General features: G+C 29.2%; 6 protein-coding genes and 1 non-coding gene across 10 annotated transcripts in view; 3 read left to right on the plus strand and 4 right to left on the minus strand.

Annotated features, from left to right (window-relative positions):
- Positions 1 to 2014: 2014 nt before the first annotated feature.
- Positions 2015 to 2808, minus strand: LOC127266480 (phenylalanine N-monooxygenase CYP79D16-like). The gene is made up of 2 exons (XM_051296740.1): positions 2648 to 2808; positions 2015 to 2294 (listed from the first exon to the last, which is right to left on the minus strand). Exons 1-2 carry the CDS (start codon positions 2806 to 2808, stop codon positions 2015 to 2017), a joined length of 441 nt encoding a protein of 146 aa, XP_051152697.1.
- Positions 2809 to 3173: 365 nt separating this feature from the next.
- On the plus strand, positions 3174 to 3247 carry TRNAN-GUU (transfer RNA asparagine (anticodon GUU)). The gene has a single exon. It is a non-coding gene; the product is annotated as a tRNA-Asn (tRNA).
- Positions 3248 to 5636: 2389 nt separating this feature from the next.
- On the minus strand, positions 5637 to 8221 carry LOC127266520 (phenylalanine N-monooxygenase CYP79D16-like). Its single transcript, XM_051296780.1, has 2 exons — positions 7215 to 8221; positions 5637 to 6432 (listed from the first exon to the last, which is right to left on the minus strand). The coding sequence occupies exons 1-2, from the start codon at positions 8178 to 8180 to the stop codon at positions 5782 to 5784; spliced, it is 1617 nt and encodes a 538-aa protein (XP_051152737.1). The 5' UTR covers positions 8181 to 8221; the 3' UTR covers positions 5637 to 5781.
- A 6116-nt stretch (positions 8222 to 14337) lies between these two features.
- Positions 14338 to 17833, minus strand: LOC127266521 (valine N-monooxygenase 1-like). The gene is made up of 2 exons (XM_051296781.1): positions 16813 to 17833; positions 14338 to 15102 (listed from the first exon to the last, which is right to left on the minus strand). The coding sequence occupies exons 1-2, from the start codon at positions 17773 to 17775 to the stop codon at positions 14479 to 14481; spliced, it is 1587 nt and encodes a 528-aa protein (XP_051152738.1). The 5' UTR covers positions 17776 to 17833; the 3' UTR covers positions 14338 to 14478.
- A 21665-nt stretch (positions 17834 to 39498) lies between these two features.
- Positions 39499 to 43842, minus strand: LOC127266481 (isoleucine N-monooxygenase 2-like). Its single transcript, XM_051296741.1, has 4 exons — positions 43437 to 43842; positions 43051 to 43346; positions 41110 to 41979; positions 39499 to 40257 (listed from the first exon to the last, which is right to left on the minus strand). The coding sequence occupies exons 1-4, from the start codon at positions 43840 to 43842 to the stop codon at positions 39607 to 39609; spliced, it is 2223 nt and encodes a 740-aa protein (XP_051152698.1). The 3' UTR covers positions 39499 to 39606.
- A 10335-nt stretch (positions 43843 to 54177) lies between these two features.
- On the plus strand, positions 54178 to 58872 carry LOC127266522 (vacuole membrane protein KMS1-like). Its single transcript, XM_051296782.1, has 8 exons — positions 54178 to 54637; positions 56269 to 56480; positions 56760 to 56838; positions 56965 to 57264; positions 57367 to 57524; positions 57632 to 57748; positions 58191 to 58370; positions 58448 to 58872. The coding sequence occupies exons 1-8, from the start codon at positions 54574 to 54576 to the stop codon at positions 58622 to 58624; spliced, it is 1287 nt and encodes a 428-aa protein (XP_051152739.1). The 5' UTR covers positions 54178 to 54573; the 3' UTR covers positions 58625 to 58872.
- Positions 58873 to 67353: 8481 nt separating this feature from the next.
- Positions 67354 to 72089, plus strand: part of LOC127266549 (protein TIME FOR COFFEE-like) — a 4741-nt gene continuing 5 nt past the window's right edge. Inside the window, exons 1-12 of one of the 4 annotated variants that reach the window (XM_051296817.1) lie at positions 67354 to 67735; positions 67848 to 68285; positions 68375 to 68535; positions 68629 to 68842; positions 68935 to 69265; positions 69351 to 69411; positions 69518 to 69601; positions 69700 to 69748; positions 69845 to 69914; positions 70000 to 70051; positions 70157 to 70420; positions 70923 to 72089. The exon at positions 70923 to 72089 is cut by the window's right edge and continues 5 nt beyond it. In XM_051296817.1, coding sequence (XP_051152774.1) covers positions 67639 to 67735; positions 67848 to 68285; positions 68375 to 68535; positions 68629 to 68842; positions 68935 to 69265; positions 69351 to 69411; positions 69518 to 69601; positions 69700 to 69748; positions 69845 to 69914; positions 70000 to 70051; positions 70157 to 70420; positions 70923 to 71840 — 2739 coding nt within the window. In that variant the 5' untranslated portion in view covers positions 67354 to 67638 and the 3' untranslated portion in view covers positions 71841 to 72089. The remainder of the gene's footprint in view (positions 67736 to 67847; positions 68286 to 68374; positions 68536 to 68628; positions 68843 to 68934; positions 69266 to 69350; positions 69412 to 69517; positions 69602 to 69699; positions 69749 to 69844; positions 69915 to 69999; positions 70052 to 70156; positions 70421 to 70922) is intronic. The other 3 variants (XM_051296819.1, XM_051296818.1, XM_051296820.1) reach the window with 3 other exon arrangements.

The following is a 72089-nucleotide window of genomic DNA, read 5'->3' on the forward strand; positions in this document are numbered from 1 at the left end:
GTACTAAGAAATAGAGCAAATTAGTTCAAATAGTTCAATACAAATAGATTGACTTCTTAGAGATCCTAGAACTAATAAGCAAATCAAGATTATTACTGTATTCGTGATATAATATTTTGTCAAAAAATAATATATTTTTATTAAAGATTATGCAGATTAAATAGAAAAATTTTTAATTGAATTTTTTTTGGTATTTTGTCCATTAATTTGATTTTCCAGTTAGTTTACTTAAGCCTCTTGTTAAATTCGATTTATTTTAGCATTATTTCTCAAATTCCATTAGATTTCGTTCACGATCCATAGATCTGGTTGTTAATATTAAGAATCGATCGGTTAGAGGCTCTATCGTTAAAATCGTCCAAAGTACATGATTTTATTCGATGACAGATAGACGACTTTGTGGAGTACAGAGTACTGCTAAGACTTGATCACATCGTTTGATCTTCAGGCGAACAATACTCAAAGAAGGCCCGAAGTCTCACGGAAAATTTTATTTTTGGTTACAAACAGGTTCAAAGGTTTTTTTTTTTTTTTTTTAATTGCATCAAATGTAATATTATTCAGTCACCATCATTATCATTCCAATAATTTAATTAACCGATTCCATGTTTCTTAACAAATTATAACTTTCCTTAAAATAAATAAAATGGTACAAGAAAGACATTGAGTGGGAACCAATATTGAACAAAAAATATTTTTAACATAACTTACAACATTGATAATCTATAAAATGCATGCAGTACACGACCCACACAATCACTTCATTACAATGGTCACTAGAACAAACAACACATACGATATGTCATATGTTACCCTTGCCCAAGAACTTGCAAAGAAAAAAAAAAAAAAAAAAGAAAAACCATTATTGACTATGTCGCACTACAAGAAAAAATTATTTTTGTAACAAAACTTTTTTTGTCTCTAAATCTACTTTTTCTGTTACTAATGACATTAGAGACGGAATTAGTAATGGAATTACGTTAGCTACGTGAACTTTAGGGACGGAATTCCGTTACAAATATATTATTTTTATGTAGTGTCGATTGCACGAATTGGATAGCCGAGCAAATAAAATTTGCTGATCAAAGATCAAATGTAATTTTCTTAATAAAACAAAAACCGAATTCACTAAATATTTAATTATTTATAGGTTAAAAAACCCTATAGACCGAAATAAATAAATCTAAATAAGAAAAAAAAAATCATTTTAATGCCCTAAACGACCTCAAATGGTCGAAATCACACCAGAAGTTCGATGATTTTGATTCATTGGATCGTTTTGAATGATCGGTACAAATTTCGTCTCATTCCAAGCAAAAGCACAAACAGGCAAAAAATTAGCCAAATTGCATATATTAACAACACACATACACATACCAAAAATAAATAAAAATGGGACATTTCATGAATGGAGCTGCAGATAAACTTGTGGTTCTAACCTCGGCTTCACATGAGAAAGTAGTGGTTTCTTCATTAGAGAATTTTCGTTGTCAGGCGCCCCTAAATCGATTGTTTCCGACCCGTTTGGCGGGGCAGTTCAGTAGAATCCCTGGATAAGTCTGGCCAGAAGCATGGTAATTAAAGTAGACCCTAGCTTGATCCCTGGACAGCCGCGCCGACCTGTACTAAACGAAAACACCCGGGATCCATGGTCGGTGAGCACCACCTCATCGGCAGTGGCGGAGCTAAAAAATTTTTTCGGAGGGGGGTGAATTTTTTAATATATAAATAATATATAATAATTTCAAAATAATATAATATAATGAAATTTTTTTAAAAATTACAAAAAGTTTTTTAGTTTGTTTTATCTTTTATTTTTTTCTTCAAATATTTCTAAATATTTGGAGTACTTGAACTAATTTCTTTAAATATTTGAGGTAAAATATAGTAATAATATTTTTATTAAATCTATAGGGTTGACCAATTACTTAACTTTAAAAATTATACAAATATTGCATAATCAAAATACAAAATTTAAACAATTAGGAGGGCCGAACACCCTTCGACTTCCCTACTAGCTCCGCCACTGTTCATCAGTGTCCTGATCACCGTTGATGTGGCGCTCCAGTTTGTACTTTAGTTTTTCTTCCCAAACTCTAAGATTGTGCCCGAGGCCATGGTGACTTAGCAATACTTGGCTGCCTTTGGGGATAAAATAGCCTCCCACGACAAGATCCTTCGATGATTTGTCTAGAACATTGAAAGGAGCTATGGGGTGTAGCCTCAATGACTCTTTAGCACATGCTTTGATGTAGTTGAGCTTAGGGAGATCCGATTCTTTGACAAGCCTATCTCTACCAACAGGGCCGTTTCGGACTTTTTTGGAGTCGTGAGCAAAAATAAATTATAGACTTTATAAACATACGATTAAAATGTATTTTTAAAGTAATATCAATATTGATTGGCGTCGATTGCACAAGATGTTGAACATGACAATCTGGGCAGTGTCGATTTGAAAAAAAGAAGAAGATAAAAGACGGACTATTCGGTGGTTCAAAAAGCAAAAAGGACCGAGGGAGAGTGAAAGAGAGAAGAGAGAAGGTGAAACGAGTTTGGTGTGAATGGGTGGGGGTGTAGTGCGATAAAGTGTGAAGTAGAGAAGTATAGACGACAATTGAATTTGATTAGGGCCCTGAGCATTGCTCACCCTGTTCCCGCTGAGAGCCGCTCCTGCCAACCAACAACGTGGTCCAGCTCTTCGCGCGCCTTGTCGAAGATTTTTGGCTGATTGATCATCTCCGCAAGACTCCACTCGGCTGCATTTGATGGATTATCAACCGTAGCTACCACTAAATCCTGCAATTTCATCGACGATAATTAAATATCTTTGAATGAATGAAAATGCATATCATAAAACAATTAATGGATGGATTATTGTCAACTTTTGAATCTCTCTTATCTAGAGAATGCTCACGATGATTAAAAAACAGGTTTGGATTTTAAGTCTTGAAAGTAAAAAATTTGAATTTAATAATTATTTAGGGTATGTTTTGTTGTGATCTCAATTTGAAATCATCATCATTCACCCCATATAATTCTCAATAGAAGTTATAATTTTATTTCACAAAATATGACATCTATTATTTAAACAAGAACTTAAAAATAAATATTTCATTTCGAATCAATTTTAAAACATTAAGAAATAACCATAAAATTAAATGCTAACACAAAAAGCTGGAATAGCTCAGTTGGTTAGAGCGTGTGGCTGTTAACCACAAGGTCGGAGGTTCAAGCCCTCCTTCTAGCGAAAATAACTTTTTCGATAAGAAGTGCCTTTTGTTATTATATTAATATATACTTCAACTGTTTTAAATATCTTATAATTTTTTTTATTATTTTGTCTGTTTCAAACACTTTGTACCATTTTTTGAATTATAAATAATTAAATATACTTAATTCTTAGTAAATATACACAAAATATGTTATCTTATACATCAATCAAATAAAAAATATAAATATATACTCTTTTTTTATTTTCACACCATCTAACTTTTAAACTATTTTATTTAATACTATTCATCTAAATTTTCATATCGAAAACTAAATATTATACCATATTTAAGACAGGAAAGAAATACTATATATATATATATTGTTTATTTATACCTTATATCCTGATAAGTAATACTATTTTCATGTCTTACTATATTGATTAATATATTTCTATGTCCACTGGACATCCTCCATATCTTACTATAATACTCCCTCCGTCCCATATAATTTGTCTCTATTTTTTATATTTGTCTATTCGATATAATTTTTTCTTTTTTTTTTTTAGAAATATAATTGTACATTTTAATCACATTTGAAATTTTATAATTTTTTAATCTTAATTAAACTATTTAGTTATCTTAATCTTAATATATAATTATTTTTAATATACAATAATTATTTTTACTAATACACTTCTTAATTACTTACTAATCATACTTTACCTAAATTCTCGGGTCTACAGTAACACACCCATATTATATGGGACGGAGGGAGTATAATACGATGGGTTAGGTGCAATTTTTTTTTTTAATTACATGATTAATAACTAATCATATCATGCCATTAGATGGTTAATACGAGCATTAGCACATGTGCTGAATTTAAAGCAACACATGATGCATCCTCCTAATATAAATAGTACCACACATTATTTACTTCATCTCCTTTTCATATGGCAGCAAAGATACGTACGTAGGTTCGGACCAAAGATTTATTCAGTGTGCATTTCGAATAACGGCTGCGAGTTTTTATATCATTAAAAAAAATAGTCCGGTTTAAAAATTAGATCAGAAGACCGCCAAAAATAAATAAATAAATAAATAAAAATTTGGGCTTTAACTTTAGGTATGAAATAACTTTGTCTAGGCCGGGCGGGCCGGCCCAATTGAAAAACCAGGCCATGCGCTGGTTTGTTAAAAAATTTAGAATATATTAATAAGTATATAATAATATAAGTAAGATATATAGTTTTGGAGTTTTTGTTATTATAATAATGTGAACATATATTTTATTAACTTTATAAAATTGATAATAGTTTGATTTGAATATTAATTTATCATATATTCCATCTGTTTCGGAACAATTGACCTATTTTATGAGTGATACAATATTTAAATAATGGTGTTTAATTAGTTAATAATAGTGAATTATGATATTATTATTATTATCATTATTTTTATGAAATTGATAATATTGGTTGTTTTAAATTGAATTTAATATCTATGATTAAAAAAATTTATAATATGTATTTAAAAATTTTAAAAATTATATCGCAATAAAAGATATATGTAATATGAATATTATTTTATAGAGAATAAAATTTCATATAATACAAATAAATAAAAATTTTTTTATTTATTTATAATTAACATAAATTAATTTTATTAAAGATGTAGAGTTAAATGTAGATGAAAATATATATATATATATTATTTTTGAGAAATATAAAAATAAAGGATTTTTGATAGGATTCTACATTATATATGATGTTATATGATATATCATGAATTAAGTTGATCTATATTATATTTGTTAACAATGTTTTGATTTAATAAATTTTATCCAAAATAAAAAGAAAATCAATTAAAGTGAGGCAAACAAAAAATAAAAAATATGTCAATTAAAATAACCAAACAGTAACTGAATAGTAAGAATCCCCGAACCCGTCAAAAGAAACACACCCCAAGTATAGCTCAATTAATCTAGTATTCTTTTTGCGTGCACGAAAAAAAAAAAAAAAAAAAAATCGAGCTGAATCGAATTGCCACTCGTATTTTTTTCTAATTAGTCACTCTCACTCACCATCCCTATCATTTCCACAATTTAATTAACATAATTTAATCTACAATTTAATTAACATAACTTAAAACATTGATATTTCCATATATATATATATATATATAGGTGATAATCTGCAAAATGCATGCATATAGGACCCCCCACACATTCACTTAATTTAGAGATCCCAAACAGAGCGGGTTCTCGAGTTTTATAGATCCCAGAACACATAAAAAAAAAAAAAAATGTTCTATTATTAATTAAGAACAAAAAAAAAATACTAATCCTCCAAAAAATTTCCTAAAAATATAAATAAAATTTAATTTATTTAATATGTTACATTTGAAATAACGAATCAACTCCATATCACACTAAATATTTTATATTATAATAAAAATTAATTTTATATTTGAAATCTTAAATCAACACTATATCGTACTAAACAACTATTCCAATTCGAAATTCAAAATCCAAATCCCCAAATTCAAACTTCCAAACAACCACACAAAATCACGAATAGTGCTGCAGATAAACTTGTGGTTGTAACCTCGGCGTCGCATGAGCAAGAAGTGGCTTCTTCATTAGAGAATTATCATCCTCCGGCAAGCCTAAATCGATTGTTGCCGGCCCATTTGGTGGCGCCTTCCAATGGAACCCTTGGATAAGCCTGGCCAGAAGCATGGTTGTTAAAGTAGAGCCAAGCATGATCCCAGGACAGCCACGCCGACCTGTACTAAACGACAACATCCTTAATTCATGGTCGGGGAGCATGACCTCGCCGGTGTCCCCATTTCCGGTGATGTGGCGCTCCGGTTTGTACTTGAGTGGTTCTTCCCAAACTCTAGGGTTGCGCCCAAGGCCACGACGGCTAAGTAACACTTGGCTGCCTTTCGGGATAAAATAGCCTCCAATGACAACATCCTTCGATGATTCGTGAGGAAGATTGAAATGGGCTATAGGGTGCAACCGGAATGACTCTTTAGCACATGCTTTGATGTAGTTGAGCTTAGGGAGATCCGATTCTTCGACAAGTCTATCCCTACCGACTACGCGATCCAGCTCTTGGCGTGCCTTGTCGAAGATTTTTGGTTGATTGATCATCTCCGCAATACTCCACTCGACGGCATTTGATGGATTATCGATCGTAGCTATCATTAAATCCTGTAATTTCACCATCGATAATTAAATATCTTCGAATGAATAGTGATTCATATCATAGAACAATTAATGGATTCATTATTTTTTAAGTTTTGAATCTTTCTTATCTAGAAAATGCTTATCATGATTAAGGGTGTGTTTAGTTGGCTTGTCCGTCAAAGTTGATACTATGCTTTCAATTTATTTTTTTTAATAAAAAATAAATTATATTATATGGGACCATTCAAAGATTGATATAACTCATAATAGTATGATATTGTCTATTTTATAATAACATTGTGCAGATTTATTTTTTAACTTTCCTAAAAGACTTCTACTTTGAAGAGTTATATAGTTTATAACTAAGGTTTTTCTCTTTTTTTTTTTTTTTTTTTCACATGGAACTTGAGTTTGTTTTTCCAATAAGCTATTCATAGTTTTTACAGAGTAATTTTTTTTTTTTTCGTAATTAGACATTTTATAATTTTAGTCCTGTAACTGAAGTTTGTCGTAAATTAATTCCATAAGTAAAAAAAAAATCGCATTTTTAGTCCTCCAGCACCAAAGATGTCTACATGGCACCTGCGTGACTCATTGGAGGACGCATGTCCTCCAGGTCATGGACACTGGACGGACACGTGGATTTTTTTTAATTTTTTTTAAAAAACTTATTTTATTTAATTTATCTTTTTTGTAAAAATTAAAAAGTTTCAAAAAAAAATTTGAAAATTAAAAATTTTAAAAATTAAGAAAAAATTCAAATTCACGTATTCGCTGAGTGTCAGCTGAAATAATAAAATACTTACATTAATGTTTGCTTTGATCTCCTGAATTGTCAACAAGGGATTGTTTTCGGAGTCCTTGAGGTTGATCATTACGTCGATGATATCCTCTTCATTACTTGCAATCCCTTTCTTCCACATTTCGACTCTTCGATTAATTTCAGGGTCTTGATATTTGTTCAAAACGGCAATTGCATCTGTCATAATCTTCTTATGGCCATCGAAATCGAACACCTCTAACCATGGACAGAAATCAGCAATTGAAAATCCATAGAGATGAAATAAGACTGTGAAGATTGCCTCCATGTGTTCTACATCTTCGATTGCCGGGCTTCCATCTTTCTTTTCCTTTCCAAAAGACCTCTTATTGAAAATATATCTCTTGATGACACGGGCGCAATAATGTTGGGCTATGGATCTTACATCGACAATCCCATCATTGAGTTCATTCGAGCATTGTCTATGAACATACCATACTAATCTATCAGCTTCTTCGCATCTTTTGTCGTGGAACTTTTTGTGCATCGAAGAAGAGAGCACTTCTGTTACAAGAACCTTCTTCATCTTCTTCCATTGGTTGCCTAATGGCGAAAAGATTGTTGATGTGTAGCCCTTGTTGAACAATCCCGAAGACATCACCTTAGGTCTTGAGGCGAAAATTGCGTCGTGCTTTTTCAAGAACTCGCAAGCTAGCTCGGGGGATGTAACCGTGATGAAATAGATGTTTCCAAGACGGAAACAAGCTATTTCGGTGTGTATATTTTCCATGAATTGGTGCATCCATTTAAAGGTCGGAATATTATTCTTGACCATGGTTGGAAGGCAACCGATGATTGGAAAACCCGTTGGGCCCGGAGGAAGAGGAGGAGGAAGAGATCGAGATTTATTGTTCATGAGGATTCGCCATTTGTAAGAGATTTTTATGGCTAAAGCTAAAGCTAGCAAGCAATAAAGTTGAGAGAAAAATTGTGGATATGTTTGGCATTCCATATCTTGAAATGGGTATGGTTACGGTGATGATAGTGTTTATATTTTGTATAATTTTCGATTTGAATGTATCTCGATCTCCTTGAACTCGGCTTTTAAAGAGACAAAGGGAACAATTTTAATTGTAGAAATAAATAAAATATATTATTTTATTGACGCATGTTTTCCCAACAAATATTTATACCATTAAAAATATTATTTTTTTTTTTATATTTTTATGATACGAGAATCCACTGTACACATGTTTCAAATGTGTATAAAGGTGGAAACTTACTTGCAAACTACGCCAGCATGATAAGTTTCGTTCAGCAGATTTTTTAGTTTCAAATATCAAATCAAATATTTATTTTTTATTTTTTATATTATACTTATATCAATCATAAAATTATTTTAATTCAAAATTTTTTCTATTCAAATCTCAACTCAAAATCCAAACCCCTAAACAAGCACATGACAAGCAAAATTAAGAGGACGGTGATGCGTTTTGAACTCGGCTACCCTTTGCGGGCCTATGGGAGATCGTTTTTGTCATGTAAAGTGAAGTACTAATGGAGTTAACTTACGAATGTGAAGGTCTAAGGGTTAGAGGTGGGAACGAGCCATAGAACTCCGGGGGGGCCAAAATATAGATTTTTTTATTTTATTTTATTGATTCAATGTTGTCTTTTTCAATTCCCCCGACATAGTCACATAAAGAAAAAAGAAAAAAAATTGGAAAAAATTAAATTTTTTAGAAAACAATTTAACAAAATTACATAAAATTTAATATTTTTTACTAAAAAATAATAAATTTAAAGACTAAAAGTGTAAATCAACAAAAAAATATATAAATATATTTTTTACACTATAAAATAAAAGATTAAAGAGACAAAATTAATAAAAAAATATATAATTTTATTATTTTTGTTACTAAAAAAAAACAATAGATTTTGGGGGCTGAGGGTCCAACCGCCCTCCCTAGGCCTGTACTAGGTCGTCCATGGAGGTGGACACCGTTCATTTATTTGTAAATATACACATATTAGGTATTCAAATTGAACGGAAGAAATACTCGAAACTGTGAATTTTATTTGAGCCAAAAATTTAACCGAAATATTTGCGGTATATAAATTGCAAATAATTCAAATCGAACCGAATATAATATAATATACTTATTAGTATTAATTTTAAAATATAATAATATAAATATATTCAGTTTAGTTCGATTAATCGAAAAAAATATTAAAATCGAAACTGAACCACAAATATCAAATGTATTTATATTCTAACAAAACCAAATACAAAAGTATATATACATTAAAAATAACTAAAAGTCTAATTAAATAAAGATATTTGAAAAATTCTAAACCAAACCAAACCGAAGAATAATAGAATATACTTATTAATATTAATTTTAAAATATAATAATATAAATATATTCAGTTTAGTTTGATTAACCGAAAAAATATTAAAAACCGAAACTAAACCACAAATATCCAATATATTTATATTTGAATCGAATTGTCTTGATTAATCAAAAATTTGATTCGACTAAATTCAGTTTAGCAGTTCGACAGTTCGATTCAAAGTTTTTGCCAACACACCTGGCCTAAGGGTGAAGCTATTATGCATGGATGAAGGCAAGTAGTAATGGAATTAACTGAAAATTTTAATGAAATTAAAAAATGGGTGTGTTTGTTTGAGGGTTTGTATTTTTAGTTGGGATTAGAACAATAAAAAATTAATCAATCATAATAGTTGTATGATGTGATATAAATAAGTATTTTTTTTAACGTAAAATTGATTTTTTAGCATAATATAAAAAATAAAAAATAAGAATTTTGATTTTATATTTTTTGGGAAAAAAATTTATATAAATAGTAGAAACTCTCCAAAATCGTAACTAATAAGTCCGTACTTCGAATCCTAACTATTAAGTAATTTTTTCTTCTACGACACTTGCCATCGGCAAGAATCATGACAAAACTGGGTTGTACTGTCTTAATAATTTATTTATTTTTCTACAATAATCTTGTAGATTGATATATATATATATATATATATACATATATATTTATATACCCGTTCAAATCAATTTTTCGTGTGGACAAATAAAATCTTTGAATAAGTTAACTAAAAAGGTAACACAACATTCACGTTTTGCATCACACAGTGAAAATTTAAAGTCTTTGTGACTTTAAGGTCTATTTTGGTTAATTTAAAATCAACATAGGCATATAAAAAAAATTTACAAAACATCAAGATTAAAAAATAAAGCATGATAATATCAAAAAATTAAAACTGGAAGAATAACAAAGAATTATCCGAGTCGGGGGAACTATTTCACGGCAGAACGAGCTACGGGCATCGGTACTCCAATAGTCCCATATAATTCCCAAAGGCAAAATGTTTAGAAACTTTTCGACGCGGCACCACAATAAAAAAGCATTGGTGAAGAAGGCAAGAGTAGAATCTCCGGTAGATATAGGAAATGGGAAAATATGATTGCTTTAGTTGTGTAAAAATATTTTGTAAGAATTGAAAAACTCTATTATATTGATCATTAAAATAAATGGCATATATTTATCGAAAAACAAATTCGATAGACTGAAATCTAAACAATCTAAACAATTGATAAGACAAAATCTAGATCTAAATCCACTAAATTTAAAATGAAATATTAAAGTATCTCACCATCCTCTCAAACTCAAGTCGTATAACATAAGTCAATTTGAGTTTGCAAAGAAAAATCGAAAATGACGCAGCCACAATCATCTATCATGCAAGAATCATAAGCAATGCCCTAAACTGAATTAGAGTCGAAAATAGGCTCTCACCGGAGTCGAAAATAGGACACTTATTGGAGTCGGAAACGGGACTCTTATCAGAGTCAGAAACAACAGGACTCTCACCGGAGTCGAAAACAACGGAATTTTCATTGGAGTCGGAAAATGACGGGACTCTCAATATAATGCAATCAGAAGCAGCGCTTTGTACCACAACAAATTATCAAAGTCCGAACTCGAACGCAAAATTGCAAAAAAAATAAACTTGGCAAAAGACTTCCGTTGACGCCATAAAATCACAAATAAAAATATCAAAATTGAAGATCTCCGGGTACATTCCAAGTTGAATGTACCCAGATACTTTCTAGGTTGAATGTACCCGATATTTTGTAGGTTGAATGTATCCGGAGAAACACAAGTTAGTATATTGTATCTATTTCATGAGAAAAGTAAACTCTGATACTCTATAAAAATATTTTATAAAAATTAAAAATTGCATTATATTGATCATCAAACATCATAAAACATACTCAATTAACTCAAACCTAAACAACCTAAACAGCCCAAAACATATAAGACCAATCTAAATATCTAAAATATTTCAACAGTAAGTGAATAGGTTAATGAAACCTATGTGGCGATCTGTCCATTGGCGGAGTCAAGGATTTTTTTTGTTTTTCTTGCGAGGTTTAATTTTCTTAATTAAGATATAATATATATTTTAAAAGTATATAATATAATTAAAAATATATATAATATATAAATTTTTAGTTTGTCTTTTTCGTTTTAGGTTAAAAATAATTATTTTTGGAAAATTAAATTTGATATTTATTATAACAAAAATTATCAAATTAATAGGGTGGTCAAATTATCTAAAATCTAAAATATATATATATATATATATGGCATAAAATGAAAAAAATTTAAATTGTGTTCACATCTCCGACGTCTCCTGGTCTAGTAGTGTGTGCGTAGACTCGTGACCGTGAGGTAATGGGTTTCAAACCCTCGATCCGTCCAGGTCTTATCTGCCACACATATCGTTCACCTAATATGACTTGCCTTAGCTTGTAGCTATTGTGAATTTCCATGTGTAATTCATTGGTTGAACAAATTACCAACACAGAACTAACAAACAATAAAACGGTCGAGACGTACCTGCTAAGTGATTGAAATCCTCTTAGAGGCATATATTAAAAAAATTTCCAGTCCCCTCCAAAAAATTTTCTAGCTCCACCATTATCTATAGAATTAAATCCACCCAAAGATAAGCACCATAATCAAAGCACAATAAAACGATAAAATATGATATAAATATGTATCGATGTTTTGAATATAAAAAATAATTTTAGTATAATATAATAAATAAAAATTAGGTATTTGATCAGATATTTTTTATAAAAAAAAATATTGGAATAATAAAATCGAAAATCAAATCCTACGTGGTACCATTATCCCAAACATGCAACTCAAATCTCCCCTCAAAAGACAATTATGAGACCTCAACCTTGGTCCTTCACATTCTTATCTTTGATCGTCTTCTTCGGGCAATCACCCTAGCCTCCATCTTAATTGCCAAGTGAGAACTCTAGCTGATATATAAATTAATTGTATATGTAATTCGTCCGCCGATTCTACTTTAGATGCACGGCTTGCCTCACAAAAATTTCTTATCTATGTATATATATATATATATTTTCACTCTATATATATATATATATATATAGAAGATTCCCTTGATAAGTTTAAGCAATCATTTTTCTGTCAAATGTCAAGGTGTGGGTTGATTTTTTGAAGATAAGGACCATCAATAATCGCATGGGATCCTCAGCATCAGTCTCACTTAGTTCTGTTGGAATTTATTAGAAATTTAACCCTAATCCTATGATCCGTCGAGTTGAAGTAATTGAAATAAAAATAAAGCAAATAAATATGACCTAACTCCATTAGCGCAAACGGATTCGGATTTATAAATCAATGGAGGGTTGTGTTCTTCAAATCTATAGCCCAACGCCTGAGAAAACCTCTGGGTTTCTGCCGTTACTTTCACGATCAGATATAAAAAGTAATGGACGTTGCGCCTAGATCTAAGATCACAACTCTCTCTTATTATTAATTGGCTTCACACCCGATTAATAAGTTACGGGTGTGTTTGTTTGAAGGATTTTGGTGGATTTTCACTATTCATCCAATTTTTTCCCCCCAAAAACATCAAATCAAACACCTATTTTTTATTTTTTATATTATACTAAAAATCAATTTTACATTCAAAACATCACATCAAACCCTATTTATATCGCATCATACAACTATTTAAATTCAAAATTTTTACTATTCAAATCCCAACTCAAAATTCAAACCCCCAAACAAACACACCCTACATGTTTCTGCACATAGGAGGTCCACTAAATATATTTAATTCAATAAACTAATAGATCATTTAATATAGGCTTAACCCGACTCATAACCTATATGTATATACATACATATTATCAGGGGTGGCTCACAGCAGGAACAGGGTGAGCAACTGCTTAGGACCCTTAATCAATAGGATCTATATTTTAAATATTATCTATTATTATTATTATTAAATTTTAAAATTAAATTTTAACTTTTAATTTATATATATTTTTTTCATTTTTGATAATTATCCAATTTAATTTTAAAATTAAATTTAAATTTCTAATCATATATAAAAAAAAAAAATTATTTATTTCTAATGTCTACATTTCTTTGTCTTACACTCTATAGTATTGCCCCCAGCAACTCTATCAAACCTCACATTTTCTGTTATATCTTTCACCCTTCTTCGGTCCTTCTTGCTTTTCGAACTTTTAGACAGACCGTCTTTCATCTTCTTTTCTCAAATTGACATTGTCCAAACGGTCATTCAACATCTTGTTCAATCAACGTCAATCAGTAATATTATTAAAAATACATTTTAATCATTTATTTATAGGGCTTATAATTTATTTTCGCTCAGGCCTAAAAAAAGTTCGAGACCCCCTGCATATTATATATACACATTATATACATAGACATAATGTATTAGGTGGGACTGAGGATCCCGTACCATCAATAACACACTATTGTATGAAAACTTGGTTTCTCACGGTCAAATTCCAATTTCATCCTTCAAGTTTGAACGTGAATCTACTATGTGATAATTTTGATGTCAATCATTAGGTCTATGCAGATCTACCCTTAAGAAGATTTCAACATGCTTGCCCGCCTATTGTATTCGAGGGGACACGGGGGCTGGCAGCAAGGAGGGTCGAGGATCCCCTTCCTTTCAAGAGATATAAAATCTCTTACTGTTCATCCTCAATCGATTCTTCCAATAAACATCGATATTCCGTAGTTGATACATATGAAAAATGTGTGCAATAGACGACTACCCAAACCCATCGACACGATGTTATTATTCCACGCTACAGTCACATAAATTAAACACAACACTATTGTCGAAAAAAAAAAGACATAGTACATTATACACAACTAATTCTACAATAAGAATCTCAGACACTTTTCTGGAGCTACAGATAAACATGAGGTTCTAACCTCGGCGTCGCATGAGCAACAAGTGGCTTCTTCATTAGAAAATTATCGTCCTCCGGCGACCCTAAATCAATTCCCGGCGCCTTCCAGTCGAACCCCTGGATAAGCCTTGCCAGAAGCATAGTTGTTAAAGTAGTCCCAAGCATGATCCCAGGACAGCCGCGCCGGCCTGTACTAAACGACAACATCCGTAGGTCATGGTCGTAGAGCATGACCTCCCCAGTGTCCTCGTCGCCGCTGATGTGGCGCTCCGGCTTGTACTTGAGTGGTTCTTCCCAAGCTCTCGGGTTGTGTCCAACTCCACGACGGCTAATCAGAACTTGGCTGCCTTTCGGGATAAAATAGCCTCCCACGACGACATCCTTGGATGATTCGTGTGGAACGTTGAAAGGGGCCATAGGGTGTAGCCTCAATGACTCTTTTGCACATGCTTTGATGTAGTTGAGGTTAGGGAGATCCGATTCTTCGACAAGCCTATCCATACCGACTACGTGGTCTAGCTCTTGGCGCGCCTTGTCGAAGATTTTTGGTTGATTGATCATCTCCGCAAGACTCCACTCTGCCGCATTTGATGGATTATCGATCGTCGCTAACATTATATCCTGCAATTTCACCACCATTGGAATTTTTCGTAATTTTTTCAAAAATTGTCAGCATAAGGTATACTTTAATCTCACAAAACATTATATCAATTACTATTCTCAAAATTTTTCAAAACTTCAAGTAATCATTTGCAAAATTGGAGCTGACAAAAACTAACAATAAGCTCATAGGAATCAAACATGAAATAATTGGATTTAGTTCGAGAATTTCGACCCTATTATATATATATGAGTTGACACAAACTCGATATGATAATAAACGAGTCAGGTTAGGATTGACACCTTAACCCAAACCCGATATGACAACTTGTTTATAATATATTAATATTAATTAATATATTTATTATGTATGTAAAATAATTTTTATTTAATAATTTATTCGAAGGGAACACAATCTAAATATATTATGTTTAATAATTTTTACTATTTATTGTGTATTTATATATGGATATGTTTTATTGACATAGGTGTGTTTAATTGTGGAATCTAATTTTCGGTTTTACTATTTTAACTGTTTTTTTTTTTTTCTCCCAAAAATATCAAATCAAACACATATTTTTTATTTACTATACTATACTAAAATTAAATTTGCATTCAAATCATCACATCAATATATATTTATACAACATCAAACAACTATTTCAATTCAAAATTTTATTACTAAAAACCAAAACAACTAGTTTTTAGTATTGATTATTTGATTATAGTTTGATTTGTAAAATATTAATTTATTTTTTTAATGGGTAAATGGGTCGATTTTGTGTTAGTTGAGTCGGCTTCGGGTCACCAAACCCGTTTAAAAATTATTAAACGAATTAATGGGTCATTTTCGGGTTGAGCAATTTTGAGCAGGTCGGGTCTCGGGTGCCTTTAAAGGCCTGTTTGGATGGGCTAAAAAGAAAGCCGAAAAGTAGAAGGTTTGGATAAATTTTTATAAAAGTACTTTTTTGAAAAATATTGTTCGGATGTAATGGATTCGTAAGTGTTTTAAACTTTATATATTGTTAAAATAATTGTAATTTTTTTAAAACTTTTATAATTTATTTTTAAATTTTATTAATTATTTAAATAGTTTAAATTATAGTATAAAAAATATCTTTTTTTAAAAAATTTGATTATTTATATTTTAAAATTAAAATTCAAGAATAATAAATAAATTAAAAATAAAATTACAATACAATATTAAATTGTTTGTTATTTTACAATTTATTTTAATTTTTTTATAAAGTATATTTAATAATTTTAGTTTAATAAAAAATATTAAATTTTTAAATGTGATATCTCAATTAAAATTTTAAATTTTAATTCAAATATAATGTATAAATTAAATATAAATACTATTATATTATTATTATTTTCTTAAAATATAATAAATTAATTATTTTTATATTATATTATAGAACTTTATTATTATTATTACTGTTGTTATTATTATTATTACTAAGAATAAAATAGTAATTTTAAATGAAAATGATTCTATTTATTTCATAAGCTACTTCCAAATATTTTAAAAAAAATATTTTTCAGCAATAAAGCCCATGCAAACAAGTATAAAATTCTTTTTTTAGAAGTATAAATCAAAAGCCACCACCAAAAGTTAATCCAAACAAGGCCTATGTAAATGGGTTAGGTTAGGATTGGATAGTTTGACCCGTTTAAAAACTCAACTCAACCCGACAATTGCTAGCTCTACTTGCAATATATACTTACATCAATGTGTGCTTTGATCTCTTGTATTGTCAACAAGGGATTGTTTTCAGAGTCCTTGAGGTTGATCAATACGTCGATGATATCCTCTTCACTACTTGCGATCCCTTTCTTCCACATTTCGACTCTTTGACAAATTTCACGGCCGTGATATTTGTCGAAAACAGCAAAAGCATCTGTCATAATCTTCTTATGGCCATCGAAATCGAACACCTCTAACCATGGACAAAGATCACCAATTGCAAAGCCATAGAGATGTGATAAGAGTGTGTAGGTTGCCTCAATGTGTTCTACATCTTCGATTGCAGGGCTTCCGTCTTTCTCTTCCTTCCCGAAAGATCTTTTATTGAAAATATACCTCTTGATGACACCGGCGCAATAATGTTGGCCTACGGATCTTACATCGACAATCCCATGATTGATATGGCATTGGCTATGAACATACCATACTAACCTATCTGCTTCGACGCGCCTTTTGTCGTGGAACTTTTTGTGCATCGAAGATGAGAGCACTTCTGTTACAAGAACCTTCCTCATTTTCTTCCATTGGTTGCCTATCGGCGCAAAGATTGTTGATATGCGGTCTTTGTTGAACACTCGCGAAGAAATCGCCTTAGGCCGTGACGCAAAAATTGTGTCATACTTTTTCAAGAACTCGCAAGCTAGCTCGGGGGATGTAACCGCGATGAAATAGGTGTTTCCGAGATGGAAACAAGCGATTTCAGTTCGCATTTTTCGCATGAATTTGTGCATCCATTGAAATGTCGGTATGTTATTCTTGACCATCGTTGGAAGGCAACCGATGATCGGAAAACCTGTCGGCCCCGGCGGAAGAGGAAGAAGAAGAGATCTAGATCTCTTCTTCTTGAAGATTAATCGACATTTGTAAAAGATTATGGCTAAAGCTAAAGATAACAAACATGAAAGTTGAGGGAAATTTTGGCTATAGGGTTTGCTAATTTCCATATTATATTTGAAATAGTTATGATAACATATAGTGTTTATTGTTGGATTTTGATGTCTCTTGAATCTCCAACAACTCAGCTTTTATAGGAAAATTGTGTACAATGATTTATTTATTTTATAATACTATTTATTTATTAAAAATCGTTAACCTATATATAAATTATTAGCTACACTTTGAACATGTGGAAAATGATTTTCGACTGTAAGGATGTGCAAAAATAAGCGAAATACTGATAGAATTGACGTATGTGGAGCCTAATTGAATTTAAATTTTGTTAAAATATTTTATGAAAATTGAAAAAATTGTATTGTTATTGAGCATCAAAATGGGCCACAATAAAACAGACTTTATAGACTCTAAACACAATAATACAATCTATGGATAATATCAAATCGTAATTTAAACCTACAAAATCTAAAATAAATCAATCTAAACCAATCTAAACAAATATTAAACTAAATCTAAATCTAAATATCTCTAACATCACTTCTCAAACTCAAGTAGTGTTGTAGAAACTAACTTTAGTTTGCTTGAAAAGAATAAAGTCGGAAGCAGACATAATCAGAATCAGAATCATAGGGCTCAAATTGATATTAGAGTCAAACATAGATAGATTTCAAACCGATACACAGACGGAGTCCGAGTTGATCGCAGACACCGGATAGATTGCAGATATACAGATAAATAATTGATAGCAGACAAATGACTGATACATACAGACAAACAGATTACTGATAAGCAGACAAACGGATTACTGATAAGCAGATCGTTCAAAGCTATACAAATAAACAAATCACTGATAAGTAGACAAACAGACCGCTCACAGCTATGCAGACAAACAGATTGCTCACAGCTAAGCAGACAGCACACACCAACACATACATAGATACAGATCGCACGCAAGCAACAGACATATGACAGGTAGCATCGCAGATTGATTTCAGAGACATTTTTGCAAAGAGACGTACTTGCAAATGCATAATTTCAAAATCAAAAGACCTCGGGTACAATCCCAGTTGAATGTACTCGGATAAACGATGGTTGGTAGGCTATGTTTAGTCCATGAAAAAAATAGATTCTGATATCATATTAAAATATTTTATGAAAACTATTATTGATCAATAAAATACGGGTCTATAGAGATTATAAAACAGACTCGATAGACTCTAAATAAAATAATCCAATATGGATAAAATCAAATGGTAATCTAAATCTACCAAATCTGAAACAAACCAATCAAAATCAATATATACAAATATTAAACTAAATCTAAATCTAAATCTAAAATATCTCAACAAATTTTATATTTGATTTTAGTTTAAATAGTAATTTGAGATTATTTTCTTCGTCTCATTTTATATGTCCGATGTTTTTAGTTTCATTTGTCACCTATAATTTATTTTTTTATAAAAATATTATACCTTTTAATTATATTTTAAATTTTATAATTAATAATTTTATAATTTAATTAACTTTTGGGTGTGTTTGTTTGGATGTTTGGATTTTGAATTGAGATTTGAACAGTAAAAATTTTGATTGAAATAGTGGTATGACGTGATATAAACATGTTAGATGTTATATTTTCAATATAAAATTAATTTTTAATATAATATAAAAAATAAAAAATAAGTGTTTGATTTGATATTTTTTTAAAAAAAATCTGATGAATAATAAATTTTGGGATAGAATCCCACAACTGAACACACTCTTAATTAGTTATCTTAATTTTAATCTATATTTATTTATATTGTATAATAATTATTTTTATTAATATACTTTTAAGTATTTACCAATTACATTTTATTTAAATTTTTCAATCTGCAAAAAAATAAGATGAGACCGAGAAAATATATCTTATGAAACAAAATAATATATTTTTATTATAAACAATAAGAATGAATATTACATAATATTAATTTTGATTTGGATATAATTGGTTTGTTATCACTTTAATAGTATATCACATGTTTGTATTTTCTTTTTGTAAATGTTTATTGATTGATATAAATTAATTAATTGTTCTGATTATCTACTTGTAGTGTTAAGTAGAAGTTGAATTGACTGATATTTATTTAATTAATATTTTATTTATATTATAAATAAAATCTAAAAGAAAATTATATGTATTTTAAGCGTTTTTACATATATATCTCAATATAATTTTTTAATAATAAAATTTCATATAATATAAATGGATAAGATATACTTAGCTAATTGTCTTTTTATTATGAATGGACAAATTTGCCCTTAGGTGTATGATAGAGATTAAAAGTAATAAATGAATAAAGGGTAAAAATATAAAATTTGTGTTTAAAAAAAGGAAATAGGACAATAGTTGTTGGACATCCCAAATAAGAAAGTAGGACATTAGTTTGTGGACGGAGGGAGTATATGATTAATTCAATTAATTTCATTAAAAAAAATTGAGTGAATTTTATATAATGTAATATTAAAAATATATATATATATTTTTTGAAAACATAGTGCTAATTCAAATCCAATCAACAATCAAATCTATTTGTTTGTTTTTAAAAAAATTTCCAACAATTTTTTTTTAAAAAAATTAATATATTATACACTTATTATTTTTATATTATTTACACAATTTTTTATGATTTACGCCAAAAAACTTTCTTCAAACTAAAATACAAAACAAACACAATATTTTCTCTTCTTTTTTAAAAAAGAAAATGACAGCACCTGCCAGGCTGCCACTTAATTACTTCAAGGATAAAAAACGTATAAATTTTTATATATAATTCATTACTATATTACTAAAAAATAGATATTCTTTTTGTGTAAATATTTATATGAACATTTTCCATACAAAATATTATATATATATATATTTATTTATTTATAAACTTTATTTGTCCGCTTATAAGGGTTATATTTATCTTTTGTGTCATTGAATTTAATATTAAAAATATTTTTATATTTGTATAATTTTCTTTTATATAAATATTTTTCTATTAGTATTATAAAATACTAATATAAGTATTTTTTGTTATTTTCTTTTTATTTGTACTATATTTTGATAAAATAATTAATATTTAAAAATTAATACACAAAAAATAAATATGATCTCGACGGAAGTAGTATTTAAATTTATATTCTAATAACTGCTTAAGTTTTTTCAAACATGAAATGATTGATCTTTGATGACTTTTAGTCAAAAACATCAAAATGTCGGTATTATGTCCAACACACAAAATTCATCAAATATATATATTTTTTGGTTTCTTTATATTTTTCATATAAAGGGTATGTTTCTTCACAGGAGGTTTGACCAAACCTCTCGTGCGATTACTGTTGGTTTGAAAAGTGGCGTCGAATTCATCCAATTTTTTTTTATTCGACGATTGCTGGTATGCTACAGTTTTTTTTTTTTTATTTAAATTCGAAAAGTTCAGGGGTTTTGTGCACGATCGTGTACAAGAATGTATAATTATAATTATTTAATATTTATTTATATTATAATTTAATAAAATATGTATAATATATATGTTATTTTGTAGAGAATAAAAATTTTTATAATACAAATACATAAAATTAAATATATACGTTGGGTATATTATAAATTCATAACGAGGTTATACAATATAAATTTTATCAATTTAATTTAATACACATTTATATTATTTTATTCATTATTCATCAGATCAATATCCATCAAAACTCTCAAAATCCCAACCAAACTCAAACACAAAATAAACAATAAAATTCAAACTCATCCTAAAATTCAAATAAAAACTAAACCCAAACTCAAATTCTCCCAAACCACTCTAAAAAAATACATGTTTTATTTTTAATAAAAGTATATTCTCTATCGTACAATTCTGTCCAATTAAAATTAATAATTTTTTAGTAAAAAAAATAAAAAGTATAATAATTTTTTATTTAAAGAAAAAAACAAGACGACTTTTTTATAACAAGCCAACAAAAAAAGAAAAACGTAAATTTAATTGACGTAGAAAATATTATTCACATAAAATAGTATATTAAAATATTATTTCAATTAAAATTTTAAATAAAATTCATGACTTAAGAAAATATATCCCCTGAAACAATAAAAAATAATAAGGTTTGTTATGTATGATTTTTTTTTTTTTTTTTTTGTTTTCTTCAACAAATTTTTCATTTAATACTCTTTTATACGGTTGCGAATATGGCACTGACCCAATCAAATTAGCACCGGCCTGAAATTTCTCACCGGGAATATTGGTGGATTTTCGGACAATTGGATGCAAATCTTCGGTGGTATGCGATACGTTTAGGAATAAATAAAACAAAAATAATCAAAGAAATGACGGCGCATACAAATTTTATTAATTCAAGATTGATTCAACATAGATTCTATAAAAATAAAATAAGAAAAAGATGCAAAGAAAATGTAAAGAAAGGAAGATTAATTAGCCAATTAATGGCCACTATTCCGCCAATTAATGACCACTACTTTCACCACATAATTGATCGATTAATGACTACTATTTTCACCACATAATTGATCGATTAATGACCACTTACTCTCTTCATAAGAATTAAGGTAGTGGCCAATTAATCCATTGAGTTGAGTGAGAAAATCAACCAATTAATTTATCCATCAATCATTGAGCTCCATGAATAATCGATTGGGTTAGATCATGGTTTATTTTGCACTTGTATACATTGGACATTAATCTAAGTCGATTTGATCCAATCGCCTGACATTCTTCAACATTGGCGATCCGTTATTGTCAATAGAATTTTTGTGTGACAAAACTATCATAGCATATTTATGATACAATATATGTAATGTTATAATTCAGCATATAATATCTTATATGTTATATACATTTATGTGATATGCTGATTTGATTGGATCAACCGCACCTGATCCGCCACCTTTTATATATTTACAAAATACTATATTTAGTCATATATTTTGCAAAAATAATGGATTGGGAATGGTTATAAGGTATTGATTATAATTAATTAGCATGATACAGATTAATACATAAATAATTGTACATTACTTCAATTAATATAATATGTACTTATATAAATTATTGGCATAGTATATGGTACTCCCTCCGTCCCAGAAAATATGGGACTATTACAGTAGATACGGGAATTTAGGTAAAGTATAATTAGTAAGTAATTAAGAAGTGTATTAGTAAAAATAATTATTATTTAGTAAAAATAATTATAGATTAAGATTAAGATAAGTAAATAGTTTTATTAAAATTAAGAAAATTATAAAATTTAAAATTTAAAATGCGATTAAAGTTCATAATTATATTTCCAAAAATAGAAATGACAAGTTACGTGGGACAGACGAAAATAGAAAATAGGGACAAATTATATGGGATGGAGGGAGTATATTTTATATGTATGTTGTATTTATATATCTTGTGTTTTTAGATCAATTGTAATGTGTCCTATCTAATTTATTGTTATATTCATATATTCTATTTTGTATTATATTAATATAAATATATATTTTTCGTTTATACCTCATATGCTATCGACTAATATTTAGGGTATGTTTACTTTATAAGATTGAATTATAATACATATATTATTATAATGAATTATTAATCACTTGATAAAATAATTTGATATTTATTTTAATTAATTATTGTATAAAATTATTATATTTTTGTCTAAAATATATTTAATTGTAAGGTAAAACTAATAGTAAATTATATATTAATAAAAATAAAATAATCTTTTAAAATTAATAATCTAAAATAAGGGGATGGTTACGGTGCTGATGATTTTTTATATCAACACATGTCATTATATGCATAATAAAGGTATGTGTTATTTTTTAATAATAAGTGTGTTGTTGTATACAAGTATGTCATGTGCTAAAATCAACTATTATGTGTGTTGTATAAGACTATATTATGTGTTGTTAGTTCATGTGTTATATTTCTGTTATATTAACATATACAATAATGAGATTTTGAAGTTGGAAGTTTAATTAAATTAATTTATATCTATTAAGTATGTTTAATATAAATAAATTTACGAAAAATAGAAAATAATCAATTTTTAGGGAACGCAAAAAAAAAAAAAAAATGTCATACGCGGCGAGGAAGTATTATTTTGTAAAATAACATATCGTATTTATATTTAGAGAAACCTTACGTATAAATTTGTATGATTTTTTTATAGTTTTTTTCAAAAAATGTTGATAGGTCCCCATCATTTAAAATAACTTATATATAATAATAATAATATTATTATTATTATTATAATAATTATTATAATAACTATTATAGTGTTATATTTTGAAAGTAATAAATTTTAAATTAAATAAGTATTTGTTTGATGTAAATAAATATTATTCGATCTTTTAAATAAAAAAATTAAAATATAGTGTTAAATAAAAATAAATATCTATATATATAGTATAATAATTTTTTTTTTGAAAAAAAAAAGTTACCTATTTGAATACTATGTTATGTAGTGACGTCAATGTTGAATAAGCTTAAATCTAATAGTATTTCTAATATATAATAGGATCTGCACTAATTAAAATCAAATTGATACTAGATGTTTATAGAATTGTTAATTTTTATAATTGTATATATACATATATATATATATATATATTCAGTGGCGGATCTAGGATTTTGAATTTGGTGAGTCGATAAATTAATATAATTAAAATAAAATAAAAATAAATAAATATATCAACAAAAATTTACATTAGAAAAATACGAAACTTCAAATTAACAATCACTTAGACACCAAAATAGTTATAAGTGTTCACGACGAGATTTCTTATATTTTGATATCGGCTGACAATAACATCTATACTAACTTTCATAAACACATCTCTTTCTAAAAAAGTAACGAAACAATCATTTAATAATTATTCTTTCATGCTATTTCGTAATTTTTTCTTGATGATAGGTATAGTTGAAAATGATATTTCTACGTTTGCAGTTGTTATTTTTCTTTGTCTCAATAAGTTTTATAACAAGATCATTTAAATTCTTCAAATCTCAAAATATTTCATCACATTAAACATTAATAATGAAATTACCTAATAATAATTCAAAAATCATCAATTTTGCTTCTGTCGATTCTGTAGAATATAATTATGCAAATAATTGTAATTTTTTTTATTAAAAGAGGAAAGTCGATTGGAGGGAAAAAAGCAAGACATCAATAATTATTTTGATGGATCTTGTAATTTAAGGAAATATATTTATAATTTAGGTGTAATTGGTATTATTTTTAATTTTTTTTGGTGGGTCAATTGACCCACCTTGCCTAATAGTGTATCCGCCCCTGTATATATTATGTGAGTGTGCATATATATATTTTTGAAAAATATCAATAAAACATCGTGTACATTTTCTAAGTTTGGTGAAGAGACAGTGTTTGCACAACGTATATTTTGTGTTATTTTTTTTTTAATTTTATAGTAAAAATAAAATAAAAATGATGTAATTGTTTATTTAAAAAACTAAAAATATTTTCACAGACAATTAAAATTAAATATATTAGAAATAATATGAATAGCAATTACTTTCTTTTGGATTTGTTCCCCCCAAAAAAAATTACAATACTTCCAATAATTTTAATAAAAAAAATACATTATAATACACACACATCATATAGTATAAGTAATGTATACTACTTCTCTTATCGGGTCTAATTTGCAGGATATTAGGTTCGACGGGACGTTTACTGCACTTTCGGGCAGCGAACTGCGGATTTCTACATCATCAAAAAAATAAAAAAATAATATATACTACGTATTCTTATAAAAATTAATAATTCAACATAAAATATTATCTATTATATTATAACACAATTCTTCGTCACATAAAAAAAAAAAAAATCAAACTAAAACACTACACAAACATACCCTACCATTTTTATATCAACAATATACTTTAAACATTCAACAACTAGAAAATTATTATTTTTTATATATAATATATCAGCATAAATAATTATAAATTATTTTTTAATATATATTTATCAATATGAATGATATAAAATTATAAAAACAATAAAAATTAGTGTCTTATATAATATCCATATTTATCACGGTAAAGCAGTCAAAATGGGTTGAATCCGGTGGATTGACACGCTCCGTCCCACTTTTAAATAGGGTTAAGTTTTAATTTTTTTTAGACTCGTTAAAATTCAAGCTTAAACGAACTAACTCACGCTAGATGCGGGTCGGAAGTGAATTAGTGCATGGTGGGACGGATTAGCTCTTAGGTCAAATAAACATAATTATATTATATTTTTAATATTATAAATGAATTTATCTATTTTGTCATTTTAGTATGTACAAAACTAATTTATTCATTTATTTTTAATAGTTATGCTTACTACATAACTTTAAAAACTTCTTACAACTTACGTATTATTACAACAAAAATCATCATCATTTTTTAATATTAATATTCATAATTTTTAATGAAAAAGTAAATATGTACATACATATGAAATTGATAAAATATTATATTTTATTATAGGTTTTAAAAATATTTTTTATTAAGTTAAAACAAATAATTAATTTATTAAAACCTTTTATATTATGTTAAACTAATTAACTAATATATATTGTCTGCTATACTCTCTTTTATGATTGTCTTGGTGATGTCCTTGTTTTTTATTTCAATTTTTTTTTTTTTTTTCGTTTGTTTATTCATCTTTCATTGTTCTTTAATTTTTTACTTTAAGAATTTATTGAAAGATCTATAAGAATAATACATATTTATTGTTTAAATATTTTTTATTAATAACTTTTTTTAAAAAAATACCAACCAATGATATTTAAAATTTTGAATCAATTTATGTTAGATATTTGTTTTCAAATCTTTATTATTTAAATTCTGAGATATAACTATATTTTAATATTAAATATATAAAAAATAATATTTTTTAAAAGTCCGTGAATTGGCTCGTTTGGCTCGCAATCTGTCGGTGGGTTGAATTGAGCGGTCTAAATCTTACCCTATCCCGCCGCGAGTTGGCTCACAAATAATCCGCTTATTTATGTTGAATTATGAACTAATCCGTCTCGCCAACTTGTTTTGACAGCTCTAATCACGACTTAAGTTTAGTTTAATAATATTTCAAATAATTTTATATATAAATAGTTATTGGATTTGTTCTTTTGTTAGTAATGTGGTATGTTTGTGTTAAACACAAAAATCAAATAATTTTGGAATTCCGTACTTACTGGTTAGTTCAAATTAACATCTTATTTCAAATCAATTTAAAGAACTAAATAAACTCATTTTTTGTGAAATTTTAGATGTGTTAAACACAAAATTATATACAAATATCGAACAGATTTTGCTGATTCCGCAGTTCCGCAATATTGGAAAATTTGGTCCGTCTCTAGAGTGGGTAGTCTCCAAATCGGCCAATTTTCAAATCAGTCCTCCACATATTGTGCAATCGGATACTATGCGGAATGAAGAAATTGTAGTATTACTATTATTATTGTTTCTATTAGCAGTGGCGGATCTAGGATTTTGAATTTGGTGAATTGATAAATTAATATAATTAAATTAAAATTAAAATAAATAAATATATCAACAAAAATTTACATTAGAAAAATACGAAATTTCAAATTAACAATCAGTTAGACATCAAAATAGTTATAAGTGTTCACGACGAGATTTCTTATATTTTGGTATCGGCTGACAATAACATTTATACTAACTTTCATAAACACATCTCTTTATAGAAAAGTAACAAAACAATCATTTAATAATTATTCTTTCATGCTATTTCGTAATGTTTTCTTCATGATAGTTATAGTTGAAAATGATCTTTCTACGTTTGCAATTGTTATTTTTCTTTTGTCTCAACAAGTTTTATAACAAGTTCATTTAAATTCTTCAAATCTCAAAATATTTCATCACATTAAACATTAATAATGAAATTACCTAATAATAATTCGAAAATCATCAATTTTACTTCTGACAATTCTGTAGAATATAATTATGCAAATAGTTGCAATTTTTTTATTAAAAGAGGAAAGTCGATTGGAGGGAAAAAAGCAAGACATCAATAATTATTTTGATGGATCTTGTAATTTAAGGAGATATATTTATAATTTAGTGATAATTGGTATTATTTTTAATTTTTTTTGTTAGTCAATTGATTCATCTTGCCTAATACTGTATCCGCCCCTGGTGGTTAGTAACTGATTACTAGTAGTTATTCTATTTTTTCTAAAAATATGTGCATTACAATGTAAAAAGGCACCGAATCATTAAGAAGAAATCTACGCAATCAAATTTTTCAGTCACTCTGTAGTATACTTATTTTCTTTTATGAATATTTCACAATACAAAAGATTACGTTTGTATTTCTTTTCTATGTTCAAATACTTCGTAGATGTATGTCCTACTATTCGTGTTCTAATAGCTTTCTAAAGTCAATACTCAAATATAGTTGTTTTCAACTAAACAGTGATTCGACTACTACTCCTACCACCAATCGACAACATTATTCTTATAGCAATTCAGTGTCATTTTGTAATTAATGATAACCACTATAGCTAGTCGGATTATTACAATTTGACTGCTCCTGCAACCGACTGTCATTACCATGGCGCGTCGCAAGAGCTAAAAAATCATATTCGTTCATTCAGACGGATTATAACTATGATTGTTACATTTTCGGTATTAATAAGATGATTAGATAAAATCTTCAAAAGTCGTCTGACCAAACTTAGGGATTGGTTTTGATTTGAATTTTTATGTAAATAATATTTTTTTATGTGATATTTTGTTAGAAAAAATAATATATTTTAACTGTGAATCGTGCAAGTTGAATCATATGAGTGTGTTTATTTGTGAAATTTTGATTTTTAAATAGTAAATTTTGAATTGAAATAATTGTTTGATGTGATGTTTTGAATGTAAAATTAAATTTTACTGTAATATAATAAATAAATAAATAAATAAGTGTTTGATTTGATGTTTTTGGAGAAAAAAAAAAGTTAATGAAACAGTAAAACCAAAAGAAAAGTTTCACAGCTAAATATACCCATTGATTTATAGTTGAAATAAAACCAAACACACACCAGATAAATGTTTATAATTTTAGGTAGTTTTACTCTAAAATATGAGAAATTATAAAAAAAAAATAATGAGTTTTTACACATTTTTGCTAATTTTTGTATATTACTATTATAAGTAAATATAGTCATGATTCACAATAAGAAATATATATATATTTTTTTAAGAAAATTATTTTTCTCATAAAATAATAAAAACTTTTATAAGTGAATATAGTCATGATTTTCCATAAGAAATATATATATATTTTTAAAAGATTAATTTCTCATAAAATAATAAAAATTACTTTTCTCTAGTTAGGATTACAATTTCTGTTAATATCTTCATATTATCATTGAAGAAAATACTGTTCAGTGTGTTTTTTTCCATTTTTTTTTTTGTTTTTATTTTTTTACTTTTATTGATGTTATATGTATTTGTGTTAAGTTTTATTGTTATATTTATATATTATAATTATATTATATTTTTTAAATATTTTTCAAGAATAACATATGTTATAAGCATTAAGTGTACACATTTATTTCATTAAAAATATATATAATATAAATATATATTACCAAAGATATGAATAATTTTATTTTTTCTATCATTTTCAATAAAAAAAAAATTAAAATTCATCATATTTTTAATAAAACTATATACGGGTTATTTTGACATAATATTAAAAAATTATAGTAAAAATGAGTGTAAACTAAATATTCTTACAATTATTTAAAATATTTTACAATTTTTAATAACTAATTAACAACAAATATTTCATTATTCCTAAAATACTTTTGTAAAAATAATTTGAAGAGATATATTTTATGTGAGATATAAAAAATTATTTAGAAAATATAAAAATAATGAATATGAGTAAGATATTAATATTTTAAAAAAAATGTGCCAAAAAAAATAAAAAAGAACAAATCTTAAAAGAGCATAATATTTTCTTTTCAATATATTATTCCCTTGTTCACAAGAAAATTATCAATTTTATCTAATTTGGCCATTGACCACAAATATATATATACATTATATATATATTTTTCTTCTTTTATTTGTCCGAACTAATTATGTCATTTTGTTTTGACACAAAAAACAAATCAATAATAATATTTTAATATAAAAATAAGCTATGTAAAAAATAAAGTAAGTATTATAGAAAATTTATTAAAATTTTGATTAAAATGTGATGGAATAAGTAAAAAAAAATTGTGATAAATTAGTTATTATTTGTTAAAAATGAGAATAATAAAATTGTGAATAATAAAATTATTTACTAGAAATGAATTGTGAATAAATTTAACGGATAGTAAAACCTTATATAATTATGAGGAAAAAGAGAGAATTATTTTTTTCAAACTATTTATATATATTAGAATTGTAAATTAATCTAATAATTTTGTTCGACACAATATTAAAATCAAAATATTGATATTTGTATTTATTTAAAAGTTTACTATATGAATTCGACTATAAATATTCAATTCAACTCGAATAGCTTCGCATCAAATAGAATAGAACAAAATCGAATCAAATTCGAATCAAATATTTAAATGATACAACCGTTAAAATTGTACATTATTGGATCAAATAATTCAAAAACTATCTAAATCGAGTATTAATATCTACTGAAATTGAAATTAATCAAATAGTCGAATAGTTATTTACGCTTCCATCCGATCCGTATACATCTCTACAACACAAATATATACTCTTGGCTTGAATAAAAGTAGTACAATGTGCCGTAAGGTATAATCCGGTGATGTAGAAGTAAACTTATGATCATGAGGTTCTCCCGACACCTTCGGATCTTATCTGTCACACATGGTTTGTGATAACTCTTGATTTTGCCATATTTTATAGCTTATATTTATTTAATTAATTATTTATTTATGTCGAATATTGATATTATTTATTTTAATTTATTCTAATAATTGTATTCATTTCATCTTGTTTGTATAATATTAATTTATTAGTTTTTAAATATAATTTATAATTATTTTGGTGTATGAATTATATTAATTGATGTGTTTCTTGAATTATATTTCTTGGTATTATTTATGTGCTATTTAAGCATTTAATTTTAACTAAATTAATTTTATTTAATAAGTATTATTTATTTAAATAAATATTTATAAGATGTTCATTATTTATATAGGTGAAATAATGCTTGAAAACTTATATGGGAGTCCAAAACTAGCCTTAAAAAATAAAAAAATGGCTTCAGAAGCGAAAAATCTGTCATCGGCGTGAAGCCAACAAAATTCAACGGTCAACGCCAGAAAATCAATGCGCGAAAGTCAAAGTCAAGCGACGGCCGCGCGGAAGGCAAGCGACGGCTGACACAGAAGGCGAGCGACGGCTGACACGGAATGCAAGCGACGGCTGCATAGGAGTGCGCGAGCGCGGAGGGCAAGCGAGCACGGAAGGCGAGCGGCGGTTGTATTTATGAGCACGGAAACTTTGACGTTGAAGTGAGCGAAGCGATGACGGCTGCACGGAAACAAGCGACGGCTGCACGGAAACTTTGGCATTGAAGTGAGAGAAGCGATGGCGGCTGGCACGGAAGGCAAGCGGCAGCTGACAAGGAAATGTGAGCGGAGCGGAAGGCCATACGTGGAATTGAGCGAAGCGGCGGTTGCATTAATTCTCGCTGCATTTATTGCCGCTGGTTACCGATGCATTTACTGCGCCGCCACAATAATTCTTGCACAGAATTCCGCTGCATTTATGTCTCTTGCACCTTCAGCTCCTGCATTTACTACACTCTCCCAGCTCCCTTAATTAAATTCTTGCACTACTTTTTAGCCAATTTTTAGCTATTTTTGTGTAATTTTTTTATTTTAGAACCTTCTAGCAAATAGGTAGTTGTTAGTAGTTATATTAGTAGCTATTTTTAGAGTTAGTTATTTATGGTTATTTTTAGAAGTATTATTTATTGGCGGTTATAACCGCCAAGCTTTTAGAAGCTTTTCCCCTATAAATATCCCCTCTAATTGTATCACACATATATATACACACCATATATACACAATAATATACATTTCATACATTCCATTTTCTCCATTTCTTCTCTCCCGTATTTTTATCTAGTTTAATAATACAAGATCTTCGGTTTTGTGTCGCGAGCAAACTGATTTTCTCTCCCTTTTTTCTTTTAATTCCTGCATATTATTTTACTTAGTAAAATTCTATCATATTTCTCCGCCTCACCTTCACCCAAAAATTCCATGTTCAATTTGAATTGTTCAAGTTGGATTTCGACAAGGTTGCGGAAGGGCGGTAGAAGAATCGACTATTTCAGCCATGTTTCGTGCCAAAAGCAGATTTTGGGTAGTTCAACGTAGCTAAGTACGCGGGAGCCTTGTCGACCTGCTTAGTTACTGTTTTGAATTCGATTCCGATTAAAGAGATGTATCTATCAGAGGGGTAGAGCCATAGGGCATAGGCGGTGGTCTATTGGATCACAGAAATATCTAGTGATAGTAGAGTTTTTTTTGCTTATAATGTTCTTCGCCGGGTGTCGCTGAAGCCTCGTTGTAAATCCCCTAAGGTCAAGTACCAACCGAGTCGAGAATCGGCTTAAACGAGCAAATGCGATCACGCTCATTTCTCCGTGCCGCCCCACAATTATACATATATTTTTCGCTATCACGCCATCGTCATCCCGATCATTTCATCCATGGAAATCTAGCCATTAAAGAACGCAAAAGTCAGACACAAACGCTCCGCTTCATCCTTTTCGAAATACGTATATTTTATCGCTTTTTAGTTAGATTTAATTTTTGCAATTTATCTTTTCAGCTTCTTCGATTGCATTAACTCATTGCACTTTTTCTAATTAAATATAGGATATTCGCATATTCCGTGATTTTGACCCGGACACTCACCGGTTAAAGAGATTTTTTTATTTTTGACGAAGAATTTTAGAGCTACTACACGAACACGCACGACACTATTTTCATTTTATACATATTTCTTTTTTTGTATCTTAAAAGATATTTTAAAAATATCTACAAAAATCTTCGATCAGTTTGTCTAGTGTAACTTTTCTTGTCCGATCTAACTTGAAGGATTCCTACATCTACATCAAAGAAATTATCCCCGTGGTCTCTGCCTTCACCTCATATTCTTCGAATTAGGTTCCATTTACTTCCAAATTTTTAAAATTTTTGGTAATATTTATTAATGATATTTTAAAAAGTATATTAAATCAAATAATTATTTCTTTCCCAAACAACATTAAATTAAATTCTCTTTTTGGTTTTTGTTTTTCTTTTACCATCTTTAAACTTTCCAAAACTCCATGAGTCCAAAATATTCTATCTTGAAGAGCCGTATTCTTTACTTTAAGACAAGTTATGGTGCTTATCGGAAAAATAAGCATAATATTGATTTTTTTATGTCAGCACGTATATAACAAGTAAATAGTTATCATGTGTGTTATTGTCCGTATGTTATATTTGTATTATATTAATTATAACACTCCGGGATGTAATTCATGTAAGTCAGATAAGTCAGTATTGTAAACCGACTTCATAGATCAATACGAGTTCTTTCAATGTGTTTTGTTCTCACTCGCAAACTTTAGGAGATTTCTTGGGATCACCAATCCTAAAATTGTCTTAGAGTAAGACCGCTTAATTTTAAAGTTCAATCAAACGGGCTCTAAAAAAAAAATAAATACATATTGTTAATATAAATAATCTAATAAACTCAGTTCAATTCTATTCAATTATGGGATATCACATTTTTTTTATTTAAAAATGCAACATTTATATTACACCCCACTGATCGGTTGTTAGGCCATTTTTTATGCGACTCTATCATTCAATTATTATTTATTACATATAATATTGGGGCCCATAATTCTATTAATTTAAATATGATTTATATATATTATAAGTAGGGTGGGGTTGATATTTTCCCAGGGGGAGTGTGGCTCCCTGACTCAGCCTTTTTATTAAATGATATCGATCAGTACCATACTGACAATACATTAAATACACGTTAAAAATACATAATAAATAAATAGACAACACTCAATTCATACTAATATAATATAAATGTAACATAAATTGACAGCACATAAAATATATATACTATTCTCTCTATCTCAATTCAAAATATTTTTTTTATAATTTTCGTTCGTTCCACTCCAAAATATTTTTTTCCTATTCTGGTAAAAGTCGTCATACATTAATACCGAAATATCCTTAACTTTTACCTAAATTACAAACATGTCATTACATATACAACTATTTTATACATAAAATTAGACAAAAATGTCAAAATAATTTACACATTTCCACTTACCAATAAAATACTATTATTTCTTAATATCCGCAACACCTACTATTTGAGTACACTATGATTGAATCTCTAGCCAAGTGCAACTGTAGCAAACTACGCCAAAAAGATAAGTCGCACTAAACAAGAGCACATGAATCGGTTGAACCCCACAATTCTAAATTAAGCACGTGTAATAAATGCATTTTGATTTTGGGGCTTGTATATATTTTTGCTGTTTAATAGCGACAATATATATGTGTGTGTGTATATATATATATATAGATATTTTCGGTTGAATTATTTGAGTAATAAATATCTACGTTCAAAATACTATGAAAAATTCGATCCACGATGTTGTACATAAAAAATAGTGAACATTGGTCTGTAAGTGAATGGCTGATGCTATGGATTCGTGACTGTGAGATTATAAGTTCAAATCTGCTACATCTTCGGATCTTGTGGTTCTCCATATTTGGAACTTTAGGATCCTATCAATAAATGTTATCAAACAACACGATAAGTGTATTGTATTGAAATATATATTAACCCGAGATCAATATTACTAACTTATATGAACTACTATCATATATTACATTTGTACATATTATATATTATGTTAATATAAATTATATGTCGTTAGATTTCAATTTTATATGATATATGTAAATATTTAAAATAATTTTAATACCACGTTGAATAATTTTATTTGATACTTGTAAATATTTAAAAACGGTAATTTAGTAATTCGGACCGTATTCGACTATTGTGAAATTCAAAATTAAATCAAAAACGATTTTACTTATTTGAATCCGGAATTATCCAATTTCGAATTCAACTAATTAATTAATTAATTATTTTTTAATATTATACTTACTATATACTTTTATTTGAATTATATATTATTCGTTTTATATAAATATAATTTTTTATTTAGATATACTACTGTAAATACATATATTTACTTATAATCAATAGTTTCATTTACGCCTCAGAGGTTTGTACTCGAGCAACTCAGGCAAACATGTCGACCTTCGTGACAACTTTATGTTCGAGATAGACTCGCCCCCTCCAATACCGTCGCCAAAGTCATCTTTAAAAAGAACGGCGAAGTGTGGAAAATTACATTCATTGATTAGGTTGTTATATAATGCCTCATTCAACTCGCCGAGCCCGGAGTACGACAAAGGACAGTAGTTGGACAGTCAATCAAACTCCCGAAAAATTGATGCCGTTGTCTCTATCAAAAAAGAGATATCAGCGATGTTGGCGACAAACTGGAGGCCAAGAGCAAGAGGAGCACGATTTAGGAAAAGAAAGAACGTCCAAAACAGAATCAAATCCCTTGGCACATCCCGAAGCGCTGCCATATAAGTTTCAGCACCGATTGAACGGCCAAAGGAGTGGCGGTCGAAGGAATATTTGGAAGCGAGCAAATTGCACACAATGACCAGCTCGTGCACAGGAAGTAACTCACTCACAATGACCAGTTTGCATGCAGTGAGCAGCTCGGATGCCAGAAGCGGCTTGCACGTAGCGGGCAACCCGCATGCAGAGAGTAGTTCGCGCATAGGAAATAAGAAATGCAATGGAAACGCACGAGCAAATGATGTTGATATGTCATACAATGAGCACATATTAGCAGCCCTCAAGGATGACGAGCTATCCGAAGCCAGCCTCGAATGTGTGCAATCAAGATTTGGTGGGAGCTTGGGCGGTCTTGAATTTTTTTAAGGCCCTGAGTAAAAATTAAAAGTAGGCTCCGATTAAATTTTTTTTAAATGTTATAACGAAAAATATAATAATAAACTAAGCAAAACTAAAATTAATATTAATAATATATCCAATAAATGAAATTTATTAATTCAATAATAATAGCACCACTCCCACCAGCATCACCAATAATAATAATAACTACGAGGCAGGAGAAGATGAGATTAATTTTAGAAAAAATATTGTTAGAAATGAATTTTAGAATCGGAAGGGAATTTGGTAATTGTAGAGAAAAATATGAGATAAAATTTAAATTAAATTTTAATATATCTAATAATAATGGGATAAAATTTAAAAATATGGACCTCCTGAAATAAAGGTTTTGAACAATTGATCATGTTGCTCGCTATGGTGGGAGCCTTGCAATATTTAGTCGATTCTACGATCAATGTGGTTGGATTATCTGTGAGGGAATCCCTAGCCCCTCAGCAATCAGCCGCAACTTCTGTAAGTGTCCATCACGACGAAAGAAGCCATTTTTGCTGTGTTCTCCGACAGTGAGGGCAGCATCGCACGACCTTCTGAATATCTCCTGTCGTCGATGATGCTACAAGAGTTGAAATTTGCTTTGGAGATGGCGTAACAATCTGAAATTTTGAGGTGCAAACTAAGCCCGACCAACGGCTAAAACTATAAGTTCTTCGAAGTGACAGGCAACCATATAGAGGATCTAGCAACACCAATCCTCATAAAAATTTTGGATGTTATTGAGAAATTCAGTTCATTCGAAATTTTTTAGAGGGGCATTTGTTACCGTCGCCTCAAAAAGTCTCGGATCACTGAAGCCTTATATGACAAAGCCCGGGTGAGGTCCAGCCACATCGAGCAAGCCCAACAGCATCAAGCAAGGCCCAAGCGCATTAAGTAGATGTCAAGTGATGTTGACGATAGCCCAACGCATTAAAGAAAAGGCCTAATACGTCGCAGCCCACGACTTAGGGGTTGTGGCCTCAACGGCGAGTCCAAAAATGACATTCATCCAGCTTAATACTGATTTGATATTGATAAGATATGATTGCGCCAAAATAAATAGGAGCAACTGCAAGAGAAGAAGAAGAGGCCTTCATCCCAAAAAAAAATACCGAATTTGGATTCAATAAAGCAGCTCAGCTCGCTCACCTGTGCCATGAGATTGATTCCTCCTCCAGCTAATTCTGACACTGCCTGCTAGCATTCGACGGGACGGACATGGCTGTAAGAAAAAATCTTGAATTTATGAGGAAGATGTGTTTCAGAAACTAAACTAAACTAAATCAAACTCAATTCATTTCACTTCATTTGATTTCTAGCACAGAGCAAGCAGGAAACTAAACTCAATTCACAAAATACTCTCATCAAATGAAATCTTGGGACTTATAAATGGTGTTTTTCTTTTTTTCTATCCTCCGGCCGAATCTAATACCGTGCAAACTAGACCCGACAAGGCAAGTCACACTAGGCGAACCATGTGTGGCAGGTAGACCTGAAGGCGTCGGGGTTTAAACCCATGACGTCATGGTCACAAGTTCACTCTCCACACCATTAGGTCATCTCTTACAGGACTTGTCTTTTAAGTTATAGATAGAAGAAGATACCATACCAGGCTCAATTAACTTAATAAATTATCGAAAGATTGTTACAACAAAATTACCCACCCTTCTGATGTATAGAAGGAAGCTAAGACCAACTTCAACTTTCCATGAACACATATATATATATATATACATCACATGTTGATTTGACCAAATCAGCAAACTAACACGAAGGAATTAGTAAATCATTACACAATACATAGCATATCACTAAGTTAATACATTAACTTGAAATAATTAACAAATTGTCATAAGGCAGATAGCATATATTATGTTATATAATATGCTATATATTATGTGATGATTTGCTATTTTTTTTTTTTTATATAGAAACTTGCTAATTAGATCAAATTACTATTGTGATAAAATCAAAATACATTTTTCTAAAATTAGGATATAATTTGTTTATATAATTTTATAATGTGCTATTTAAATATATGTTATATTATATATTGATATTTGATATTTTCCTAATTGGATCAACGGATTTGACCCAATCAACACAGCAACCGAAGCAATATATATATACCTATAATTGGATGCAGGCTCTATCACAGTAATTATCAATTAATACCAAACACAATCATCTCATAAGCAGCAGCAGCTGAAACAGTTGGATATAGTTAAGATTTTAGGAGCTACATAAATCAAATTGGAACATCCAATGGCTAAAAAATCGAATTGGAAAGATGGTCGATGACCAGTCTGGCCAAGAATTCGACAAGTTGAAGGCTTGAAGCATGCACTTGCAATCGCATAACATTAACATACTGTTTACACTGTAACAAACAATTGACTAGTAATTTTTTCTTACAAAGTTTTATGGGCAACTAAATTGTCAAATAATTAATAACATCCATGGTTTGATAACTAATACTAGAATCAAGAAACAGAGTAGGTTTTAAGAGTTCTAATTCTATCATCTAATTAAGTTGGGTATCCACTATGGCTCAGCCTCTGGCACAACTTTAGAATGAATATCGGGAGTGTGGAAAGGAAACACAGGCACCAGCTCGGCTTAAGAACAGCTACTATTAAAAATAGCCACAGATCAAATTCTAACAACAATCATTTCCACAGTCAATCTCACTTGTACAAGAAGAAATTTTCACCAATCACTTAAGGGTGTGTTTGTTTGGGGGTTTGGATTTTGAGTTGAGTGAATAGTAAAAAAATTGAATGGTAATAGTTGTATAATGTGTAATAAATAAGTGTTGATATGATGTTTTGAATGTAAAATTAATTTTTAGTATAATATAAAATACAAAAAATAGGTATTTGATTTGATATTTTTTAGAGAAAAAAATTGGATGAATAGTAGGATTTTGCCAAAATCCTTTACACGAACACACCCTAACAATACACTAGAAAATACTCTCGAACTAATCTAGAGGAAAACCCCACCACAATATCCTCAATCGATCGCACACAGAACCGAGAGGAAGAAATTGACGAGTAGAGAGAGAATCGCGAACCGTATAAACTGAATATCAACTTGAATAATGAAAAGGAGCAGCGGCATTATATATATCATATCACACCCCAAGCCAAGATCCAACGGTTAGAAGCAAATCCCTTCATCCAATGGCTCATATTTGAACTCGAGAATTAATCGGTTAGTGGACTGGGACAAAGAACTGAGCCACGGCTTCTCAATTGTGTTTTAAAATACACGAGCCTCAAAACACATTACCGCCCAAAACTCGACACGTTGGAAACTAAACTTGAATTAATATAAATTTTGGTGAATTAACATTTGTGTCTTTTTGAATAATCAAGATAGTCATTGGTGAGTGATTAGTGTAAAGAGTGGGTATTTTTTTTAAATGGATTACAATCCTTATAAATAGATGACTTAATGAAAAAATAAAAATGCAATCATCGAGTAAAAACACAATCAAGAGTATGAAAATTGGCCAAAAGACATTCTCAAGAGACATAAAATTTATTTTTGATCATCCAATAGACAAATACTCAATCACAAGTTTATCCCTACATCACGAGTCATCATCTACTATTTTACATATATCAAATAACTCCTATGAATAAAAATTATGTATATATATATAAATATATAACGGACTTCTTATTTATATTGGGCCTCTCGCCCGGCCCAGGGCCGGCTGTACCCAACCCATTGATGCGACGTTATTACTCAAGAATGGAGCTGAAGATAAACTTGTGGTTCTAACCTCAGCGTCGCATGAGCAAGAAGTGGCTTCTTCATTAGAGAATTATCATCCTCCGGCGAGCCTAAATCGATTGTTGCCGGCCCATTTGGTGGCGCCTTCCAATGGAACCCTTGGATAAGCCTGGCCAGAAGCATGGTTGTTAAAGTAGAGCCAAGCATGATCCCGGGACAGCTGCGCCGACCTGTACTAAACGAGAACATCCTTAATTCATGGTCGGAGAGCATGACCTCGCCGGTGTCCCCATTTCCGGTGATGTGGCGCTCCGGTTTGTACTTGAGTGGTTCTTCCCAAACTCTAGGGTTGCGCCCAAGGCCACGACGGCTAAGTAACACTTGGCTGCCTTTCGGGATAAAATAGCCTCCAATGACAACATCCTTCGATGATTCGTGAGGAAGATTGAAATGGGCTATAGGGTGCAACCGGAATGACTCTTTAGCACATGCTTTGATGTAGTTGAGCTTAGGGAGATCCGATTCTTCGACAAGTCTATCCCTACCGACTATGCAGTCCAGCTCTTGGTGCGCCTTGTCGAGGATTTTTGGTTGATTGATCATCTCTGCAAGACTCCACTCGACCGCATTTGATGGATTGTCGATCGTAGCTAACATTATGTCCTGCATTTTCACAACCGATAATTAGATATCTTTAAATTTGTTAGGAAAAAAAACAAGGTTATATTAAGTGTGACAATGAAATACAATAATGGAAACATAAAAGTGTTGTTGGTTGACTTACTCCCGTTTGTAGATAAATAGATAAATGATGTGTATCTCTAACAGTTTGAGCTTTTTGGTGAATGGATCATTTACTTCGTCTAACAAGTATTATTTGATTTATTAATGACTATGGATTGAAATAAGGTCATTTACAAAATCGACCAAAATATGTTATAAATAAATCAAAACACAAATTAGAAGGAAGAAAGTAAAGCTAAGTTGAAAAGTTATCAATAATCTACAGCTAGTAGTGCTCCAATTTGTTTAAAAAAAAAAAAAAAAATCCTTAGTTACAATTCAAGTCGCTCAGTAAGAAAATTCTTAATTTAAGATACCAACCTATTTTAGAAAATAATATATATGATGAAGTTTATCCCTTCAATAGTTATTTTCATAGATTTCTCCATTCCTCCAAGCCTATAGCCCCGCCAACAGCTAATACAAAAATCCATATATTTCGGTCAAGATTTATTCAGAGCGCACCCGGTGGATAGCGGTGAGTAATTAAAAAGAAAACCCATTATTTTTGACCGAGTGTTTATTTAGAACACACTTGATGGGTAGCTGTCATAATAATAAAAAAATAAAAAAAAAAAACCATGGCGCAGTTCAAAATTCAATTTTGAAAAGATATAAAATATTTAATTTCTAAAAATTAAATTATCAATATATGATTTCTCAAATTCTCTCAATAATTCAAACAAAAATTGAAAATACATCATTAAGGAATTAATCACTTTCAGTACTTACATCAATGTGTGCTTTGATCTCTTGTATTGTCAACAAGGGATTGTTTTCCGAGTCCTTGAGGTTGATCAATACGTCAAGAATGTTATCCTCTTCGTTACTTGCAATCCCTTTCTTCCACATTTCGACTCTTCGATTAATTTCACAGTCGTGATATTTATTGAAAATGGCAATAGCATTTGTCATAATCTTCTTAACCCCATCGAAATCAAACACCTCTAACCATGGACAAAAATCAGCAATTGCAAATCCATAGAGATGAAATAAGACTGTGAAGATTGCCTCCATGTGTTCTACGTCTTCGATTGCCAGGCTTCCATCTTTCTTTTCCTTTCCAAAAGACCTCTTATTGAAAATATATCTCTTGATGACACCGGCGCAATAATGTTGGGCTATGGATCTTACATCGACAATCCCATCATTGAGTTCATTCGAGCATTGTCTATGAACATACCATACTAATCTATCAGCTTCTTTGCGCCTTTTTTCGTGAAACTTTTTGTGCATCGAAGACGAGAGCACTTCTGTTACAAGAACCTTCTTCATCTTCTTCCATTGGTTGTCTAATGGCGAAAAGGTTGTTGATGTGTAGCCTTTGTTGAACAATCCCGAAGACATCACCTTAGGTCTTGACGCAAAAATTGCGTCGTGCTTTTTCAAGAACTCGCAAGCTAGCTCGGGGGATGTAACCGCAATGAAATAGGTGTTTCCGAGATGGAAACAAGCGATTTCGGTTCGCATTTTTCGCATGAATTTGTGCATCCATTGAAATGTCGGTATGTTATTCTTGACCATGGTTGGAAGGCAACCGATGATCGGAAAACCTGTCGGCCCCGGCGGAAGAGGAAGAAGAAGAGATCTAGATCTCTTGTTCTTGAAGATTAATCGACATTTGTAAAAGATTATGACTAAAGCTAAAGATAACAAACATGAAAGTTGAGGGAAATTTTGGCTATAGGGTTTGCTAATTTCCATATTATCTTGAAATGGTTATGATCAAGATTATGGTTTTTGCTCGAATAGGTTGTTTGATTTTAATGTTTCTTAAATCTCCCAAAACTTGGGGTTTTATAGGAACTTTGTGAACAATGATTGCTTATTTATTTATTAAAATTCTTTAAGCTATATATCAATATATAACAAATTATATCATATAAATTAGCTACACTGTGAACATGTGGAAAATGATTTTTATATGCATGAATAAGTGAAGTTCTAATAGAATTGATCTATGTGAAGACTAAAGGTTATGTTTGGTTTCAGTATCAATTAAAAGTTTTTATTTGAGTTTTAGTGTATGAATAATAGTTTGATATTATAATTTTAATATATTTTTATTATAAAGTATAACGATTTTGTTTGTTATCATTGTACTAGCATATTACACCTCATAAACAAACTCAATTTTATACCATTTTTGTTTGTCCTACTCAAATTTATTTTTTTTCTTATTTTTTTAAAAAATAATTATATATTAATACCAAAATATTATTAACTTTTATTTAAATTACAAACATACCATTACATATATATAAGTATTTTATACATAAAATCAAATGGCAAAAAAGTCGAAACTTCTTACGTACTTCTATTTGTTGGGAACACACAAAGGAAGAGAAAAAAAACAAAAAAAAAAGACACGAGAATTTAACATGGTTCAGTCTCACAATAGACCTACATTCACGATCCCAAAACAGGATAATCCACTAAAATATTTATTACAATTTTTGCACGGACAAAATTGCAAAACCCTCTTCACAACAACTCACCAATCTCAATTTCACTCTCTATAGTTACTAAAGAAAAATGTTTGTTGTCCTGTCTTAAAATAGGACCCTAATGGGTCAATTTATAGAAGCCAATGCCCCTATCTTTTTATCTACTTCCGATGTGGGACATGGAAGTTATACAACAAATCCTCCCTCTTCCCATAGTCTCTTCGACCATGTCAGAAAAATGAACTCTTTTCTCGATTTTCTGATTATCATTGTTGTTCTCCACATTTGCTCGCAAGGTGCATCCATCTAGATAATAGGTGATGTTTTGTTTCTTCCTCCCTTGCATAATCAAGTTGTCACCCTTGTATACTTTGCATAGATTTTTAGTGTCAACATATCTATGCCCATGTGAAGCCAACTCGCCCAATAAAATAACATTAGCTCCAATAGTAGGCACATACCTCACATTAAAAATTATTTTGACATTACCATTGTGGAGCTTCAAGCGAACTCTTTCAATGTCTTCAATTCGCTATTTCATCTTATTCCCCACATTGATATAGCCAAAATCTCTCTTTGTATGCAAAGTATCAAATAAAGCTTGATCTTTACATTTATGGACATCGGCAGCAGAATCCATCACCCAATTAGAATTCTCAACAGGATTTGTATTTAAAAGAAGTAAATCACCTTCATAATTGACCACGTTCGCGGAGTTCTCAACTTTCGACTTACCCTTCAAATTTTTCAGGATTCTCAAGTCTTCTTTAAAAAGTCGACAGTAATTTTGAATGTGACCAAGCTCTCTACAATAATGACATTCAACAGAGCTGTAATCTCTCGACCGAGATTTCGATCTTCCACCACGGTCACTCTTCATTTTCCTCCCTCTTTCAGAACTCCCCACAGCTAGTAGTTGACTTTCCTTTGAAGCGCCTTCATTTCCCATTATCTTGTCATTCTCTTTCAAAACCGTTATCGTCTCATTCAATTTCAATGTAGTTTTTCCAACTAACATTTATTGCAACAACTGCTTGTAGGATTTGGGCAAAGAAGCTAACAAGAGCAATGCTTGCTCTTCCTCTTTAATTTCCTCTTCTGCATTCAACAGTCGACATATCTTCCTCTTTAATTTCCTCTCCTGCATTCAACAGTCGACATACTAACTCATTAAACTTGTTAGTATGGTCAATCATATTACCTCATTCCTCCATCTTCAAAGAGTATAGATCTATTTTCATAATCAGGCAGTTAGTCAACGTCTTCGTGGCAAATTTACTATTCAAAGTATCCCACAACTTCTTCGGCAATGTTTCCGTCAACACGGTAACCTTTATCTGCGGGGTGAGTGCCAATCGAATCTTGCTAATAGCTTTTTTCCGAATCATACTTCAATCACCTTCTTTCATACCTTCAGGCTTTGCATCTTCAAAGACAACATCAAGACCTTGTTGCACCAAATAGTCTTGAATTGTGCTTTGCCACATAGTAAAATCACTCTTTCCATCAAAGAGCGGAACCTCATCTTTCAAAGTAGTGGACATAGTGCTTAATAACTCTCCAATAAACAAGCACTTCCAACACCCAAATAAACTGAGGCTAAAAATTAAAGCCAGGAACTCAAATCAGGCATATGAGACCTTTTTGGCAGAAATCTGGTGTGTTGCCGGAACCCGCTGCGGAACTGCAACCTGACTACTGGCGTGCCGTCAACTTCTCTCGAAACACCTCTTGCTCCTTCTCTCTCCCCCCTTTGCCAAGACCTCGCTCAAAAATGACCTCGCTCTGATACCACTTGGTGGGAACACACAAGGGAAGAGAGAAAAAACAAAATAACAAGACACGGGAATTTGACGTTGTTCGGTCTCACAACAAACCTACATCCACAACCCCAAAATGAGATAATCCACTAAAATATTTATTACAATTTTTGTACGGACAAAATTGCAAAACTCTTCTCACAACAACTCACAAATCTCAATTTCACTTTTTCTAGTTACTAAAGAAAAAGATTTGTTGTCCTGTTTTAAAATAGGACCCAAATGAGTCAAGTTATAGGAGTCAATGTCCTTACCTTTTTATCTACTTCCGATGTGCGACATGGGAAGTTACACAACACTACTAACTGATAAAATACTATTATTTCTTAATATATTACAAAATTTCAAATAACCCTTTTAGATGGGAACAAATGAAGTATTGTCTTATATTATCACACACAAACACATACATATATATATGTATTTGTATATATTTCTTCCGTACTAATGGAAAGTATTTTTTTTAATTAAAAAATAATAATATTTTATTAATTAGTAAAAATGTGTAAAGATGGTGTTGATATTTTTGTTTTTGAAAGTACAAAAAAAAAACGATACTTTTGTAAAATTTAGTGATATTTTGATATTTGTATATTGATTATTTTTATTATAATAGAAAAATATATATATATAATGAAATAAACAAAAATAGTAAAAAAATAACATACTTCCTCCGTCTCATTATAAAGTATCTATTTTTTCATTTTAGTTTCGTCCCATAACAAAGTATTCATTTTTTATTTTCTTTTTTTTTAGTAATTGTACTATCTATCTAACCTTACAAATGTACTTACAACCTACAATATATTACACAAATGCATTACATTTATATCACACGTACTAATAAAATTATTTTAGTCATTTCTATTTTATTCCTACTATATCTCAATATAATACTAATATTTCTAAAACTACGTGCAAAAAATAAATGAACATGACAAAGGGAGTATTAGATTAAGATGAGATAGTAGTTTATATGTGCAAAAGCTAATTTTCTAACTCCGGCTAATGATTTAGCGTACTGAAAGAGTAGTATCAGCTGCGAGTTTCACGTGAAAAAAAAATAATAATAATAATAAAATGGAATGGCTGTAATGTGGATCCAATATGATAGTTACTTGTGTATTTATTTGTTTTAATTAACTGTTTTGAATATAAGGTGTCTAGTTGTTACTTTTAATTTAAGTTGAAAATTGAGTGTGGGTGATATATATCTAATTAATACTCCCTCCGTTCCAAACAAGGTGCAATATTTGTTTTTGGTACAGATTTTTAGGTGGATAGTATTAAGTATGATAATTTAGAAATTAGATGATACGATGGAGAGAGAAATATATATTTTATTTTTTTATTTGGATGATGTGAAGGGATAAAGTGTGGGGTGGAAATTAAGTATAATTAATTATTTCCTATTTTAGAAATATTGCAGGGTGTTTGGGACATACCAAAAAAGAAAATATTGCAGAGTGTTTGAGACGAATGGAGTATTAAATTTATGATATAATATATAGAAAATTAAAAAATAAAATAAAATGTGTATTTTAACTATTCTTAATTATATATTTTAAAATAGTGGGTTGGGCAAAATTGGGGATTGAGGCTCCAATGCAATCTCAAATCCCTTCCTCCATTTTTCGAGTTTACATTATTTTTTGAGTGGGGTATTTTGTGTATTTTGTTATTTTATGGGGGAATTATGTAATTTTATTTTTTTTTTTTTGGAAAAATAATATATAATTTTATTTTTTTAAAAAAATAATGGATAATTTTATTTTTAAAGTGATATATAATTTTATTTTTTAGAAAGTGATATTTAATTGTTTTTTTGAAAAATAATGGACAATTTTATTTTTTAAAGTGATATATAATTTTATTTTTTTAAATAATGTGTAATTTTATTTTTGTAAAAAAAGTGATATAATTTTAATTTTTGAAAAGTGATATGTAATTTTATTTTTTAAAAGAATAACGTGTAATTTTACTTTGTAAAAACAATGTGTAATTTTTTATTTTGAAAATAATTATTTTATAAATTATAAATTATATATTTTTGGGTGATAATATAAAAACAGATTAAAATTTGGGTGTAATTTATAAATATGAAAAATTATGTAAAATAATATAATAATTACATATATAGGAAATAAACTTTTTAAAATAAAAATTGAAGTATATAGTTGAAGTAAAATTACTGAAGATCTGCATTTTTACTGCTGCGAAAATAAATAGAGTAATGAATTGGAGATATCTTAATCATCTATTTTTGTAAAAATATCTAAATTCCAATCTAAACACATGAGTGTATTTATTTGTGAGATTTTTACCATTAAATTTATTTTTTTACGTCCAAAAATATAAAATTAAACTCCTATTTTTAATTTATTATATCACTTTAAAATTTACTTTTACATTCAAAATATCATAATATATTTATATCACATCAAATAACTATTTCAGTTCAAAAATTTCAAAATTCAAAACCAAAATTCCACAAATAAACACACCCTTAAATAAATTAGAAAACACGCGGCAATGAATTGGGAATGCTTACAAGGAGCTAATTATAGTTAATCGGCATGATACTGATCAACACATGAAATATAGTCTAATAGTACACGACTTGAATTAATATAATACGTATTGTATAGATTGTTACTATATATTGTCTATTTTATTTCATACTGTTGTGTTAATATATCTTATGTTTTGAGATCAATTGTATACTACGTAGACTACTGTTATATTCATTAATATATATATATACATATTTGATATTATCCATTTATACTTCATCTACTACCTACGGGCTTATATTTAACGTGTTGTCAGTAATATATTGACTATAATTAAGTTCAAGCTAGATTTGTATTTTTTACCGCTTCGCTAAAATGTATGGAGTCTCGCTACTCGATTAATAGTTCAGTGGCTTTCAGTTATATTACGATTTAATCCACACTTTTATATATTCTTGATTTATTTATTTTGTATTATGTACTCTGAAATTATTAGTGCAAATATCTGATTTGGCCACTCTCAAATACAAATCATCATGATTGATTGGATACCAAAATCTCATATATTAATATAATCTTATTTGTTTGTCTTTTAATATTATTTTTTTTATGAAATGTAACTATTATTTTTTTAAAAGTTTAAAAAATAATATTATATATTTCCTTCGTCCCGCTAAAAGTGTTTGTATAATTATAGTTATGAAAATTTAAAAAATACATAATTAGTAAATAATTAAAAATATATTAATAAAAATAATTATTATATAATATAAATAATTACATGTTAAAATAAAAAAAATTAAATAATATTCGTATAATATTTAATTATTATTTCATCATTCAAAATATGTAATAAGTACTTTATTATTTTATGATTTTTTATTAACATATTTAATAATATTAATTTTAAATAATTTTATAATTAATTATAGTTATTGGTTTGTTCTTTTATAAGTAGTGTGTTGTGTTTGTTGTGTTTTTGGTTAAGGATTCGAATTTTAGATTTAAGATTTAAATATTAAAAAAAAAAAAAATTGAATTGAAATAATTTTATGATATAATATAAATATGTGTGAGTGATTTGATATTTTGGAGAAAAAATTTGAATGTGGTAAACACAAAAATCAAATTGATTTTGCAGATTGTGCATATCTAAATTACAAATCGGTCGGTCACATCGAATCATCAAGAAAAATCTACAAATATCGAATTTTGTTTTTAACACTGAGCGCTTGAAGTACTTTCCTTCGCTACAAAAATAAGATATTTTGGTCACCTTGTAGTGCGATTTTTTTTATGTTTATTTTAACAATACGAAAGATTACCTTCGTTTTTCTTATCTATGTAATGTTCTACAACTGTATTCTAATGACTTCCTAAAGTTAACACTCAGATATTATTATTTTCAGTGAGACAACGTTCGATTAATCCTACAATCGATCGATATCATCATTCTTGTGGCAATTCAATGCCAGTGTCCAATTATGACTATTCACAACCAAACTACAACGATTTGGTTATTTCTACAATCAATCGACAACATTATTCTTATGACAATTCGATGCTAAAGTTCAATTATGGCTATTTGCAGCTAGATTATGGTGAGACTATTAATCTTACAATCAACGATTACCATATATATGGTTATTCGTAGTCAGATTATTACAATTCGGTTGTTTGTGCAGTCGATTATTACAAAAAAAAAAAATCACGATTCATCAATTAAGACCGACTATACATTGTACCCAAAATATTTTTATAAATTTTTAAAATACTTTACAACTTTTAATAACTAACAAAAAATGTTTCAAAAAATAGGGTTAGCAGCAATTACATTTTTTAATAACCCTATTAATATTTTCTATGGTTTTTTTTTTTTTGAACAAGTGTCGTATTCACATTGGTTGAGTTAACTCTCTTATGTGGAGCTTTCTTGTTGGTTATAAAATAATTTTTTTATTGCGTCCTGCAATAAATTGTATCAAAAATATAAAATATATTATTTTAAGTTAAATATTAATTTTTTGTACTTCTTTTATCCCATAACAAAGTATCTATTTTTTCATTTTAGTCCGTCTCGTAACAAAGTATTCATTTTTTTTTTAGTAACTGTAGTATATTACACAAATGTCATTACCTTTGTATCACACATATTAATAAAGTTATATTAGTCATTTCTACTTTATTCCTATTACGTCCAAATATAATATTAATATTTGTAAAACTACATGCAAAAACCAAATGGATATTTAGTTATGAGACGGAGGGAGTAATAATTTTCTTTTACTTTTATAAGGAGTATTTTGATTTTTTTTTATTTTATATAAAATAGTTTGTATATTTTTTTTATTTTTTTATGACATAAAAATCGCAGTCGCTATCCGAAAAAGTGGGTAAAATTTTTTATTATTATTTTGCCTCATTCCTCGACTTCAAAAGGCATATTGTGAAACCATGGTGTGACATTTTTTCCTTGAGGTGAAGGTCTTAGAATTCGATTTGAAGTGGGTGAGGGTAAAAAAAAGAACATGTAGAAAAATAATTGAGCCCCAATTTTTATAAATAATTATAAATAAAAATAATATTTCTTCTGTCCAGGCTGTTATGTCCGTTTTACTGTAAACACAAGATGTATAATTAATAAATAATAAAAAATATATTAGTAAAAAAAATTATAAATTAAAATTAATATAACTAATTAATCCAATTAAAATTTAAAAAAAAATTATAAATTAAATAATTTAAAATAAAAGTAAAGTATATAATTCTTTTAAAAAAATTGAAATCGACAAAATAAATGAGACTGAGGGAGTATTTTTTTACATTTATATATTTTATTTATTATAGTTATTTATTCAAAAAAAATTAAAATATTTTATACTTATCTTAATACTATAATTAATATATATATTTTTTGAATAAAAATTAAGTATTTTTATGATATACTCTATTAAATAAAAATAAATATTTAATGTAATTTGATAATAGAATATCAAAACAAAACTTTGTTGAAGGAGGGACCCATAAATAAATTTTTGGAAGAAGTGTTTTACCTTGAAAATTTTAGAGGGTGAGAGGAAAAAAAAAACAGAAAAAAAAAAACTCCATGAATAAACACATTATGGAGGTTTGTTTCTTTTACTGCAAAATTTCTTACACATTTTTTTTAAAAAAAAGGTAAGCTGTTTTTTTTTTTTTTTTTTTTTGGTAACTGACCCCTTATCATTTTAGTCTCGTAAGTGGAGTATATCGCAAATTAGTTTCATAAGTGGAAAATTTTTGTTGTTTTAATCCTCCGGCGCCGGAGATGCCCACGTGGCTTGCTGGAAGCTACGTGTCCGCTAGGTGTCCCGTCAGGTCAGCGACACCTGGCAGACACGTGAATTTTTTTTTATTTTTTTATTTTTTTTAATTGGATCAAATAAAAAAATTATAAAAAAAACAAATAAAATTAAAAATAAATTTTAAAAAAATAAAAAAATAAAAAATAAAATCCACGTGTCCGCCAGATGTCGCTGACCTGGCGAACACGTGGCCTCCAACGAGCTACGCGGGCGTCTCCGGCGCCGGAGGACTAAAACAGCGAAATTTTTTCACTTATGAGACTAGTTTGCGACATACTCCACTTACGAGACTAAAATAATAAAGAGATCCAGTTACGGGACTGAAAAAACAATTAACCTTTTTAGAAATAAATATACTATGCACTTTTATTATTTTATATTATCTAAACAATTTTTTATACATCAAATAAGAAAATTTCTATAATAAAAAAAAAAAAAAAATTCAAACCAAAATACAAAACAAACGTAGGTTGAATGTTTCTTTATATAAATTTGTTAATTAGACTTTATTTGTTCATGAAATTTGAATTTTGAATTATAAAATTTTAAATTAAAATAATATTTAAATCTGAAATTAAGTTTAGAATAATATAAAAAATTATACATTTTATTTGATATTTTAGTGGAATTCTTTTTAATAAATAATAAAAAAATTGAGTAAAAATCTACAAATAATCAAAATTGTATAGGTTTTTTTTTTGGGCTTTTTTTTATCTTTGAATTCTACTTTAAACAATAATTTATTTAACTTGATATTTTATAAGATAAAAAATATCATATTTTATTCAAATTATAGAAACTGAATGCTAAAAATCCAAAGAAAAAGGAAAAAACTTTTAAAAAAGAAAAAGGCCTCATGTGGGTGAATGTGCATTACAATAATATTATTTTTATCCATAAAAATTATGTTTGTTTGGTTAGTTATGATAATTAAAAACAATAGAATATTAATATAAAAATAAAGTAGATAAAATAGGGGATTATGAAAAAAGGGTAATGAGATAAATAAGAAAATAATGATAAATTAATTATTATTTAAATATTAAAATATAGATAATAAAATTATAGATAGTTAGCATAAATTAGTCTATAGTAAAAAATAATATTCCCTCTGTAATAAAATTTTGTATTCACAATTTAAAAAAGAAAAAAATTAATTTTCTACAAGGTTTGTTTGTTTAGTGTTTTGAGTTGATTTTTTTACGTGAGCTATTAAAAATTGTGTCGTTAATATAAAAAAAATAATAATTTATGTTAAATGTTAGTTTTTGTGAAAGAATAAAATATATATTATTGAAAATTGTCTCGGAAAAAAGAATATTGGGCAAACAAATCTTTTATTTATATTTATTTTATTTTATTTTTATTATACATATGTATTTTAAAAAAAATAATAACAATATTTTAATGATTAATTAAAATTATATTCTAATTAAGAAATAATTTATTACTCTTTTTTTAAAAAAATATTAAAATTTTTAATTAATAAAAATACTTGGGAGATAATCTTTTTTTAAAAAAAAAAAACTTTGTGGCATATCTCTCATGGGATGCAAAGATATTTTTCCAAATTTTACTATTTAAATTTTGCTTTTTTAAAAAAAAAAAAAATTATTCTCACAAAATATCCAATCAAACTTTATTTTAATATCAAATTCAAACCAATTTATTTCAAATTCAACCAGAAAAAATAGTTACTTTGTAATTAGACGTCCTAAAATAGAAATATGCATACTTTGTAACTGGACGGAGGGAATATATTTTTATTCAAAAATACATATTTCTTTTTAATTACAAATAGTGTAAAATATAGAATACTCTCCAAATTTAAATACTTTCTCGATTCCGTCACATATGACTTTTTTTTTTTAAATCTCACAAAAGATGATTCATTTGTATCTTAGTAAATTAAGCAATCTTAAAATCTTCAACCCAGTGCATTTATGCAGTGATTCGGTAAAAATGGAAGGGTTGGGTTCCGACCCAGTTTCATTTCCTCTCTTATTTTTGGGATAGCTGCAGTGTTAAGGTTCATTTTATTTTATTTTATTTTTTTAATAATTATACTATCTATATAACATTACAAATACACTTTCAATTTATAATATATTACACAAATATTATTACATTTATTTCTTATAATATTAATAAGGGTACTTTAGTCTTTTTATATTTATTTTTACTATATTTCAATATAATACTAATATTTCTAAAATTTTGTGGAAAAATAAATAAATATATAGATATGGAACAGAGGGAGTATAATTTTATAAATAAAATATGAATTATATAGGGTGTGTTTACTTTGTGTGATTTGATTTTAAATTTTACTATTTCAATTTTTTTCCCGAAAAATATCAAATCAAATACTCATTTTTTTTATTTATTGTATTACATTAAAATTAAATTTTACATTCAAAACATCACATCAACACATATTTATATCACATGGAATAACTATTTCAATTTTAAATTTTACCATTTAAAACCAAAATTCAAAACCAAATCTCTCAAGTAAACACATTCATATATTTTAGACATAAAAATAATTTTAATTATAATTAAAATAACTAATTAGTCTAATTAAAAATGAAAAAATTATAAAACGAGATTAAAATGTACTCCCTCCGTCCAGGAAAGATGTCTTATTGAGAGTGGGTACGAAAATTAAAGGTTAATAGTATTTAATTGGAAGCAGGTACAAAGGAGAAGGTAAAAGACTAAAACACCATTACTTTTTGAATGATTTTAAAAAATATATTAGAATAATCAATTAGGAGTAGTTTGAAAAAATAAGAATAATTTTGTTATAAAATGTGGACCACGGTTACTAAATAATGAAACAATACAATTGTTTTGGGACAGAGATAAATGTAAAAACAAGACAACTCTATTGGGACGGAAGAAGCATAATTTTTTTTTTAAAGAAAATTACAAAATTAGTGGGAAGAAAGAATTATAATAAATTAGTAAATTCATTGGAACAGAATGTTGTGTTTATTTTGTAAAATAGTTTGAAATATATATATTTTTTAATATAAAATAAAGAAAAAATATGTAAATGATATAAAAATAATTAATATGTATAATATAATATTCTCTCTATCCCATCACAATTGATATTATTTTTTTTTGTTTGTCACAAAAAACTTATTAAATCAAAATATATTTAACAAATATAAATCAACTTAATTAACTACATAAAATAAATATTTCTACCTCTCTCTTAAAAAAAATAAATATTTTTATTTATATTTAAAATTATGCATCTTTTATAAAATTGATTTATGTCAATTATAAATATACAAAAATATTTTTTTTATTTACTTATATTATAGAAAATTTTATGATATTCATATTGCATATATTTTTTAATTGCTATATAATTTTTAAATATTTAAATATATATTTTAATTTTTTTAATTATATATATTAAATTTATTTTAAAATTATAAATATTATTAATTATAAAAAATAATATAATAAAATCATAATTAATTATTATTAACTAATTAAATATTCTAATTTTAAATAATGTGTTCTTAATAAAAAAGGATTTAAATCCGAGGGACGGATGAAATATATATTACTAATATTTTTTAAAAACAAAAATGTATAAAATAATATATATAAAGAAAACAAACGCGAAATCTTTGGCAGTGCTACACACCAGAAATTCAAAACCTCGAATTGGGTGGAAACTCCATTAGCAGAGACCACACCAGTACCTCTACTGCTACTGCTTCTATCGCCATTAATTCTCCAAACTTTATTACGAATTCTTTCTTTATCAGAAGGGAAGGGGAAGACGGAGGGGGAGATTCGATTTCGATCGAGGTTTCTCTCTCAATCCATAACTGCACAATTCATCTTCACGCACTTCAAAGATCTTCTGCTCTGCTGTTATCCCCATCCCATCCCCTTCACCCATTACAATCAATCAGATCTCCATCAAATATCCAATCCCAATCGCTTTTTTTCGATCGGGACACTGTTCGGTTCAATTTCTCGTTGCATTGCTTCGATGGCGACCCGAGGAATTTAGGATTGACGGCGACTGAATTAATTCTTAATGGCTTCCGAGAAAAAATCGACTTCTTCTAAAACTTCCCAGAGCAGGGAGTCGAGAATTGCAGGCGAGTTTTTGTCTATTTGCTGCTAATTTTGACTATCCTGACTGGTTTCTGTACTCATTATTGGTTCTTCCTTGTGGGAAATACTTGTGCAAGCTTCATACCTTACTTTGTTGTCTGTTTCGTGAATTTTTTTTCCCATTTTTTTTTTGTTGAATTACTGTGCTGTTTATATGATTTTTAGCTATTTGGTGAATAAGCTGCAGACATTGATGTTGAATGAAAGCGAGATTAGGTCAAATTTATGAGCGGCCTTCTTAAGGAAGACAATCGATTATTATTCAGGGGATTTTGTTGAAAATGCATCGAATGTTACTTGAGGAACTGTTTGAAGATTAGATTGTAGCTAAATTGACTGATGCTGTAATTTGAGATGCTAATTTGTAGAGCCTTCATGTTATTCAAACGATTTGGTTTTAAGATTGAGAATAGTAGAAAATTCAAATTGAAATTGTAATTGTGATTTTGATAGCCCTTTGTCTTGATATTTCGAATGAAAAATTAGTTTTAGGATTGAGAATAGTAGAAAATTCAAATTGAAATTGCAATTGTGATTTTGATACCCTTTATCGCGATATTTTGAATGAAAATTTAGTTTTCGGATTGAGGATAGTAGAAAATTCAAATTGAAATTGTAATTGTGATTTTGATAGCCCTTTGTTGTTATATTTCTAATGAAAAATTAGTTTTCGATGAAATAATTTAAATGAAAATAGGGGTTTGATTTGATGCTTAAAGAAAGGTAATGAATAGTGCTCAACTAGATCCAAACCTTAAACTAACTGATTTTGCTATCTGAATTCTTGATATTGTTTGGAGTGACTCTTATCGAGTGTATCGAATGAACTAATGTGGGATATTGTATTAAATGTTCCATATTATTGGTTCTATTTCAGTTTTTTTGTTTTTTCCGGCTCATTTTGGCGTCTCGGTTTCGAAAGCGAAACAATGGTGCCTTTTATGTAGTTTGAAACTATTCAATTCATTATAAGACTAACCTCCAAAACTTGCACGCTCGAGGAATTTCAAGCTTACCAGTTGCTATTTTATCTAGGGTGTGACTGGTTGAGGGTTTGGATTTTAGTTGAAATTTGAATAGCAAAAAAATTGAATTGAAATAGTAGTACGATGTAATATAAATAATTGTTAGATCTGATATTTTGACTATAAAATTATTTTTTAGTATAATATAAAAAATAAAAAATAGGTATTTGATTCGATTTTCTTAGAAAAAGAATTGGTGAATAGTAAAAATCTGAGGAAATCTTCTAAACAAACACACCCCAATTGATCCGTAAGATTTTCGAGGCAAGCTCGAGCTACGCACATTTTTCTAAAGTCGAAAGTATTTGCATTGTATGTGTGTATTAATTCTCCCATTTGATACTTTTAACATCATTGGCTTGTTCTAAATGGAGAAATTTTATTAATTGATCGGTAAGATTTTGGAGGTAAGCTTTTCCTAAAGTTGAAAGTATTTGCATCGTATATATGTATTCTCCCGATTCATACTTTTAGCATCATTGGTTTGTTCGGTATTGAGAAGATCGTGACAAAGGAGTTTACAATGTAGTTTGTACGTAGTAATTTGATTGTTATTATTATGGTTCGGTAATTTTTTTGTACTTTTGCAGGACTTCGCGTTAAGCACCAACAAGATTTAGAGAATTTGAGTCTGACCTCACAGCCCTTCAAGACGCTAAAGTTTTTCACATTTGCCGTTGGACAATATTTGAAAAGATTGTTAGCATATCTTTTCTCACTCCATGTTTGGCTTGTGCTGTTTTGTGTGGCCATTGGTATCTTCGGGATTATGCTTGCGACCTTTGATGGCCCTCACAGGAAGGTAATTGATACAGTGTATTTGATAATTGTTTTTAAGTTGAAGAGTTTGGCGTGGGATAAATGAAATTGCAATAAAAAATTTATTTTGCTCGATAGAGAGAAGATTACTTGTTTATACATTGAGGCCTTGTTTACCATAACAGTCTAATCTTTTTGGCACAATCATTATATTAATTTATCCTCGATACGCCAAAGTGTAGTTTACTCTAATAGACGTATTGTTTTTGTAATACTTTTTACTCTTTTTGCATTGTAACATTTGCCGTGATTTTAATCGCAGCACGTCGAGGAAGTTCTTTCATATACACATTTCGGATTGTGGTGGATTGCACTCGGCGTTGCATCCTCTATAGGTCTTGGTAAGCAATACCACAAATCCTATTTTTGTCAATTCGTCGCGGACATTATGTGATATGATGAACGCGCGCTTTCACTACTTCCGAAACAATACAATCTAAAACTCATTTGTTTTATTCTCCACGTAGGTTCGGGATTGCACACCTTTGTTCTTTATCTTGGACCTCACATCGCATTCTTCACCATAAAAGCCGTGCGATGTGGTCGAGTCGACATCAAAAGTGCTCTATACGATACAATACAATTGAAAAGAACCCCATCTTGGCTCGACAAGGATTGTGCTGAATTTGGGCCTCCGATTTTTCCATCTTCGGATGGCGTTAGTGTTCCCCTCAGTAGCATATTACCCCAAGTCCAGTTGGAGGCCATGTTATGGGGTCTCGGAACTGCGCTCGGCGAACTTCCTCCCTATTTTATTTCAAGGGCAGGTGCGCATAACATATCGAATAATCCAAACATTGCAATGGTTTTTTTTATCTAAAAGAAGATGCACTTTCTAAACCTTTACATTTCGATGCCTCTTAATGCAGCGAGCCTGTCGGGTGGTAAAGTGGAAGCCATGGAAGATTTAGACGCTTCCTCATCGAAAGACAGCGGATTTATATCTGCCCGTCTGCATAAAATTAAGCTCTGGTTCCTATCGCACACTCAGTATTTGAATTTCTTTATGATTTTAGTTCTCGCTTCGGTCAGTTCCTCGTCTTCATGTTCTTGACTATTGTTCTCTTCTCAATTTTCGTAATCTTTTATTCGATTCTTGCTACCATTTACATCTCGTGTCGGTATAAATTGCAGGTGCCGAATCCTTTATTCGACCTTGCCGGCATTATGTGTGGACAGTTCGGGATTCCTTTCTGGAAGTTCTTTACGGCAACAATGATAGGGAAGTCGATAATCAAGACTCACTTCCAGGTTAGCCGATCGAAAAAAATATAAATAGATGTTGATGTGATGTTTTAAATGTAAAATAAATTTGTAGTATATTATAAAATTTAAAAAAAATAAATAATTGTTTGATATGATATTTTTCAAAAAAAAAGAGAATCTTAATACTTCCTCCGTCTCTTAAGTAGGTATCCGTTTTGCTTTTTGTACTAAGTTTAAAATATATTAGTATTATATTGAGTAGAAATAAAGGTAATGATATTTGGATAATATATTTATCCTAAGTATGTAATGTTAGGTACACAGTGCAGTTACTTGAAAAAAAATAAATAAATAAATAAATTAATTAATTAAATTGATACTTTGTAAAACCCACAAAAGAACACAACATTGGCTTTCGCCTTGAATTTGAGATATACTATATTATATGCTATGTTCGTAGATCCTTCTCATTAATATAATTTTGCAGACAGCGTTCGTCATTTCCATTTTCAACAACCAACTCCTTCACTGGATCGAGACTGAGCTAATTCGCGCGCTAAGCTTTCTCCCCGGCGTTGATGCAATATTGCCGAACGTTATCTCGAAGCTTAATGCGTTGAAGGACAAGTACATGGCTACGAATCCTGACGTTCCAGCCGAGGCCAAGGTGCGTCGATATCCATTTTTTGTAATCGATGTGAGCTCGTCCCTTGCTTACGATTATTTGATATTTATTCGATGCAGGGGCTTTCGCTTGCGTTCATTTGGAATACCGTCGTTTGGGTCGTGTTGGTGAATTTTTTCGTCAAGATCGTGAATTCGACTGCGCAGCAGTATCTTAAGGAGATGCAGGACGAGGAAATGAAGAACACGTCGTCGTTCGACATGGAGGATAGGTTTGGCTCGATGAAGTCCGATTGAGATCGAGTTTCTTGTACAGGAAGAGCAGCAGATTGTTCGAATCCGACCGGGGATTTGGTCGATGTTCTGGGCAGTAATATGGTACGATGAAATTTCAGTGATTCTTGTTTTCTTTTAACTGCATCTACAATGAATGTTGTTTTGTTCGAAATAGTGAGTTTCGATTGATTTATTTGACCATTGGCTCAGTCACCCAGATTTTGAATTTGAGAGGCGCTATAAACGTAATCAACATATATTTTTATTTTTGAGTAAATTATTTTTTTTAGTTCCGTAATTGAATCCCTTTTATCATTTTAGTTCCGTAAGTGGAGCCTGTCGTAAACTAGTCCTATAAGTGAAAAATTTTCGTTGTTTTAGTCATCCGGCGCTGGAGACGCACCTGTGGCTCGCCGGAGGTGACGTGTACGTCAGGTGTCTCGCCAGGTCAGTGATACCTGGCGGACACGTGGATTTTTTTTTTAATTTTTTTTAAATTCGACCAAATAAAAAAAAATACAAATAAAATTAAAAATAAGTTTTAAAAACATGAAAAAAAATTAAAAAAATCCACGTGTCCGCCAGGTCAGCGACACTTGGCGTCACCTCCGGCGAGCCACGCGGGCTCTCCGGCGGCGGAGGACTAAAATAACGAAAATTTTTCACTAATTGGACTAGTTTGCTACAGGCTCCACTTACGGGACTAAAATGATAAGGGATCTAGTTATCGGACTAAAAAAAACAGTTTATCCTATATTTTTAAATACTTCTGTATCATTCAAATTTATTTATTTTTTGTCATCTAAATTTATTTCTGTTTTTTCTTCTTTAAGTAAAAAAATTATTTGCTTCGTCCAGCTCTAAGGGTTTCATTTATCTTTTATAACATTGCATTTAACATTAAAAATATTTTTATATTTGTGTAATGTTTTACATAAATATCATTATAATAGAATTACAAGATACTAATAAGAAGTACTTTTATCATTTTTTCTTATTTTTTACCATATTTTCATATAATAATTAATATTCAAATATCAAATACGCAAAAAATAAATGAGACTTTTAGAACAAAATGAAAGTAATATTATTTTTTTTAAAAAAAAAATAAAAATTTACTTATTTTTGTTAAAATTATATCCCGTCAAATAAACATATATCGCATTAGTTAAAGCTGTCGACAGAATCGACCATCGTATTTGTTCGGCGATTCATTGATAGACGGACTTTGTTGACTTGAAGACTTGTTTTTTTTTTTTTGTCAAATAATTATTACATACTCTATAGCTTACTTATAATAAAAAAAAAAATTAAAAAATATAAATTTTAAAACATAATTAAAATATATAATTATATTTTTTCCGTTTCATTTTAATTAGTTTTCTTTTTTTTTTCCTATTTTTATTTAAAATAAAATTTATTAATCTATTCATACTTTAGATTATAAATCACTTTAATTAACCTAATAAGATATAATATAATATAACTCATTTAAAACCTATTTATTTATATCTCTCCTTCATAAATAAATATTTTATCTAGATTTAAAATTTCTACTATTTTATAAAATTAATTTTGTCTTAATTATAAATAAATATATTTTGTTGTTTATTTGTATTATTTAAAATTTTTTTCTTTACAAAATGATATTTATATTGCATATTTTTACTTGATATATAATATACTCTCCGTCTCATAACAAAGTATCTATTTTTTCATTTTAGTCAATATATCCATTTTTTTTTCGTAATTGTACTATCTACCTAATATTACAAATACACTTACAAATTATAATATATTACACAAATGTCATTACCTTTATATCACGCAATACTAATAAGGTTATTTTAGTCATTTATATTTTATTCCTATTACATCTCAATATAATATTAATATTTCTAAAACTTCATCTAAAAAACAAATTGATACATAGTTATAAGACGAAAAGAGTATTTAAAATATATTAACACATATTTTAAATTTATTTTAATCATATATATTAAACTATCAATAATATTACTCATATTAAAATATAATAAAATAATATCATAATTTAATATTATTAACTAATTAAATAAATCAATTAATTTGAGACGGAGAAAGTGTTTCCATTAAAAAAAAACAAATGATAGGAGACATATAGAAATAGAAAGAGTAAACCAAGTAGGCTAAATTGCACAAAATGCTATCTGTGTTTCATGAAAATGCACCAAATTTTTTATACTTAACCGGGTCAAACTTCCTCGTAGTTTCATAAACTCTGCGTCTAACCCGTTAGTGGTCCTTATTTAGAGTTATTTGACATAAATGCATCCAAACTGCGAATAAATTTTAGAATTTCAATTTCTAAACCACTAAAATTACAAATACAGCACATTCTTTTTTTTTTATATTTATTCTCAAAAAATAATAAATATACTAAAAAATAATTTTTATCAGGTTTTAAGAGTTTAGTTTTATTGTTTTTTTAGGCTAAATATAAGAAAAATAAATATATTTATAATTTTAAAGGTTTAGAAATTAAGATTCTAAAATTTATTCATAGTTGGGCGCATTTAAGTCAAATACCGTTAAATAAGGACCATCGATGGGGTTAGACGCAGAGATTATGAAACCACCAAAAGTGTTTGACGCAGTTTTAAAAGTATGAGAATTTAGTGCAATATTGTGAAATCACATGTGAATTTTGTGCAATTTAATTTACCAAATAATACAAAATAGACTTTGAATTTAATTGGTTTCAAGAAGAAATGTAGATAGACTATAGTATTGTCTTCTTCGCGCATTCACTCGTTAAAGGTTTGTTTAGATAGGAGTTTTTAGAAGTTTGAAAAATTAGTACTCTTTTCGTCTTAAAACAATAGTACTGTTTACTATTTGTTTGTCATAATTTCACTTCTATAAATAATCATATCACTGTAAAATTACTCTTACTTTTTTATTATTATTACACAATTGCTATTATTTTTTATAGTAATACACTCACAATGGGCAAAAAAGTCTTTTATCCGTACTTTTTACTCACTATCAATATAATATAAATATTTCTCAAATCTCGAGCCAAATACAACCCAGACTATAGTTCTAGAATTGAGGGAGTATCTAATTTGATATTTTATAAAAGAAAAAATATATTTGATATAATATTTTTTAAAATATAAATAGTGTTAAACGAGTGAAAATATGCAATATAATAGCGAGTAAATCATTAAATGCAAAAGACGAAGGATAGGACAACATGAAAGGTCCGCCGTCAGATTCAGATCACGGATGAATCTCAGCCACACGATCCAGGCTCTGAATAACGTGGATCTTGTTACCTGTTCTGGACCTCCAATCCCGGGACTGCTTACAGAGTATAATGCGGACCAATTGTTGTCCACCGCCTCCAACAAAACAAGCCGGAGCCTGCCTACTAGTGTGGACTTTTTGTACTGCCGTACTGCCACGTCATCTATAATCCGACGGCCATAAAGTGCTGCCGTCAATCTGCCCAACTAATTCTCTACCGTCAGATTTAGATCCCAAAGCCACATATTTAAATGCAAAGTCCATGAGGGGCAGGATGGTCATTTCAGACAGGTACACTTGCATTCAAGTAACTCATCCTTTCCAATAATATACCCTTATTATACTATAAATACAAAATTTTATGTAAAAGATAATTAAAACATGTATTATTAAAAATAATTATTATCTAATAAAAATAATTATAAATTAAAATCAATATAATTTAATAATATAATTAAGATTAAAAAATTATAAATTATAAAATTTAAAATTTAAAATATAATTAAAATATAGAATCGTACTTCAATATATATATATAATACGAATCGAAATAGAAAACATGAACATTTTATTTCGAACAGAGTATATTTTAGCTAAATTTTCATATTTACAGTAATATGAACAATTTAACCAAGGCGAAATGAGTATTTTCTATCTTACTTATATAATTTCCTATATTTCATATAAAATATACTCACTCCGTCCCAAAACTATAGTCTGAGTTGTGTTTGGTACGAGATTTAAGACATATTGATATTAGATTAGTAGTAGGTAAAAAGTACAAGTAAAAAACTTTTCTACCATTGTGAGTATATTAGTGTAAAAAATAGTGGCACCGTCCCAATACAATAGTCTTGTTTACCATTTTTGTCCGTCTCAAAATAATAGTCTTATTTCCATAAATAATCATATAACTATAAAATTACCCTTAATTTTTCATTATTATTACACAATTGTCACTACTTTTACACTAATACTCACAAGAGTAAAAAAGTTATTTATCATTATTTTTTACCGACTACTAATATAATATCAATAGTTCTTAAATTTCGTGCCCAACATAATAAAATTATAATTTTGGGACGGAGGGAGTATATCTTAGTCTAAAACACTAAGGGTGTGTTCGTTTGATGGATTTGGATAAAATTCCACTATTCATCCAAAATTTTTCCCCCAAAAATATCAAATCAAACACCTATTTTTCATTTTTTATATTATACTAAAAATCAATTTTACATTCAAAACATCACATCATCACCTATTTATATCACATCATACAACTATTCAAATTCAAAATTTTTACTATTCAAATCCCAACTCAAAATCCAAACCCCCGAACAAACACACCCTAAATAAATAAACTCCAATTCTTTTTTTTTTAAAAAAATTATTATTATTATTTGAACTATATATTTTTTGAAAAAAATTTATTATTTTAATATAAATTCAAATTAAAATTTTATGCGTTATCCAAAATCCCAATAATTGAAACTGTGCCAATTAGTGCCCTACATCTTCTTGGCTACTACTTTGGATTATATTCTTTTAATATTTAAAGTTTGTGAGATTTTTATCAGTAATTATTAAGAATTGTAAAAAATAATTTTGAAAGTATGATGTTATTTGAATTAATTAATTTTTCAAATATCTTACAAATAATAATATATTTTTATTAAAAATATATATGTATTTAAAAAAAAAAAAAAAACACTCATTCATTCCCTACCCCTTAAATTTAAATTAACGTAACTAATCCTAGTGCACACGTCTCGATATAAATTAAAACATGTTTGGTCGATAATAAATTTAAATATTATTAATATTATTTCTATATTATTTCTATATTTTATATAAAAAAATATCACTTTAAATTATTTTATAAAACACAGTGTATGTTTAGAGAAACGTAAAAAGTTAAATTTGTATTTAATTGGAAGTATTTTTCTATTCATATTTTTGATTCTCTTAAAAAATACTATCTTCGTTTCACATACTGTGTCTGCTACACTGTAAATACGGTATTTTAAGAGGAGTGTAATTAATAGATAATTAAGAATGTATTAATGAAAATAATTATCCTATAATATAAATAATTATAAATTAAAATTAAAATAACTAATTAGTTTAATTAAAAAATAAAATTAAAAAATTTAAAATGAGATTAAAGTGTATAATCATTTTCCAAAAAATGAAAGTAACATGGTATGAGATTAAAGTGTGTAATATTTTCAAACATACTTCAATACTAATAAGAATTTTTTTGAAAAAATATTTATATTACAATACTATTTAAATCGAAATTTAAATTAATAACTTAACATAAATAAAAACCAAACTATTTTTTACTTTTGTACTTTCATTATATTCCACCGGTCTCGTATACTCCCTTCGTCTCCACTTTCTTTTCGGCATACAATTTAAGAAATATTATATTATATAGTTAATTAGTTTGATTAGTTGATGTAATTAAGTTTATTTTAAATATTTTTTATTTAATAAAATATTAGATTAAAAGTTTAAATATTTTTTATTTTAATTTTTAATATTGATTTTTTTTTTAATTTATTGAAATGATTTAAAAATAGTAATAATAATTGTATCTATTGTAAATCAATATACTCCCTCCGTCCCAAAAGAAGTCTCTTATTGAGAATTGTGGCACGAGAATTAAAAAATAATAGTATTTAATTGAAAGTGGGTATAAAGTAAAATGTAAATGACTAAAATGCCCTTACTTTTTGAAGAATTTTAAAGAGTATGTTAGAGTAATAATTAGGGATAGTACAGAAAAGTATGAATAATTTTGTTATAAAGTGGGGACTACAACTACTAAATAAGAAAACAAGACAATTGTTTTAGTACGGACGAAAATGGAAAAACAAGACAAATCTTTTGAGACGGAGGAAGTATGTAATTAGATAAAAAAATAATAATAATAATAATTTTTTTAATAATTTAAATGTAATTAATACAATAAAAAATGTATGATTTTGCTCTTTCTTAAATTTTTGCCAACATGTTTGCTAAAAAAGTTAATATATTACACATATTCATTATTTTTATATTCCGTACACAATTTCTTATACTTAACATAAAAAATTTTCTGTTCAACAATTTCACAAACAAACACATCTTACATAAAAACAATTTTACATAAAAAAATACATAAAATTTTTCGAATTGGATTGTTGTTAGAAATAGTTCGTTAGAACACACTAAATGTAATGCCACATTGTATACAAGTATCAAAGTTTTTGGTATGATATTTTACGGTACCAATGCAATATAAATATTTTCGTATACCGAATTTTCGAATAGAAATATTGAATTGTGTAAATAACATGCATACTCATACAAAATTTTTTTAAATTTTCGGTACGATATGCTTTTTTTGTATAATAACGATATACATGATATTCTCAATTTATATAGATAATAAAAAAAATCAATATTTTTGTATATACCGAATATTCGATATAATATCGATATTTTTTTAATAATCTAAAAAATTTAGTACGGTGTATAGTATAGTTCGATATACTTTCCCAAATTATCTCTAATTGAATTGTATACACGGTATTAGAATATAATATTTTACGTTAAAATACCAAAATTAAAAATAATTTTATAATTTTGCATAATAAATAAATTATTATTTTTTTAATTTTTTTGAATAAAGAAAAAAAATTTCAAAATCAAATCTCATTTTTATTAACTTTTCGGCCATAATATTTCAAATTAAACATCAATTTTTTATATTACAATATAAATTAATTTAAAAAAATTTAAAATTAGATTAATACTTATTTATATCATATTAAATATTTATTTTATTTTTATTATTCAAAATTTTAGCCCAATTTATAAATTTACAACTAAACAAATAATAAAATTAAATATATTAGTAAGTTAATAGAATATGGTTAAGTTTGTTAATTATAAATATTAGTTATTTATTATTACTATAATAGGAGAGTAGACTAATTTTGTGGGAATGATGAAGTATTATGTTAAAAAAGAATTAGACATTTTAATTATATTTTACATTTTATAATTTATAATTTAAATTATACTAATTAATTATTTTAATTTTAACATATAATTATTGATATTATACTATAATTAATTATACTAATATATTTTTAATTATTTATTAATCATATTATTTTTAAATTTTTGTATCTACAGTAATCCTGTAACATTATATACGAGGCCGATGAATACTCTTTTTCAATTAATTGTATTATTATTTAATTTTCACAATTTATTTTTTGAGTTTGTTTGTTTAGTGTTTTAATTTGAAGAATGTATTTTTTTTATTTTTTTTAATGTAAAATATAGTGAATAGTTGATAGTATAAAAAAAATAATATTTTAAACTAAATATTGACTTTTATAAAAAAAATAAAATATATTGTCTTCGTCTCTTAGTAAATTTTTTATTTGATTTTTGCAAGTAAATTAAAGTAATTTGTATTTTATAAATATATAATATAATAAAGTAATGTAATATTAATTGTATTATTGACAATTAAAGTAAAAGTAATGTAAAAAATAAAAAGTAGAAATATTTTGATTTTTAGTTTTATAGTTACTTTTAACTAAAAAAAAAAACAAAAAATTTTGACTTGGACCAATTAAAATAGAAATATAAAAAATTTTGCTTTGATGGAGGGAATATATTAAAAATCAAGTCGAAAAGTAAATCTTGAGCAAACAAACCCTTATTTTTGCTCCTTTTATTTTAAATAATTTAAATATATTACCATAAATACAAAAAATTAGATAAAATATTATTATATATAATTAAAAATATATTAATAAAAATAATTATAAATTAAAATTAAAATAATTAAATAATTTAATTGAAATTTTAAAAAAATTATAAATTATATTTTAAAAAGTAAATCAAATAGACTAAATGGAAATAAAAAATATAAATAAATGATGTGAAACGATGATAATTACATTATATTTGTGTGCCGGTAAGATTTTGATTTTTGTTTTAGTTTTAAATAATAAAATTTTGAATTAAAATAATTATTTAATGTGATATAAATATGTATAATGTGATATTTATAAAATTAAATTTTAATGTAATAAAATAAAATAAAGTAAAAAGTCTTTTGTCAAGCTCAAGCACGTGATTGAATAATACAAGCGACAGGTTTAAGCGCCTTGAAGACTTGAAGTGAATATTTATTCCTACGGTTTGTTATACTTCTTTTGTAAGCATACGTACACAACTGACACGTGTCGGTGCTCTCTTATTTCAGCGTATCGCTTTTATTGAGCGGTGACTACTGCCACGTTGGCAAATGAGGTTTGGACCGTCGGATGAACCGCAAAATGGACGGTCCAGATCTATTTGTATGATGACAAGGCAAGCGCTTCAGAGACTTCCACGAGAGCTTTTCAGATGTGAAAGTGTATAATAATAATAATAATAAAAAATTAAATATCATAACCCCAATGGCTGATGGGGGGATGAGATTGAGGAGAAGGCTGAGCTGAACTCTGAGAGAGAGAGAGAGAAAAGACAAGCGACATTTGGGGGAGCTGAAATTTAGGGATTCTGCTCAGGACTTTTTGATTTGCGGAAGATTTTTGTGTTATATTCGCCGGAGTTGTGTTGATTTTGCTGTTTCCGGCGGGATGCGTTTCCATTTCTGTGTAAATTATGCCGGAATCAGTGTCTGATGATACGCATCGAATATCTTAATACAAATCGGAGGAAAGCTATTGATGAAGACGAATAGAGAGGCGAAGACAGGTTCTGCTCTCGGTTCTAATGGTGGCCACAGAAGAAGGCAGAGAGCAAGCTGCTTCAGAGATTCTTCGGGTGAATTAGAGATTCTGTGTTTGCACAGATCTGGATTTGTTGATTTTTTTTGAGTCTGGAAACTTTTTTCTGTTCACATTTACTGTTCGCTAATCGGTTTGTTGTTTTGCAGTTAAAGGCGGCGTGGTGGAGTTGCAGGAATCTGTAAATCTGAAGGAGAAATCGAAGAAATATCGTAATCGAGAGAGGATGAAGACGAGTGGAGTCAAGAGGAGAAGCGGTAAGAGATTGGCGAGCAATAACAAGGATTCTGGAGGAGACGAGTCCTCAGAGGAGAGTGTTAACGATGAAGACGAAGAGACCTCCGCCGTGACCAACGGCGGCGTCAGGTTGTTGCCTGGTCCGATTTCTGATCGCCGCCATCACCACAACCACAGCATTAGTCTTAGTAATAGTAATAACAGTATTATCACCAATAATCACCTTCAACATGTGAAAACCTTTCCTCCTGGTTCCTCTTCCTCCTCCTCTTCCTCTAAGGTTTTCAGAACATCTCCTGTTTGGAAGTCCGGTGACGACATGATCAATGTTCCGAGGAAAGCTCGCTCTGGTAAAAAAAAAAAAAAGATGCAAATCCTTTTTGATTGATTGATCGATTGTGTTGTTCTGGTATTGTTCTTATTCATTTGATTGTTTCAGTATCCAGCAAGAGGCCACGGCATCGGATTTCGAGCTGCGTTAATAACAAGAAAGGGATTGGAGCTGCTGGAGAAGAGAAGATTCTGTGGCGGCCGTTGAGGTCTCCAACAGCTGCTCATATGTCTCCATCTTCTTCCAATGCTTCCTTGAGAAAAAAGCTTGTTAGCATTCGAAATCCTCTTCTCCAACAATATCCAAATGTTTTTAATATAATTTTCCTCCATGATCCTCATTGACAGGCGTGTTTTCTGCAGAAATCCAGCAGGAACATTGCCGGTTCTAAGGTAAAACCACCCAAAGCATCATCAGAGCAGAGTTTTACAAATCCCGACAAGCTGGAAATTGAAATTGCTGAGGTGTTATACGGTTTGAGAACCCAATCACGAGTTCCAGTAAAGGAAGAAGATGGGAGAGCAGATAGTAGATCGAATTCAGACCCTAAATCAAAATCACTTGAAGCTGCTGGTGGTACATATTTACTGTGGTTCGTTGGATTTCTTTTTTCGAATTTGATTAAGGTTGGGGCTATATGTCACGTGTTTCTGTTTATTTCTTAATAGCAGCAAAGAGAAAGAGGCCAAGAGAAGTAATTGAGAAGATGAGCAACAATGCAAGTAGCCTAGAGATGGATCAGACTCCTCAGAGCGAGTTATCATCTCAAAATCTTGAGAAAAAGTCCAAAAACGGGGTTGAATTGGGAGACAAATCGGTCAATTTACAAGAACACCCACAGGAATTAAACCCGGAATGCGAAGATTTCATAGCCAAGGAAGATGAAAGCTTCCCTAAGGCTAAAGAATCTTCTGCAGTGAAGTGTGTGGGTGACATCTGCAGGGATTTGTCATCGACAGCAACGGCGGAAGATTCGACTGCTGCTGCAATGATAGAAGCGTGAGTCATTGAAATTCCATGTTTGAAATTTCTGTGCTTGGTAGGCAGAAAGTTTAATCTTTTCCCCATACATCATTGTCTTCAGGGATTCAATCATTTCTGAAGCAAAAGCTCCGGGAGAACAAAAGCTCAGTATAGATCCAATGGTGAGTTTTAAGTAAGATGCACTCAAAGTCCCTTAGTCAAAAATGCTGTTTATTCTATTCACATGGATGGAATTTCTTGTCCTACTTTTGGCAAACTCCATTTCAGGCTCCGGCCCCACATGGTCGGGAGATCACCGATAACAAAACGCCGACGGCCAGGGAGCTAGCTTCATCTAATATTGATGCTGCAGTATGTAGATGGGTTAATTTCATACCATTTAAATCATATTTTTCTTTTGCCCTACAAATTGATGTTAAGAGGGATTTTTTCTATACTGAATTGAGCAGGGCCTGAAAGCAGTCAAAAATGGAGAAGATCTAATTCCAAATAAACGTGGTACTTGGTTATGAAAACATAATCTTGATTGTTATAATTTAGGTTTGTTTTATGATTGTGGTTCTAAAAATTAATTTGGTATTTCTTGAAAATTAGGTCAATTAAAGAACACTGCCCATTTGGCCACACCCATGTCGGGTTGTCCTGGTGGCTTTCATTCAGTGGGGTACGTACGTACATACATGTTGCCTATACTGATTTGCTGTAAAGATCTTGAGTTTTGGCTAAAAAGATTTGGTTATTTTGATCAGAAACATGGCCCCATATGCATCAATGGATGCTGCTCCAGCACCACCTGCCCCAGTAAAATCTCTTTTTGAATTTGCTAAATTCTTGTCTTTTCTTGTTTATCTTTGCCTGTTTGATTCCTTTTCTGCTGCTGATTTTGTGCAAATGTGACAACTGCAGCCATTATATTCTCAATGTCGGTCGAAAAGGTGTGCTACACATGGCTACATTGCTCGGAATATACAGTGTCTCCAGCAATTTATGAAGATTAACAACCCCTTTTGGCAAGCAGCTGTTGGTTCTGCATCTCTTCTAGGCTTTAATTCAAATAATCTCAATCCCATACATCACACTCGTTCCGAAGAAAAGGGTCGCACCGTTAGCGGTAACAGCAAAGGTTTCCATACTGCATTGCCCCGAGCGGCACCTCCGAGTAATTTCATGGTACATTTTATTTACTGTTTTATTACTCTCTCCGTCCGGGCTTCTTTATAGAAGAAAGTGGAGTTAATAGAAAGTAAAATGAGGTATTATTATGAAAAATTTATGAAAGATTTCAATGAAAAGTTGAAAAAATTGAAAAAATGATAAAAGGAAAGAAGTAGTTGAGGGTATTTTGAAAATTTAGTTGAAAATTAAAATAAATGAAGAAAGAATGTAATAAAATTAGTGGTAACCGGTAATAATTAAATTTTTAGGATGGACTAAAAAGGAAAATGAGAAACTTATTTATTAGTAATGACGTAAATTTTTGCGGACGGAGGAGTAGTTAAAGTAATAAGATAAAATTATGACTTGATAAACTTATTTTTATCATAAATAGACCATGGATAAGTTTAGCGAATAGAAACGAAAGAAAAACTGACATAAGTATCCCGAACATAGGCAGTATTTAATATTTTAGCATATTTGTAATGGTGAATTTTGATGTTTACTTGTCGAACAGGGGTCTTCGACTATCGCCCCTAATAATCAGCATCAAGCCGTGTTTGCGCAGCCCAGTTCGATCAACTCCGGTTCGACTACAGCCGGAGTCGCTTTGTCGATCTCGTCAACAACGCCGATGAGGGCAATGAGCTACAACTACTCCGGCATGGCTATCGCCGACCGACACTACTTATCTTTCTTGCAGAATAATCCTTTCCATTTCAGAATGCCGCCGACCTTCAACGGCGCGCCAATTATTCCCGTCGTCAACGGTTCATTCTATCCTCCCCAGATGATCCAGCCGTTCATGCAATTTCCGAAAGCCAGCCAAAACGCTACCTTGTCGAGCAATTCCGCGCCGTCTCAAAATCTTTCGCCGAACCTGCCGAAACAGCCGCAAGATTTTGGCTCGATGGCTCGGCCGAGTGGAATTAATATTCGTAGCGACTCGACATCGATGGCGCAAAACCGCGCCGTCTTTCAAAGTTTCCCGGAGGCTAACCGACGTTACGTTAATATGGCAGGAAACGAGAGTTCCCGTCGAGTGCCAAGCCCTAACCTATCGACTAACGTTCAACCGACCTTTAAACTCAGACGTCTCGAGCAACACGTTGGAAATGCACCCAATGACGGCCGCGACAGGAACGGATTATCAGATCGATGCACCCAGCAGCAGCCCAAAATCTCGTCTTTGCCGTGGACTGTCGAGAATTCGATTCCCGTCCAGCCGGGTTTCCTGTCGTTCCCGAATGCGTATTCCCGTCAAGCGGGATTTGAAGTCGAGCGGAGACTGCCCAACCTGCGGCAAGCGGCGGTGTCGACTGCCGGACAGACGTCGTCGAAGGTGTTTTCGACGGCATCCGTCGCACCCGGCGGGTTCGGGTACCTTACGCCTAATCAAGTGAAACCTTCGGAGCAGAAACAACCTGCTGGGTAGCTTTGGATAATTTGCTGCTGTAGGAAACTATGTTATAACAACGTAGGAGGTAATGTAGAAATTATACATATGTATGTATATGTACGTATGTACGTACTTCTTGGGGGTAGGGGTGGGGGTAGGGGTAGGGGTGGGGGTGGTTGTGATTAACTGGGAAAAAGGGGAGTTTTTGCTTAATGTAAGAATAGATTGACAAGAGGCAGGACAATCTAATCTACCAAGAAAATGTCAAAAAAAAAAAAAAAAAGG

Source organism: Andrographis paniculata, unplaced genomic scaffold (assembly GCF_009805555.1).
Source record: "Andrographis paniculata isolate CXL003 unplaced genomic scaffold, ASM980555v1 Contig76END, whole genome shotgun sequence".
In the NCBI taxonomy this organism is placed as follows: domain Eukaryota; kingdom Viridiplantae; phylum Streptophyta; class Magnoliopsida; order Lamiales; family Acanthaceae; genus Andrographis; species Andrographis paniculata.

Excerpts from the sequence above, each read along its gene's own strand:
- LOC127266480 (XM_051296740.1), bottom strand. The coding sequence starts at position 2,808 with ATGAAATTGCAGGATTTAGTGGTAGCTACGGTTGATAATCCATCAAAT. Across the intron at positions 2,295-2,647 it reads CGGCTCTCAGCGGGAACAGG|AGATAGGCTTGTCAAAGAAT; the intron begins GTGAGCAATGCT and ends CCCTGTTGGTAG.
- LOC127266521 (XM_051296781.1), bottom strand. The coding sequence starts at position 17,775 with ATGGAAATTAGCAAACCCTATAGCCAAAATTTCCCTCAACTTTCATGT. Across the intron at positions 15,103-16,812 it reads AGATCAAAGCACACATTGAT|GATATAATGTTAGCGACGAT; the intron begins GTAAGTATATAT and ends GTGAAATTGCAG.
- LOC127266522 (XM_051296782.1), top strand. The coding sequence starts at position 54,574 with ATGGCTTCCGAGAAAAAATCGACTTCTTCTAAAACTTCCCAGAGCAGG. Across the intron at positions 57,525-57,631 it reads TGATTTTAGTTCTCGCTTCG|GTGCCGAATCCTTTATTCGA; the intron begins GTCAGTTCCTCG and ends TATAAATTGCAG. Across the intron at positions 58,371-58,447 it reads ACGTTCCAGCCGAGGCCAAG|GGGCTTTCGCTTGCGTTCAT; the intron begins GTGCGTCGATAT and ends TATTCGATGCAG.
- LOC127266481 (XM_051296741.1), bottom strand. The coding sequence starts at position 43,842 with ATGTTAGTTGGAAAAACTACATTGAAATTGAATGAGACGATAACGGTT. Across the intron at positions 41,980-43,050 it reads GAGTTCATTTTTCTGACATG|AACAAGAGATCTAGATCTCT; the intron begins GTCGAAGAGACT and ends TTAATCTTCAAG. Across the intron at positions 40,258-41,109 it reads AGATCAAAGCACACATTGAT|GACATAATGTTAGCTACGAT; the intron begins GTAAGTACTGAA and ends GTGAAAATGCAG.
- LOC127266520 (XM_051296780.1), bottom strand. The coding sequence starts at position 8,180 with ATGGAATGCCAAACATATCCACAATTTTTCTCTCAACTTTATTGCTTG. Across the intron at positions 6,433-7,214 it reads AGATCAAAGCAAACATTAAT|GATTTAATGATAGCTACGAT; the intron begins GTAAGTATTTTA and ends GTGAAATTACAG.